Source organism: Ixodes scapularis, unplaced genomic scaffold, assembly GCF_016920785.2.
Source record: "Ixodes scapularis isolate PalLabHiFi unplaced genomic scaffold, ASM1692078v2 ptg000005l_1___fragment_3__unscaffolded, whole genome shotgun sequence".
NCBI lineage: Eukaryota > Metazoa > Arthropoda > Arachnida > Ixodida > Ixodidae > Ixodes > Ixodes scapularis.
The window spans coordinates 1,245,009-1,317,097 of NW_024609887.1; the positions used below are offsets into that span (position 1 = coordinate 1,245,009).

Genomic DNA, 72,089 nt, shown 5'->3' on the forward strand with positions numbered 1-72,089 from the left:
CTGAATATAGTCGGGAATACTTGTGAGAAACTCGAGTGTTTTGTTCGTGACGTACTGACAAAGTTTAAGGTGAGGGGTGTCCTGTCGAAACTCGTGGGTCATGAAGAAGAAAAAGTCTACCAGGTCCGGCGACATTAAGCCCACGGTTGCGGTGTCTCCGTAGGGTAGAATGAGCGTCATCAGCGCTGGTAGATTGTTTAGAACCAAAAGCTTCTTCACGTTAGCGAAAAGGACTGACAGTGTCTTGTTCACATCAGAAGGCTGGCAGGCGCCTGCGGGCAAAACCCAATGGATGGCGAGTCCGTCCAGGCGAAGGTGGACCATCATCGTTACGATGTCGGCGACTAGGGTGTCCATGGCCACGGAATCTCTGCCCAAATTCGAGAATTGCGGACTTTCCTCAGGGTATCCGCCAAGGGCCATCAGAACCCTGCTTTTCCCTCCGCTGAGGCGGTCGCTTGTGTTCTTCAGCTCTGAGATGCCGTACAGCCTGTCAAATGATGGAACTCTTCTTTTTACTCGGCCATCAAAAATGCTCATTGACCAATAGATGACATATGGACAGAGGTCAAACGGCAGATTCTCCGGGAGGTAGTGGAAGTCTTCGTTTTTGCGGAACCTTGAGCTGTTAAACAGACAACAAAAACGGAGGTCTTTCGTATGTGGCATCGAAAAATTTGGGTTAGTACGGCACAGATTGGTGATGTTGTCGTTCAGGCTCACCGCACCAGAACAATTTAATTCAACGGCTGTCAAGGGATTTATAGTTGTCTTTTGACGAGCACTGGAACGCGTCATGAAGACCGCCGTGGTACTGTTGGGTGAAATCTTGTCTGAGTGTGAGAGGTATCCAGTGAGGACCAAGCCAATGGGAATCAACAAGGTTCCCGCAGTAGCGGTGCAGAGGAACCATATCTGCTGGCACCTTCTGTCCCATTCTATCTCTTCTCCATTTGACTCCTCTTCACTGGAGAAGACGTTTGGTTTGAAGACGACTGGACTCAGAGCAAGGGCGGGATCGGGACCTACGGAATGCCAGATTTCAGCTGGCGGATTCTCTTTTCTCGCTGCACTTCGTGTCCGGAATTGATACCCTTCTTTCGGTATCGCATGGCTCTGCGAAGTGGGCACGGCTCTGACTTCGATGGAATGGGTCCCATCGGTGGCTGTGGTCCCGGTAGAGGCACTCCCGGAGGATATTGGACTACCGCTGGTTGCCTCGTACTTGTTAGCGTCTGCCGAAGGTGGGCTAATGCTCTCCATTTGTGCGTCCACGAAGCTGCTGCGAGGTGGGCACACGGATGTTCGCCAAGAGCAATGGACGTCCGAAGTGGAACATTAGGTGCTGAGCGTGCCAAAGCGGGAGTCTGGCAGGAGACGTTTTCGTCTTTTTTATGCACAGCTAAAGAAATTGTCCGGTCAAATCTCGTACTTAGAAAAAAAAGACATCTAGTCCTCATTCTCAATGGCTGTAGGAGCATGTTCCACGGCAAACCTGAATTTTGTTCGCTTCCCTGGACAAGTAATTATAGTTTAAACCGAAAGTACACAAACGGTGTTTTCCTCTTCCACTACGACGTAGTAAACCTTCGTTGCTAAAAAAAAAAAAATTTTTTTTCGTTGTCAAAAAAAAAAAAAAAAAAAACTGGGACTTTTGTTGTTTGGTTGCTACGCTCCACACTTATCCGCGAGATTTATTCGCAACTCCGACTAACTATAGGTGGCGCCACTCGTTTTCCAAAATGACGGTTGCAGTGAGGGTCGGAGATGCATAGGCGCTGTTGAGCCTGTCTAGTGTGCTGGCTTCAATGAGCGACACAAATTATTTCTGGTAATACGAGGAAGCTGGGGTGTTACGAGCGCAGGTCACCTCTTTATCCTGAAAACAAAAACGGTGTTTAGGGTAATACTTACGCAAGGATGAACGTTTTAATTCTGGACCGAAACCAAAACTAACGTCTATTTCGGTAGGATGGATGCTTGGGCGAGTTGGTGAATCATATTTTACGGTGACAGCGCAGAGAAACAATCACACACCAGATACTCAGAAAGACAAACACCCGCGTTGATTTTGGATTTAATTTTAGATTTGGATTGGGTTTCGGATTTAATTTTTAACTACGCATTCTTTCATAACTCAAGATGTGTCTCACATCGTAATTGTTTAGTTAGAGAAGTTCTTCACGGAAAATATATTTTGTGACATACATGTTCGATGCAGGCACTTCGAAATATTTTGGAGATTTCAGCGTCCCTTTAAAGACAGGGTCTTTCATGCACATTAGAGGCGACATAAAATATTGTCGTTGTTGAAAAAAATCAGTGCTGATATTTGTGCGTTCTCGCTGCCTTTTCTGGCTCAGATAATTGTCATGGGAAATAATGAACTCCGAGCCTTTTAATGGGCTTTCCGGTATTTGGATGTTTAATTGGTTAAGATTATTTCCAGCACAATAAAATAATGAATCCAATTTTTACAATATGTCCACAAATAGAATAAATTAATAAACGCTGTTCTCACTACAACAACCCTAAGACGAAATTTGAGGCAGACAGCCGAAGTGTGTGTGTGTGTGTTTTTATGGCAACGCGGTGACGCATACGACTTTATATTGTATCCGGTGCCTGGCTGTTTGTCTATCTTGAAAACGATGTCAGAGTTTTTCAAATGCTGAAAAGAAAACAAAATTGTACATTTCTGGAAGGACTATTCTGGTTAAATGGCGTAATTTCGTGATCATGGCGTTAATTGGGGGCATACATTGCCGCGATATTACTTAGGACCGCCTAGAATAAAAACATGTCCATAACAAGAAAGAAAAACGGCGATGATATAACTACTCAACAGTTTATTTGAAAAAAAAGATCGTAAACTCTCGAGTTGTTTTTGCAAGTCCTTTCCTCTGCAGAACCCCGAATAAGAACGGCAGGGCGTAGGGAGTCGTAACCCCCGACCTATAGGCAGATATTTATTTATAAAAGATCGGCGTCCTATTGGTCTCGATATTTGAGCACAAAAAGCTAAAGGTAGATCCAGAAGAACAAAAAAAAAAAAAAAGCTACAATGAAAACGGCGGTTGATATATATCGCGGTCAAGCAAGACAAAGACGAGGCTCAAGAAGAGCGCGCACGCACCCGCGATAGCGGTCACATTCTGGGGGGCTATGTTGCACGTTTTGGACTCCCAGGAGACTAGGGAGAAGGAAGTGACGTCAACAACACAGAAAACGCAGATTGGATGTTGACAGAATAAAACAAAATCAACATGCAATCTGCATTTGGTGCGTTGTTGACGTCACTTCCTTCTCCCTAGTCTCCTGGGAGTCCAAAAAGCGCAACATAGCACCCGTGACTCCAAAGCACCATGAGCAAAGGCTAGCACCTTCCCGACTTCAACTGTACATAGTGTAAATAAACGCAGATTTGACAGGAAGGATGTATTAGCGGTTATCCGGAGCAAGTTTCAAATTCTACTCCTAGATTGCGTCACCGATCCGTGTGGCCGAGATAATGTGGCTGAGCTTGTGGCATATCGATCAACGCACCAATGTTTGACAGAAGCTACACTGTCAGCAAGTCCCGTGTATTTAGCGATTATTTGAAGTGAACACGCTATTTACACAAAGTACCACAAATTGACACGTTGAGTAAGGGATCATTCGTTCAAAAATCATGCTAGGTTGTAAAAAACGGGTTTTTGTTGGGTCATACACGCATAGCCGTGTAGCCGACCTCGAAAACACGCATTACCCCCGGCGACGACCGCGGCATTGCCGGCTATCGAAGCACCGGAATGCTTGGGGACACACTTAGAAAGGGCCGTCGAGAGAAATGCCTCAGAAAGAAACATGTCTCGGAGACAGATATGCACCAAAAGCAATTACGCCATGTCGCGGGACGGGGCGAACCCCGCGCTTACCGCGCTCGCTGCCATTCCTGCCGTTGATTCTGCTCGATAAAAAACATACATGTTTGTATATTTTTTTCAGGGTCTTGATAATAGTTTCTTACACGCCACAAATAAAGTTATGGATTACTTGTTTTAAACCGTTAAAATGGATATAAAAAGCGTGCCCTTGATCTGAACACGTGATATTCCAGTTGGTTTCGTTTTGGCTTCAACCCTTCAACTGCAAGCGAAGGTACGCGGTTTCTTATGCACCCTCCTCAGAATTTACGGCGCTCCGTGGTGGCCGCCACATTAAAACTTTATACCAGTTGCTGCATCTGTAGGTCATCTTTAAGTTAGAGCTGACAGAGAAAATCTAGCCACGGCGCAACGCCGATGTACACTGTAAGCTAGAGCCGATTTGCTTTCGTTGGGTTTGTTTGGTCGGAGAAAATCTGGCAACAACGCACGTTTAGCATGGCGCCGGTATTGTTTTGGTTTGTCAGGACGCTAGAAGCTCGTAGGTTTGCAAGCACATGTTGCGAAGACGTTACCAGAGAAGTGCCCCTGTGACGTTCCCGGAAGACGGAAAAAATCAATCGTAATCGTCGTGTGTGTTTGAAAGCGAAGGGAGTAACAGGGTCCACGAGTGCACAATCACAAGCCAAGGTTCACGACAGCGCTGCGTTGACTTCGGCGATCTCGTTTTGTTTGGTGGAACACGGCGATACGAAAAAGAGCTGAAACGTCCCTGGTGTGTGGTGCGGTGCTTGGAGGTAGAAACACACTCTAACACAGAGCGCAAATTGGTTGTTGTGGGGTTGAGGGTCAACGGGTTCAGTCCCGTCGTCGTCCGCTGATCCGGTCCAGCTGGTCCGGGAGGACGCAGCGAGCGCTTTTAAAAGTAAATCTTGCTTAGTTTCGTTTCAAACTGTGAAAGTATCCCTACGCATACCGTGAGTAAAAAGCTGCGGGCGTTTTGCACAAAAACGTCGTTTTAATTGAATAATGGACTCCGGATTGTTATCCTAAATCTCCGTTTTTATGCTTCGTGTTGGACTGTGTTTGCGCAGCGACGCACACCGCTCGAGTACATGATTCGATCCGGCAAACGACCGGTTATACAGAATTTCAGAAAACCACCGATATTTTCCTGTAAATCGCGTGCGGGTTTGTTGCGCTCATCACGCGGCGTGAATAAATTAGGGCAAGATTTCCTACCTGCCCACAGATGCATGAAGTGAGACGATTTTTTACGTAGTGAACGTAGTGCTTTTTTCATATTTTGGGAAGAGGCGTTGGTGCATTTGTTATGTACAATCACTAGCGAGCTGAGAAATTCGAGACAGCGAGCAAGCTTTCCCAACTTTGTCTCTTCCTCTCTGGCATTGCTCTGTTTCAGTTTCAGTAGGCATATCTACTAGCAGGTACAAACTGCTCTAAAGCAGGTAAAAAACAGGGGAAGCTTAGGACGATGCGTTCCTTTTTGTTTTTCGGAAAGTGATTGGGTAAATGCTTTTGCGAGGTGTGCGGAATATGCAAGCGATTTTGTTATGCCCGTCCACTGCGTCTCTCCAGCAAAGCGAATAAGATGATCTGCAAAGGCGCAATCATAAGCCAAGATTTTCGATAGCAGTGCGTTTGCTTCGGTGGTCCGTGTAGTAGTATTTTACCCTGCTCTCTGCAACACCGCGTCATGACGAAGAGCTGGAACGGTCACGGTTCGTGCTGGCCTCCCGGTTGACAGAAACTCGCATCGCCCGCATCGGCACCGAGTTCGCTTGGGCTGTTGATGCTCAAGCCTTTCATCTGCGGCTTGTCGCCAGCTGATTCTGCTGCTCAACGGTGAGGAAGCGGCGAGAGTAACCTCGGAAGTGAATGTAAATCCTCGTTCATTCAGTTATCTGGTGAACAGACTCTGGAGCTTGTGCGAGGTTCTGAGGAAGTGGGTCTTTTGCGGCAGCGGCAGCACGAACCAAACATCGCTAACCACGTACCAAGCCTATTACAGGTTGGTAACAACTCTATTTCATATCGTTGGCCTAACTTGGACTGCTTCTGCTACCGCTGTTGCCACTACTGCTGTGCTAGTGTCTGAGCTTGTGTTTCTGTAAACTAGCAGAAATAGCTGACACATGTTCCTCATATCAGTGGCCAGAGTACGATACGGATATGTTCGTAGAATGCTGCGAGTGTGAGTGCAAGTATCATTTCGGTAAATGGCCGGTGTAACCAAGAAATCTTTGCGTGGAAAAACCGAGGCCGCTAAAAAGTGCTGGCGGTGCCCAGCATGCAGGAGTGGTGGATTGCAGGCTAGTAGTGGTGAGGAACATCAGCCTGAAGTCGATATGAGAAATCTTCTGTCATCTATCAACCAGGGGTTGCAAATCCTCCCCTTTTGAAGAAAAGGTAGACAGTATAGAGCTGTCCATCCAATTCATGTCTAAAAGTTTTGATGGAATCAAACAGAACCTCAATTCTCAGAAGATTGAAAAAAAAAATCTTAGAAAGAGAGTAACAGAACTGGAAGAAAAGGATGATAAAAGTAAACGCGTACAGAATCAGCTCCTGCAGGAGGTCAATGAACTCGAATTTCGGGGCAGGCGTCCCAAACTACAGGTTCATGGGACCCCTGCGGCGCAGGGCGAGAATCTGATTACTTCGTTGAATGAGATTGCTAACAATCTGGAGGTACCTCACCTCACCGAGTCCGATATTTATCGGTCCACAGGCTACCCGCTAGAGAACGAAATTTGCCCGGAGTGATTATTCATTTCGCGAGGCAACAGACTAGGGATGGATGCCTAAAAAAACGAAATAAACTAAAGAACAATGCCCCGCGGTTGTTCATTTAAGAGAATTTGACTCGGCGTAATCGGGAGCTTCTTCGAGCAGCTAAAAACGCGCCAATGCGAAGAACTACGCTTATGCATGGCATACAAGCAGAAAGATTCTTGCCCGGAAAACTGAAGGAGCACGCGCTGTTCACATCAAGTGCAGCGATGACCTTGACAACTTGCAGATAACTCGGAGACCAAATAAGTTTTGACGAAAATGATTGTGTCACCCCCAGTAGACTGAAAATACTACCAGTATTCACTTTTCAATCTAACATATCAAAGTTATTATTCACATACTTCCTTGATTCATTTTAATCCCAGGAGCATAAACAATAAACAAGACTACCTAAAGTTGTTTTTTGAATCATTATGCATAAGTACAAAACGAGCGTGTTGCGAACAGTAACGAAACATGAGGAAGATACGAGAAAGGTGTATATTCCTCATGTTTAATTATACATAAATCTTGATGCTTTGCTTTGTACGGAAACGTAGATCCCTGAAAATCGGAGCCTCCTCATTTAACTGGCTATAAATGCACCTTCTCCCTCCCCCCCCCCCCCTTTCTGGGCAGAAAAAATGCAAAAGGAGGCGGGGGTAGCAATTGTTTTAAGAGAATGCATTTCTTGCTTTGTGTTAGATGAGTTTTCCGCTACCTCGACAGACGCCCAGTCTCATGTTCTAGACGCCGAAAGTACTGTTATTTGTGTTGATTATATGCCGCCGATTGGAGACAAAGCTCAGTTTATATCTTACTGTGAGGACTGTCTTGGGGTTCTTGGCTCAGCAGCTAAGCCCTTCTTTATAATGGGTGATATAAATATCGATTTCCATAAAAAAAGAAAAGCACGCGTTTGAATTACAAAATGGCTTGTGTACCTTTAGATGTATTAATACTGTGACACTACCCAGCAGGGTATCCTCGGATTTCGCTACTTATTTCGGCGTATGTATAACAAATTAAAACACTCACGAGGTTTCTCCTGGCATTTTTACACACGACATAAGTGACCATTTACCTATTTCTTGTTTTGCACCTTTTCTTAAAAAAAAAAAAAAAAAGACAACTTAACGCAGCGGTTACAGTTACAGGAAAATAGACGAAGATTATTTGAGAACGTTTTGTGACCTATAATCACTGCCACCAATTGGAAGAGTGAATATGTGGAACACGACCCAAATATCGGGTAGACTAACTTTTCTAAAAAGCTTCAAATATTTCATGACACTGCTTTCCCGCGTAAACTGATGAGCAAACGAAAAAGTATATACTGCAAACCTTGAATGACCAATAAGTTGTTAACGCAGAGGTTCAGGCGAGTTGGTTGCTCATGATGTACAGGGGGAACTGCGCACCCGCAGAACAGTCATTCAAATCAACATACACACAAAAGAAAGAAACACTTACTCAGCGCTGCCTGACAACTCTCTATATTTACACTTTCTCTTCTTCTATTTGTGCTATATGCAAGGGCAGCGAGAATAACTGGTCTTTTTTTCTTTTCTTTCGATATGATGCTAAATAATGAACTAAATTGAAATTAATGTAAAGCTAGGTAGTCTAATTCTTTTTGTGACAAGGTTAAAGATGCATGTGCCGTTATGTTTCGCAATGTTCTCTGCCTCGATTTCTCTTGTGAGCTTGTTATGATGCTTGCCAAGCACGCCGCAGTTACTCAGCTGCACTGAGCACCCACAGTCACGGCAGTGAATCCCTAGATGACCGGAGCTTTTGTTGGTGAATGTGTTGTTATGCTCTCGAAGGCGATCGTTCAGACACCTTCCGGTTTGACCTATGTGCAGCTTTCCACGAGAGAGCGGAAAGGAGTAGACCACCTTTTCTGCACAAGGGACAAAGGTATTCTTGTGCTTCTTTTTGCAGCCAACTGTTGTTATTGGTGGAGTATTTACCTTCTTGCATAAGCTGTGAAGTTTCTAAGGAGCTGAGAAGATGACTTCCAGGTTTACTCGGTTAGCTATTTTCTTCAGTCTGTGGGAAAAATTATGAATATATGGCACAATGATGGACTTCTTTGTTTTGTCTCTTTGCTTTTGTTGTGTGCATAAATCTTGCCTGCTTTGGTTGATGAGCTTTTCGGCCACTGATGTTAATAACGAGTTTAGGTATCCTGCGCGCTTTAGTCTTGAGACTTGCCCGTCAAAGCTCGCTGGAATGGAATGCGAGCAGGATTTTTTGAGTGAGTTTTTGAGGCATAACCGCACGATGCTTCTTTTAATGAGTTTTGAATGGGCCGAATTGAATGGTAAATCGGTTTTTTTCCCCTGGGCTCATACGACCAGCATAAATGGTAGGGTAACATGAAGAGTCTGAGATCTAGGAATCTTAAAGAGCACTCGTTTGGAAGTTCATGGGTAATTTCCAAAGGGCTCATGCAGATTTTAAAACTGTCGAGGACGTCAGCAACCATGCTGGTGAAGTTGCGATTGTCTGAAGCTAGAACAATTAAATAATCGTCGACGTACCGGAACACTCTTATAACTGTGGAGCTGTCTAATGATTCTTTTATCTTCCTGTCGTTGTGCGCTAGATAGAGATCGCTAAGGATAGGGACAATGCAGGACCCGATGCAGACACCTCTCTTCTGTAGGTATGGTTGGTAATCCCAGGTAGCGAAGATCGACCTGAGGTAGATGTTAATCAAGGTCAAAAACTTGGTTTCGGATAACCCCGACTCATTTTGAAAGGCAATAGCACCGAAGGTGTCTATGCTGTCCTCTATGTACCTTAGGAGGCGGTCGTGGGGCAAGGAATAGTACAGATCCTTAATGTGGATGGAGAACACCTTTAGGTCTTGGTCACGATGCTCTCCTAAAAAGTTGAAAACTTCAGAGGAGCTGCTGATCAGGTATGGATCATCAATGTTAAGTAGGTTTAGCCGTGTTTGCAGAAATAAGGCAACAGACTTTTGCCATGTCCCCCTTTCAGAAACGATAACCCGGAGGGGGCAATCCGCTTTGTGAGTTTTGGCGCTGAAAAATAATTCTAGACTCAGATTTTTACTGCGATCGACGTAGGAGCAGAGTTGTTTTAAATCGTTCAAGTAACAAAATTGTTTTGCTTCCCTTTTAACTTTTTCCAGGGAGATCTCAGAGCGCTTGCTGAAAACGGATTTGACTGCTGTTAATGCTTTTTCTTCAAACGTGTCCGAATGCATGAGGACAAAACCTCCTTCTTTGTCAGCGGGCAGAAGATATAATGAATTCTCTTTCAGGTACGTTTCTACTCTCTTGATGGAGAGAGGAGTAGATGGTGGTTTGTACTGCATAAGCATGTCTACACCTTCAGAGGTGCAGCGATCCATTTCGGTCTCCGGAGCTCGTCTCGAGACTTCCCTCACAAGGGAAAGTAAATCCGGGGCCGTCTTCTTATTTTCCACGGCAAACTTAGGGCCCAGACTGAGAACTTGCTGTACTGCGTTTGGTATGTGGATGTCTCCTATCGTGCATACGGGGTTATTCAACGCCTGTTCTTCCCTTGGTCTGTTCTTACGGAGATGCCACAAAGTGAGTTTCCACAGATGGTCGGTCGTTCTCTTTGTGAGGGAGGCGATTTCTCGCCTGGCCCTTCTGCTGAAGGTATTTGTCGGGTTTGTTCGCAGCTGCATAAAGAGGTAGTTCCGGTAGTGCCGTGTTTGACGATGCCACTCGGCTTGTAGGATTTTGCAAATTCGCTTTCCGTGACCTACGGATGGTCTGAAGTTTCCGAATAAGGCCTTGACCTCCGGAGGCAGCATGTGCACTCGTAGACAATACCCGTAACTTCTTGCTTGACACACGCAGATGGCTATTAAGATGACCAGAACGTCGGGGCTCAAGGTGTGATGCTTAAAAGGACCCGCTGTACTAGAAATGAAACTTGTTAACACAGAGATTCGGGCGAGTTGGTTGCTCATGATGTACAGGGGGAACAGCGCACCCGCAGAACAGTCATTCAAATCAACATACACACAAAAGAAAGAAACACTTACTCAGCGCTGACTGACAAGTCTCTATATTTACACTTTGTCTTGTTCTATTTGTGCTATAGACGCTTTACACACGCGCCAAATTAGAACCGCCATTGCTGACCTTCTCTTGTCTTACCGAGATGCCGAGCAACTGAAACGGTAGTTGACGATCCTCCACAAAGGCCGACGCTTTAAAAAAGGACACAGTTGAATCTAATATGGCAATAACCTGGCCTGCTATGGTAATGATGAAGTGAAATAAACGAAATAAGAAGAAACAAAAACTGAAGGTCAGTTATGGCGGCGTCCATGCACAGCTGCTGCAAAGCGTGTATATGCAAGGGCCAGGGAGAATAACTGGTCTTTTTTTCTTTTCTTTCGATATGATGCTAAATAGTGAACTAAATTGAAATTAATGTAAAGCTAGGTAGTCTAATTCTTTTTGTGACAAGGTTAAAGACAGAGTACTAACGCGTGTGCCATTGTGTTTCGCAATGTTCTCTGCCTCGATAATTTCTCTTGTGAGCTTGTTATGATGCTTGCCAAGCACGCCGCAGTTACTCAGCTGCACTGTGGGTGCTTAGTGCAGCTGAGTAACTGCGGCGTGCTTGGCAAGCATCATAACAAGCTCACAAGAGAAATTATCGAGGCAGAGAACATTGCGAAACACAATGGCACACGCGTTAGTACTCCGTCTTTAACCTTGTCACAAAAAGAATTAGACTACCTAGCTTTACATTAATTTCAATTTAGTTCATTATTTAGCATCATATCGAAAGAAAAGAAAAAAAAGACCAGTTATTCTCGCTGCCCTTGCATATAGCACAAATAGAAGAAGACAAAGTGTAAATATAGAGACTTGTCAGTCAGCGCTGAGTAAGCGTTTCTTTCTTTTGTGTGTATGTTGATTTGAATGACTGTTCTGCGGGTGTGCTGTTCCCCCTGTACATCATGAGCAACCAACTCGCCCGAACCTCTGTGTTAACAAGTTTCATTTCTAGTACAGCGGGCCCTTTTAAGCATCACACCTTGAGCCCCGACGTTCTGGTCATCTTAAAGGCCGGCCCGCAAGCAGAGAGAAGGAACCCGACCCTCACTTTCCTTCTCGGCACTGTGAAAGGAGGAAATCGCCTCTCGTTTTCTCCTCGCCATTTTCCGATTTTTTGTTGTTTTTGTTTTTTTGCTGGCTGCCTGGTTTTCTTTCTTTGCCAAGTTTGGGGTGGAGGAAATGCAAGCTTCGAGGATTTGAAAAGATTATCCAGAAGCCAGCCGGCACACCTGCGACAAGGAGCTGAACCAACCGAGTAGCTGTTTTGAGCGAGCTTGGCACTTGCTCTGCCCAACGAGTTGCATTGGCTCTTTTTTAGCATTGGTTTGGAGGACGATTCTTGCTGTTGTGAGAGCACAAATACCTTGTTGTGCTCAAAGAAGTAGTAATTCAAGTATAAATTTTAATATAATTATCTGATTTGGCATCTTTCGTTGTTTAGGCGGATTCATGGCGACAACGGGAAGTACGAGCGGCGTTTTCTGTATAACAGGGATGGCGCTCCATAGACCAGTGGTTCTGAATCATTATGGTTCGTAAACCGGCAGAGGTGACGGAGGATCTCATTCGTAGTGGGTCTAGCACTTTTCGGTGTAGAGCGTTTTGCTGTAGTTCATTTCGGTGCGGATTTTTAGGAGTTTTCGGTGTGGGGCTTTTCGGTGCGCGGATATTTCGGTGCACGGACATTTTGATGCATGGACATTCGACGCTATGGTTTTCCCCTCGTCGGTATCTTTCTCCAACATACGCAGACACGCTTCACATCGTGTTTGTGCGTTAAGTTGATAGAGATAGTCTCCTCTATAAGGTTTTGGTTTTATAATTGGAAAGGACCCAAACAGCAAGACGTTTGTAGTTGTTTGTGTATTCAGAACAATTTTGAATATCTTCAAATGCACCTCCTCCGCGTACTCGCATAGCTCCGATTGTTAATAATAAATTTTGATGACCTCGCACGACAAAACAAAGTGTAATTATCACTTGTAACTCATTAGGAAATAAAGTAGGCGTGTGCGGGTACAAAATAAGTGTAATCAAATCAAATATCGATTTGAATCAAGTAAACAAGCCGAATTTGGTGAATGCTAAATCTTTTTTATTTGGTATCAAATGTTTGCTCATACTCGTACGAAAAAAAAAACAGTGACCACAGATCATACACAGCGTATGCTCTGTGGTCAACGTCGCCTTCCATGCTGTAATGATGTCGCCGGACGTAAAGAACTCCCTTCCAGTCGTGCTTATACAGGGCGGTTTTTTTTAACGACTACATATTTTTCTAAACAAGACGTCAGAGTTACGCAATTGGGGTTTGTTCCTTATCTGTCGTCATCAAAAACACCAAATCATTAATTTTTAAAGAGATGTAGTGCACGTGAAATGGTCCGTCCCCCCCCCCCCCCCCCCATGGCGTCCTAAAAAGCCTAATTTGGACGCGAATCGCCTTACCGCAATCTTTTCGGCCGCCCCACTCCTCGCCCCTTCTAAAGTGGCGTTGTCACAGCGATGCGCATGATTTGTCGCTTTGGCTTCATGGCGTTAGGCTGTGCCACGCGAAGGTGGAGCCCACATAAAATCACAACTATATTTTCGCGCCCAAATTAGGAGGACGCCGTATCAGGACGCCGTACAATAGTGTACGCGCGTTACATCTTTTTAGGAATGGACGGTTTGGTTGCTTCCGATTATGGCCAACAACTTTCTAAATACAAGATGCCGTTTTCTTTTTTAATTAAAAGGTTAATTAGCGAATTTTAGGCAATCGGTCGGTTTTTGTTGCGTTCTTTCTTGAACCTAATCATCGCCTGGTCGTATAGCTCACCTACACAAACCGCAACGGCGCTAACTTTCACTGGACAATTTGGTGGCTTTCGATTACGCCCAACAACTTTATAAATCAACTATCCCCTTTTCTTTTATAATCAAAAAGTTCAATAACAAATGTTAGGTAATCAGTCGGTTTTTGTTGCGTTCTTTCTTGAACCCAATCTTCGCCTGGCCGTATAGCTCTCATCCACGAAACGTTAATTTGCGCGTTTTTTCTGATATCTAGTAGGTAAAAAAAAAAATCCAACGTTGTATATAAAGCAGAGGGCAGTTCTTTTCTGATATAAATTAAAGCGTAAGGCACGCGTCTTGCATGCATCTCTTTTTCTTTTTTCTTTTTTCCGGCCTAAAAAAACTAATCCCAAAACCTTCGAAATTGAGTTTATGATGGGGCGAGCGCTTTATCACGGGGTATTTTGTCATGTTTCATAAGCTTTATTACTAGTCAGAAGGAAGCCACGCGAGCCGTATCACGTTGCAAACAGCTAATTCGGGTGTTTCTCAAGGAGCCCTAGAACTTTCCAATTGACATTTCGGTTCTTAATACATTTTAAAAAGTTTGGTACTTAGTCCTAAACATTTAATTTAATAGGCATAAATAAATATACTGCAACTCTCGCAATACGTCTGCCCAAAACATAAAGTTGGTTTCATTGACGTAAAGTGGCTGCGCTCTAATTTCGCGTTACAGAGATTTGTAAACGTCTTTCATTTTTATGCTTGGTCTTTATAAATATTCGTGAATAGCATTCGCGACCTTATCTGTCAAGCCGCGTACGCGGACAGCGCGGCCTCCTCGGCAAGTTGTTCCCTCATCGAAGACGGCAATGAATAAAAGGTACGATCGAAATCTTAATGCCTGAAGAAAGCGCAAGTTTAAAATAATTCTAAGAGTGTCAGTTGATTTTATTTCTACTATATTCAAATTTCAACACTCGTCGCAGGCAGCATGAAAGGAAGCACTACACTCTTGGCGCAAACCAGTGCCCAGTTAACGGTCCTACACTCAAACACGCATCACCCCCCGACCTGTATGAAAAATAAATAATTTCCAGTACTTTTGGTAGAAAAGGCCAATTTTATACTGAGCGTGATATTTTTTGGACCCGAAAGTCCTGTAGCTGTGATCGGTAGTTCATAGCTTCAGGAAGGCGAAGAACGACGGATGCAATATTTCCCGCGGAAGTACAGGGTGTCACAAAAGAAAATTTACACCATCTTTTTTACCGCAAAAATAAACTAGGCATCGCCGAACGCTCATTCTCCGCCCAAAGGTAGAGCTAGAGGTCACAAGCAGATGCCAAAGCTTCAGCCCGATCCGATAACTTAATCAAAAGTTATAAGTGATTTTCTGAAAAGTTCAATGGGAAAATGGCGGCCGACGGAGTTTTCAAACACATGAGGCTCTATGGCACTAGAAACCGAAAACGGGCAAAAATGGGCTCCATTTTCCCATTGAACTTTTCAGAAAATCACTTATAACTTTTGATTAAGTTATCGGATCGGGCTGAAACTTTGGCATCTGGTTGTGACCTCTAGCTCTACCTTTGGGCGGAGAATGAGCGTTCGGCAATGCCTAGTTTATTTTTGCGGTGAAAAAGACCGTGTAAATTTTCTTTTGTGACACCCTGTACTGTTTTGACGTTGAATTCCACATAAAATTGTATTTGCACAAATTGGTGGCACGATACCGAACTTGCTTGATTACTCTTCTTTTAGAGACTACATAACCAGGCATAATCTACAGACACTGCAGAATTTATTCGCGCGAAAGACAAGTACGGACATAAAGATCACAACAAAGCTCTGCATTTCTACTGCATTTCTTTCTTTCTGTACTTGTAGGCAGTTAGCCCGCATGACTATATTCAAAAATTGACATATCTTTTAAGCCTACCCCTTTTTATAGTTTTTGGTAAATTAATTAGGAATTGTGGCGCATCCCGGCTGGGTTTGGGTAAAGATCTCGCACGTGTTCAAGGCAGTGTTGCGGAATGGGCAACCCCATTCCATTCCAATTCCATTCCGGGGAATTAGAGTTTTCGATAATTCCATTCCTTTCAATTCCTACGAATGGAGGCACTGAGCCCATTCCCACTCCTGGAATGGCTGAGTCGCTCCATTCCATTCCTCCAATTCCTAAACGTTAAAAATGTCACTTGACAGCTGCATTACGTTGCAGGGTTGGGCAGAAATATTCAAAAATGTATTTGGAAATACAAATACTGGGATAGATGAAAATAGCTGCTAAGATACTGATACTCAAGTCTCAAATATATCTATAAAAATGTATAGTGATACGTATCGGAAATGCATTTTAAAAAGAGGCAAAAAGTCTTTGGAAATACAAATACAAGCATACAATACAATACAATACAATACAATGCAATACAGTTTTCAAATTTTTTTGAGACGCCAACTGAGATGAGGCTTTAAAGGGGCGGTGCAATGATATTCTATTGGAATGTTTTTCACTTTACACGAGCTTACTGGTACTAGTGGGACTCAAGGATACTCGCACACGACGCCACTGACCAAGAAACTCCTTTGTTGGGCTCCAATTTCGAGGACAAAACCGAGCGTTTCCATTCAATCTCTCCTTCGCAAAACCTGATGACGTAGCTGGGCGGTAGCAGTACCGCCCAGTGACGATATTTGAATGCGGCTCATAGATTGGACCCGGAAATTGCGTGGGCACTCGATTTCGGCTCGTGATAATCTATAGCTCGAGAAGCATTCGGGTGGTGTCCCGTGTCCAATCGCTGCAATGAAGAAAACAGCCGAACCAGAACAATGTCTGGAACTCAGCGCGTGTCCCGTGCCTTGCCAACCCCAGCGCATGGCTATGATCGACATTGGCGGCATATAATCGGCTCCAGATCACGTGGCCGCTTGTTCTGGCTGCGAGTTGAGGGGGTGAACGCTGCTCGTTTTCTTTATTTTTTTTACTGCGACTTCGATTGCGTGTGGTGAGAAACGAACGGGTATTTTACAGGTCATTAACGTCAGGGATCAGTTCTAAGCGGTATTTGCGCAAAATAGAAAAATCGTTGCATCGCACCTTTAAGTTTAAAGTGGAAGTTTCTTCTTTTTTTTTCTTGAAATTACTTTTCCGCAGGCTTGGCACTTCGCCTTGAAGGTAGTGGTTCCGGACAAAGAGTTCTAAATGGGTTTAAAAAACGTTCAATCAAGGATTGACCGCGGTCAATTCCCTGGCATCCTGTCTGACTGACAAGTGATGCGAAAAGACTTCGACCTCTAAAATAAATTCCATCAAAACGCGCCCCTGTTAGCACTGATATCATGACGTCACGGTGGGATGAACTATTATTCTTGAATCTGTAGGTGTTGCCTTGAACATGAAACTTTACCCACGCTGCTGTATGAAAGGACAATACATACTTTCGTTGTAGCGGACCTCGTTGAAGACCATGCAGGCAGTTGCATTTGGAATTTTCGAGAAAAGTGGACCACCTGAAGCATCCTAAAGCACATGTATTATCTTCTGTTACGGTTGAAAAATCGATACGGTGGCATCCCTGTTGTGACGGTCCTTCTTGCCGACTCTAAGCCTCCATCGCACGAAGGGCAGTCTTCAAGTTTCGCCTAGCATCATTCAAACAGAGACCTCGTGGAATGAGACCTGATATTGCCGGCACAGGTGCGAGCTCTTCGAGGAACAGCGCGCTCGAGACGATTCGAAAGTGTACGAAGTCTGGGTCCGCACAGCGAGACCACGTCTGGCCTCCTTCCTGGGTATCGGATCACCAGAGCAGCAGGTCACGTTCACGTCGGCTGATGACGTACCAGCCGTGCAATATTACAGGCGCAGACGCATTCGGATATGTGTCGAACTTCACTGATGAAAGGCGCCACCGCCGCCTCCCCCCCCCCCCCTCCCCCCTCTGTTCTTTGCTTTGACGCTTGTGTTTTGTATTGCATTTTTTTCTTTTGCGCATAAATCTGGTTGGGCGTTACGCGGGTTCGCAGTTTCCTGCTCATTTTATTTCTGAACAACCGACTCCCTGACTGGCTCGGTATAGCTGAACGTAATAAATAAATAAATAAATAAATAAATAAATAAAATATAAATAACCTGGCCCATTCCATTCCCATTCCATTCCGGGCAAAAGGCATCTAATTCCATTCCCATTCCATTCCCCTCACCGTTGCCGCCATTCCATTCCCATTCTATTCCGGGCTCGCGAAAATGCGGAATGATTCCGGAATCATTCCAACTCCGGAGTGGCAACTCCGCAACACTGGTTCAAGGACACATTTCGGCATGATTTCCCGCTTGGTGACGACGTTGAGCTGGCCGCTGTGCGGCTTCTTTTCTAAGTAGGCGGGGAACGCCAGGCGCCTAAATTAGCCAAGCAGCCCCAAAACTTGCGGTAGTACACCTTCCAAACTCCTGTTGTTTTTTTTGTTTTCTTTTAGATGGTCGCTGGCCTTTGCCTACCCTGACAGAGCCCCGAACAATTATGATGCTAGGGCTGCAGAGGCTATCTGGGCATTCCATTTCTTAATCAGCGAACAAATGGGAACAGAAGTGAATGAAAACTTCGTAATACCTGCTGTCTTTTAATAAATGGCATGATATGCTACTATTGCTAGTTGCACTATTTTACGCGAAGAAAATTGTGATTTTGCGGTTCAATCTCCGTGTTTCCCGTTCTCTTTGCTGATACGCAAGATGTTTGTCGGCTGTCGAGTTTTCAGTTACATTTGTTGACAGAAAGTAAATGCACGTTTGGCCACAAATAAATTCTTTCTTTTTAAAGGCTGAAGATTGATTAAATATACCATAAACCGTTTCACTTTTTACGGAAATTTGCTTTTACTCTTCTTAGTAGCTTCAACGAGGCGGCCGTCACTTTAGAAAACACCTGTGGTACAAACCTATATATTATGCAGCAGAAATGGTCAGACTGTGTCCCTCTGACTGCAATATCTTTGACTTGTAATTACTCATGAATATTACTTTGTACAAAAAACAAAAACACAATAGTGATACAATCACTCCTCAGTCTGCCGTTGTTAGCACGACCAATTTTCAACTCTCTGGGTAGAGCTCAAAGTTCAGATAAAAATACCCATTTTTTTCCCTTCTGCTGTGATGTTCAAGTTCCGCTCACTCGAGATAAATATGCGGTGTTGTAGCGTATGTGGCCGCATGCGGAAGTATCTGAATGTAAAAGAACTTGTTGTTGGGCTAGTTGGTGTTGACTTTTAGAGCTGCACAAAGAGTAAAAAAAAAAAAGGCGAAAAGCGAGCCAGCCCGAACCTTTCCGAGCTCATATCCAGCCTGCCTAACTAATCCCTTGTGTTTGGGATTGAAGCAGAGAACCTTGAACGGTTACAGAGATTTTGTCGGGGGGCCGGTAAGCCCATTAGCGCTCGTGCGAGAAGGCCGGAAAAAGCGAGGAGGAAAATGGAGGAGGAAAGGGGAGGAGGAAAAAATAAAAGAGGGGGAATCTTCTGCCAGGCTGAAGAAAATTTTGAGCGCCCGCCTGCGTGTGTCAAGCAAGACACATCTGCGTGTGTCAAGCAAGAAGTTACGGGTATTGTCTACGAGTGCACATGCTGCCTCCGGAGGTCAAGGCCTTATTCGGAAACTTCATACCATTCGTAGGTCATGGAAAGCGAATTTGCAAAATCCTTCAAGCCGAGTGGCATCGTCAAACACGGCACTACCGGAACTACCTATTTATGCAGCTGCGAACAAACCCGACAAATACCTTCAGCAGAAGGGCCAGGCGAGAAATCGCCTCCCTCACAAAGAGAACGACCGACCATCTGTGGAAACTCACTTTGTGGCATCTCCGTAAGAACAGACCAAGGGAAGAACAGGCGTTGAATAACCCCGTATGCACAATAAGAGACATCCACATACCAAACGCAGTACAGCAAGTTCTCAGTCTGGGCCCTAAGTTTGCCGTAAAACCTAAGAAGACGGCACCGGATTTACTTTCCCTTGTGAGGGAAGTCTCGAGACGAGCTCCGGAGACCGAAATGGATCGCTGCACCTCTGAAGGTGTAGACATGCTTATGCAGTACAAACCACCATCTACTCCTCTGTCCATCAAGAGAGTAGAAACGTACCTGAAAGAGAATTCATTATATCTTCTGCCCGCTGACAAAGAAGGAGGTTTTGTCCTCATGCATTCGGACACGTTTGGAGAAAAAGCATTAACAGCAGTCAAATCCGTTTTCAGCAAGCGCTCTGAGATCTCCCTGGAAAAAGTTAAAAGGAAAGCAAAACAATTTTGTCACTTGAACGATTTAAAACAACTCTGCTCCTACGTCGATCGCAGTAAAAAACTGAGTCTAGAATTATTTTTCAGCGCCAAAACTCACAAAGCGGATTGCCCCCTCCGGGTTATCGTTTCTGAAAGGGGGACATGGCAAAAGTCTGTTGCCTTATTTCTGCAAACACGGCTAAACCTACTTAACATTGATGATCCATACCTGATCAGCAGCTCCTCTGAAGTTTTCAACTTTTTAGAAGAGCATCGTGACCAAGACCTAAAGGTGTTCTCCATCCACATTAAGGATCTGTATTATTCCTTGCCCCACGACCGCCTCCTAAGGTACATAGAGGACAGCATAGACACCTTCGGTGCTATTGCCTTTCAAAATGAGTCGGGCTTTTCCGAAAGCAAGTTTTTGACCTTGATTAACATCTACCTCAGGTCGACCTTTGCTACCTGGGATTACCAGCCATACCTACAGAAGAGAGGTGTGTGCATCGGGTCCTGCATTGCCCCTATCCTTAGCGATCTCTATCTAGCGCACAACGACAGGAAGATAAAAGTATCATTAGACAGCTCCAAAGTTATAAGAGTGTTCCGGTACGTCGACGAGTATTTAATTGTTCTAGCTTCAGACGATCGCAACTTCACCAGCATGGTTGCTGACGTCCTCGACAGTTTTAAAATCTGCATGAGTCCTTTGCAAATTACCCATGAACTTCCAAACGAGCGCTCTTTAAGATTCCTAGATCTCAGACTCTTCATGTAACCCTACCATTTATGCTGGTCGTATGAGCCCAGGGGAAAAAAACCGCTCTTACCATTCAATTCGGCCCATTCAAAACTCGTTAAAAGAAGCATCGTGCGGTTATGCCTCAAAAACTCACTCAAAAAATCCTGCTCGCATTCCATTCCAGCGAGCTTTGACGGGCAAGTCTCAAGACTAAAGCGCGCAGGATACCCAAACTCGTTATTAACATCAGTGGCCGAAAAGCTCATCAACGAAAGCAGGCAAGATTTTTGCACACAACAAAAGCAAAGAGACAAAACAAAGAAGCCCATCATTGTGCCATATATTCATAATTTTTCCCACAGACTGAAGAAAATAGCTAACCGAGTAAACCTGGAAGTCATCTTCTCAGCTCCTTAGAAACTTCACAGCTTATGCAAGAAGGTAAATACTCCACCAATAACAACAGTTGGCTGCAAAAAGAAGCACAAGAATACCTTTGTCCCTTGTGCAAAAAAGGTGGTCTACTCCTTTCCGCTCTCTCGTGGAAAGCTGCACATAGGTCAAACCGGAAGGTGTCTGAACGATCGCCTTCGAGAGCATAACAACACATTCACCAACAAAAGCTCCGGTCATCTAGGGATTCACTGCCGTGACTGTGGGTGCTCAGTGCAGCTGAGTAACTGCGACGTGCTTGGCAAGCATCATAACAAGCTCACAAGAAAAATCGAGGCAGAGAACATTGCGAAACATAACGGCACATGCGTTAGTACTCCGTCTTTAACCTTGTCACAAAAAGAATTAGACTACCTAGCTTTACATTAATTTCAATTTAGTTCACTATTTAGCATCATATCGAAAGAAAAGAAAAAAAGACCAGTTATTCTCCCTGGCCCTTACCCGCGAAAATGTCAGGATGTCAGGCGTTTCCTAGCGACCGAGGCGAGAAATCGACGGTCACGACACTTGTGAAACGAAACATCGCGGTGATAGAACACGAGCTCGATTTGCGGGAGATCGAGAACGTCTTCGTCGAAATTTTAACGGGCAAAAAAACGGAACCCAACCTCTTTTTGTTGAATATATAGAGCTCGCCTAAACAAAGAAAGGTTAGGTTCAGAGCCCTGCTCCGCAAAACTCTCAAGATTAGCGGAAACCGGCCTCTCGTGGTTGTGGGGGATTTTAACGCGCGTCATCAGGCCTGGGGGTACTCTCATCAGTGCCCAAAAGGTAGACAATTGTGGGAGGACATGCAAGACCAGGGGCTTTCGTTACACACTGACCCTGATAGCCCCACGCGAGTGGGCAACAGCGTTAGTGTGGATACGTCTCCAGATCTCACCCTCTCCAAGAACGTCCGCGGCCTCGAATGGCACAATTCAGAGCTAAATTTTGGGAGCGACCACTACATACTGGTACCCCTCCTCAAAGAAGGCCTTAAAACGCGCAGGGCACGCGCGCCAGCCACCGTCGAATGGGACCAGTTTAGAACAATCAGATCCAACCAGGAAGGGAAGCCCATTTGCGACATCGGGGAATGGGCGGAACAGCTAAAATCGAACGTCGGGGAGGCTACCAAAAACTTAGAAGGTGAAGACGCCTCCGAGATTGCCGATAGCCGCCTCCTGCATATGTGGGAGGCTAAGCAAAGCATGGAAAGACGTCTAAGGACACAAAAATGGAACCGCACCCTCCGGAGAAGGTTAGCGCGACACAACAAGGAAATTGAGGATTACTCCTTTAAATTATGCGAACAAAATTGGGGCAACAAGTGCGACCAGATGGAAGGCGAGATGAACCTCGCTAGAACTTGGGGTATGCTCCGCCATTTGCTCGACCCGGAAAATTCGAAAACCCAATCGGGAATCAGACTCGCCAAAGCTCGACAGGCTTTTGATGGCGGCGACGACGATTTCATGCAGAAACTAATAGAAAACTACGTAGGTGAGACCAATCAAACTTCCCTTCCAGACTATGATGGTGCGCACAACGAGGCGCTTGATGCCCCCATCACTGAAGCGGAAGTTAGAGCGGAATTAGTTAGGCTCCGCACAAAGTCTGCCCCGGGTCCTGACGGGATTACAAATAAAATGCTCAGGAACTTGGATGATACCTCGATAGGTTACCTAACGGAGTACATGCAAGAATGCTGGGACAAAGGCGAGCTGCCGCAGCAATGGAAATCGGCAAACGTCGTCTTAATACCCAAGCCGGGCAAGCCTCCGCAGCTCGGGAATCTCAGGCCCATATCGCTTACCTTGTGCATAGGAAAGCTAATGGAGCACGTCATCCAGACGAGATTAATCGAATACCTGGAAAAGCAGGACCTCTTGCCGCACACACTGATCGGGTTCCGCCCTCATCTGTGCACGCAGGATATCATGCTTCAGATTAAACACGACATTGTCGACTCGCGGTCTAAGGATGCGAAGGTGATCCTAGGGCTAGACCTGACGAAAGCCTTCGACAACGTAAAGCACGAGGCGATACTTACCGGACTTAGCAATCTAAATGTGGGCACTAAAACTTTCAATTGCGTGCGAAACTTCCTTTCCGGCAGGACGGCCTGCTTAAAATTCCAATCTATCGAATCTTCCATTCTTGAGCTCGGCAGCAGGGGCACGCCCCAGGGCTCGGTGTTGTCACCCCTCCTCTTTAACGTGGCCATGTGCGCGCTCCCCACGCATCGAGGGGTACAATTCAGCCTCTACGCTGATAACATTACCTTATGGGTCAACCAGGGTAGTGACTCGGAAATTGAACAAAGGCTCCAGGCGGCGACCGACACAATCGTGAGGTACGCGGCCGAGCGAGGATTGGCTTGTTCGCCACAAAAATCGGAACTATTCGTCTACAACCCTAGGCATTTCCGGTGTAAGGCACCGTCGGATATTCTAATTCAGGTAGCGGGAGCAGAGGTCCCAAAAGTAGAACAGATACGAATTCTCGGCCTAGTTCTCCAGTCTCACGGCCACAGCGGCGAGACTCTAAAGCGACTGGGGAGCCACGTGATTCAGACACTGAGCCTCATCAGGCGGGTTGCGAGCAAAGGGCGAGGATTAAAAGAAAAGAATTTAATGAGGCTGGTACAAGCTTTCATATTCAGCAGAGTTAGCTACTCTACGCCTTATCTCGACTTAAAGTCGGCAGAAAAGATGAAAATTGACGGATAAATACGTAGATGCGTCAAGCGCGCGCTGGGCCTGCCCACGTGCACATCCACGGAGCGACTTTTGGCGCTCGGGATGCACAACACGTGGGTGGAACTGGCGGAAGCGGTGCGCACATCTCAGATTGAGAGATTGTGCGCCACAAAAACGGGCAGGACTATCCTGGCTAAAGTAGGAATCAATCCGCACAGGGGCCCAATCCTGAAGGCAGAAATTAAGGAGGGAATCAGAAGCTGGCTAACCATCCCCCCTTTACCTAAGAATATGCATCCCGAGCATAATAAGATCAGAAGAGAGAAGAGAGCAGAGGCCATTAGTCTCCGGTATAGGGAGCTGCCCTCGGAGCAGCTAGCGTATGTGGACGCCGCTTGTGGCCACGACGGACGAGCGGTAGCCGCGGTAGTCGATGGCCGCGGAAATGCCGTTACGGCAATCTCCTTAAGGACGCGCTCTGCTGCAGTGGCGGAGGAAGTTGCAGTAGCATTGGCTTGCGTCGGCACGGAAGCTAATTTCATCATAAGCGACAGTAAAACTGCCATCCAAAATTTTAGTGCAGGCAGAATCTCGCCTGCGGCGGCGAAGATTCTCGATCAGCGACAAATTGCGAGGAAAATTACGTTGATCTGGACACCGGCACATGCCTCCGTCCCCGGCAACGAGGCGGCTCACGAGCTAGCTCGAGGTTTATACCACCGGGCTGGTAGGACCCCCTCTGGCAAGGGAGCGGTGAACGCATGGTAAAATATGGGGAAATTACTCAACATTACAGATTGGAACGTAGGCTGGTACCCCCACCAGACCCGTCATTGAATAATACGCAGGCAGTCGCGTGGCGACGACTGCAAACATACACGTACCCACACCCAATCCTGGTGAACCATATGTTCCCGGATATAAAATCAGACGAGTGTACACACTGCGGGTTGAGAGGGTCCCTCGACCATATAATCTGGGAATGCTCAAATTCTCCTGGGAGGGCGCTAAATATCGCTTCTAAAGAATCCTGGGAGATCCTGCTGCGCAGTTCGGACCCTGAGCTCCAGCTGCGCCTCGTCCGACTGGCTGAAGAGGCCGCCGGGACACAAGACCTCCTGACCAGCATCTAAAGCGGTGCCTCCTCCCTCCCCGGCCTGGTGCTGAGGGGGGAGGGAGAATGCCAATTCTGTCGGACAATAAATGTTCTTTCCTCCTCCTCCTCCCTGGCCCTTGCATATAGCACAAATAGAAGAAGAGAAAGTGTAAATATAGAGAGTTGTCAGTCAGCGCTGAGTAAGTGTTTCTTTTGTGTGTATGTTGATTTGAATGACTGTTCTGCGGGTGCGCTGTTCCCGGTGAACCCAAAAAGTTATTCGCCCAAATAAAAGAACAAAAAATGCCACGATTTTTTCAAAAGCAGAGATCAAGATCTTTTAGCAGCCCACCAAAAGTACAAAAATAAGCAAACATCTGATTTGAAAAATACAAAACATGATTATTATTAACGCCTATATTTCCGCGTCCAGAATGAGCCCACAAAAATACGGGAAGCCGTCAATACCCTCATGAACAATAACAACTAAGCCACAGAAATACAAACTGTGATCTTCGATGGCGAGCGTGTAAGCGGGTTGGAGTCATCTGACGCAATGAACGAGCATTTTGCAAAAGTTGGCGAGTGTACTGAAGATACGCAAGCATATTACGACACAGCTAGCACGATTTCCTTAACAAACTCGGTAATGTTACCACCAGTCACCCCACAGGAAATTGTACCACTAATAACAGAAAAAAATGTAGCTGCTGGCATCGACGACCTTAAACCAGTTCCTATTAAATACGTTTCGCAAGATGTTAGGAACGTGCTATCACACATCATAAACTGCATGTTAGAAACGGGTATATTTTCTGAGCAACTTAAAATTGACAAAGTTACACCTTTGTACAAAAAGGGCGGAGAATACTTACAAAATTTTAGACCAATTTAGGTCTTGCTTAAATTTTATAAACTACTTGAGGGCGTTATACAAAGCAGAATAGATCCATTTATATCCGAGTGTCATGTGATTAACACATCACAATATGGATTTCAGAAAGGTAAATCCACGGAGCAAGCACTCGTAGAGGGAAAAGACAAGATAATTGGGAATACATTATTTTAGACCTAAGTAAACCATTTGACACTGTAGAACACGACATAGTGTTACATACTGATTAGCGACGGTTGGAACTGAATCGGATGTGTGTCTTGTTGGTTTCGCGGTACGTGTGGTTTTTCCAATAATAAACCAGTTGCAAGTAGCGCTCTGTGGTGTGTCTCTCCTACTCGTCCGTCGTTTTTAGCGCTTTTAACCCCTAAACATGTTCAACCAACTAGCCCAAATCCAAACCCTTCTGCAATACCTTTCTTCTACATGGGCATCTTTTAACTGTTCACCGTGTTATCAACAAGACATATACTTCATCAATGCCATCGCTGTTACGTCTGTCAAGGCGAGACACTGTGCGTACGCCATAAGGAACGGGGGCTACTCATCGGAAGTCCTGAACCTCTTCCAGATACCGCCATCGACCGGATATGCGAAAAGGATTACGAAGATTCTACGTGCAGAAACCTGGAGGCAAGTAAGGCTACTTCAAGATTGTCTGAAGGTTTGGTGCCGTACGGTTTATAAGGATGGGGGGGTGGGCGGAATGAAAGTTCAGGGATTGAAGACGCCAAGCCGAAAGGAATACGGAGTTTTTATGGCAAAGGGTGCTGGGGCATCGCTACCGAGGCCCGTCAAGATGAAGAGGGGCGTGTGTGAGGTGGTGCTGCTTGGTGACGCTAAGGCTCCAGAGGATATAGTAAGGATTTTAGAGAAAGGACCCAAGTTTGTCGGTAAAGCAAACGTCAAGCCTCAGGAACTCTTGACACTGGTGCGAGATGTGGGAGACAGAGTAGATCGAGCTAAGAGAGATAGATGCATTTTAGATGGAGTCGATACCATTCCCCGAAAAAGAGGGGGCGTGTCCTCCAGTGGACCTAGAGTTGGCAAGGTTGTGTCTTTTTGTGTGAACGAACATCTCAAGCTACTGGTAGCAGACAAGGAGGGCGGGTTTGTTCTTGTTACTGAGAAGGATTTTTTAAGTAAGGGCAAGCAGTCAATAGAGAAGAATTTTAAGGAAGCAAAGAAGGTTTCCCTCGCAAGGGTAAAGAAGAGGGCTGTTGAACTGTGCCAGAACTTGAGTCTGGACAGTTTAAAAGCTTCCATCGTACGGGCTAAGGATCTTAACCTGAAGGTTTTCTTCATGGTGAAGACTCATAAAGTGGACATGCCGTTTAGGGCTGTTGGCGCAGATGCAGATGTCATCGTACCTTCAGCTTCACCTTTCCCAGCTTCACTTGAACGATCCTTTCAGGGTGAACAATTCAGAAAGTGTGGTGGTGTTTCTGACACATTCGAACCCTGGTGCCTGTGATGCGGTATCATTTGACGTTGAAAACCTGTTTTATTCTCTACCACATGACGGTCTTTTCGTAGCTATTCGTGAGGCCATTGAAGTGTTTGGAGAGGTCAAGTTACAAAATCAATGTGGGGTTGCCGCGGAAGGTTTTCTAGAGTTGCTAGGCTTTTATTTGGAATCCACATATATTGTTTTTAAAGACGTACAGCTCGTGCAGAAGCAAGGTGTGTGTATTGGTGCGAGTGTGGCTCTAGTGTTAAGTGATTTGTACTTAGCAAAGTGTGATAGGGACATTAAGAATAGATTGGAGGCAGGACTCGTCCATGTATTCAGATTTGTGGACGACTACCTTGTTCTGTTCCGGAAAAAAAGGGGAGTCAGAAAGGGCGGTGTTTGTGTCAGACATGTTGGAGATTTTCGGAACTAGCGCCTCGGGCTTGAATTTCACAAGTGAGAACCCGGTGGAGGGTGGTTTGCAGTTTTTGGATCTGAAGTTAGCCCTTCTCCCGTCGCATGTATGTTGGACTTACTGTCCTAGGGCGAAAAAATATGTTTTGCCCTATGACTCGAACCACTCCATGATTATCAAGAGGGGGATCGCCACAACTTGCCTGAACGGGGCTTTAACGAAGTCCTGTCAGCACAGCGTAGCCGAAAGCTTCGGGTTACAAGTGAGGAGGCTGGAGGAGGGAGGCTTTCCCTGTGAGATCATTAAGGGGGTGGTAGAGGGCTTGCTAAAAAAGTTTCGTGGAGTAGGGAAGAGGGAAGAGAGGGGCAAGCCAAATAAAAGACCAGTGGTGATACCGTATATACATAATCTTAGCCATAACATCAAAAAGGTGGGGGAAAAGTATGGCATTTCGGTTATCCTTTCAGCTCCACAGAAATTAAGCAAGCAATGTGGGAGGGTGGAACGGGGTAACACACGGTTGGATATTTGTCAGAAAAAGCACGCAACAAAATACGTAGGGTGCAGAGTGGGGGTAGTGTACAGAATTCCTCTGTCTTGTGGGAGGGTATACGTGGGGCAGTCGGGGCGATGTGTGAACGAAAGACTGAGGGAACATGCCCTGTCATTGAGGTCAGCCCCCTCTGGCAATCTCGCAGTGCATTGCAGTAGGTGTGAGTGTTTACCCTATTTAGACAACACCGTCATCTTGGCACGAAACAAAAATAGAAAGACAAGGGAGATAACGGAAACGTTTTTTATTTGCGAGTGTGACGAGGGTACGTGTGTAAGTGCCCCATCGATAGCCCTGTTTGAATCAGAGTTATCGTTTTTACGATCATGCATGGTGCAAGAGTAAGAAATGTGATTAGCGACGGTTAGAACTGAATCGGATGTGTGTCTTGTTGGTTTCGCCGTACGTGTGTTTTTTTCAATAATAAACCAGTTGCAAGTAGCGCTCTGTGGTGTGTGTCTCTCCTACTTGTCCGTCGTTTTAGCGCTTTTAACCCCTAAACATGTTCAACCAACTAGCCCAAATCCACACCCTTCTGTTCAAAGAACTATACACAGAAAACTACATGCTTAGACTACATTAAATATAAAATTTAATTTTGAAGCTTCCCACGAATTTTCGACGAATATTGCGATACCACCTCCTGTCCTGCAAGGATGGATGAAAATGAATCCTGTGTAGCCGGGCAGTGAAATTTGATTAGTCGGTTCTTTTGGTATACTTGACTCCGTTAAGACAAACGTCCACTAGGGATTTCGAGAAATTCACAGTAACGCGAAACTGGTCCTGAGTAGAGGTCAGGCGATGAACCGTATCAATTTCCGAGGTCTGCAAATCTTGTATGCCTATCTTCAGGGCGTTGTCACCTACTAAGGATGAAAGTTTTTTTTTTTTGTATGTCTGCATGGAATTCCATGAATCTCTTGATTAGACTGCCGACGAAGTTGCTCGGAGTTATTGACCTCAGCACGAAGGAGCTAAGTCTCCTGCGACTGGGCTGATAAATTAGATTTTAAAGACCCAACCTCAGTTCGCGGCTCAGTCACAGTGGCCTCATTCTCAAACACTTTCTAAAAAACGAGTGGTACTGAGCTGAGTGAAAAGCAATGGATTCCAACACCTCAGGTATTGACCTTTCTATGATGTCTAGAGCGGATTTGACGGCCAGTAGCTCTTCGACTTTTGCAGGAAGCTGAAGTAGCGCATCGACATTACTCTTGAGCAGCGTTACTAAACCACTCAGTTGGGAAACTGCCATGGAGACTGCCCTGAAAAAGTGGCCCCGATCTGTCCTTGAGCACCGAGCTAATGGCGAACACAACGCCGCCAGTTCACCCGCAGTGGCCACCCGAGGAACTGCACGTGACGTCTACATTGTCTTTAATCGGCCATTTCGGCGCCGAAACAGATACAGTGGAAGAGGTGACAGGGGTGCCACCCGCATCTCCCCGACGGACGCGCCGCGTCTTACTATCGAAGTTAATATGGACCTTGGTCGGGACGCGCTACCTGAGAGCCCCGCTGAGGCGTGGTTGTATAAAAAGAATATTAATTGTGCCGCAAACCCTTGCAAACTAAAGTTTCTAAAAACATCACGCGTCCTTCATTCTGTACTAAACTCCAATAAATTTTATGCAAAAAGTCTTTTCCGTTTGTTTTTACGCAAAAACATGCTTTCTGAAAGCTCAAGGTGACCAGTACAGACGAATGATAAAGAGTAGCGCTGTTGTCGTCTTATGCTGGGTCTTGGTGGACGCTGACATTGTATGTCATGCTTAGCTAGTGTCCATTGGATTATTTTATGTATAATTGCTTTTTATGCGGACACTGGTCCTGTACACCGTCGAATATATATACATATATATATATATATGTATATATAAGACGTTGGTATATTTCGTTCAACATCAAATTATCAATATACATTATTATTAATGAAAAAAATATCAAATGCATTATGAAACGCACTTTGAAATCTGCTACCCACTTTCCTAACAAATTTTAAGTTTAGGTCACTTAGGCCACAAAAATACATCCTTACTGTTTTCTTGAACATGCAGAATCTTCGACCTCGGCGTACTATTTCAACAATATTGGGGTGGTTATTTATAAGGTCAGATAATTGGCAATCAAGTTTAATCAAACTACCATCAAAATGATGGGTTATATAAAGCGCCCTGCTGAACACCCGTCTTGAAAAAAAGTGGACTATTGCTTGTTTTATCATAGCTCAAAATGCAGTCAACGACTATAAGATACACAAACACAAACACGCATACTAAAAGCGCAAGGCCATGGTGCATGGTTTGCGCTTGGTTCCCTTGACTGGTGTGGGGGACAATGAGCGGCACAGCACGCGGAGCGACGGCGCCGGGAGCGGCGAAGAGAAAGGAGGGGCGAAGCTCGTGGTGTGTACATGAGCTGCATTCCGAAGGCAGAGACATACGGAAGAGCCGGTGCCGAGCAGCGAATCCGAACAGAGACCCGGACCACCCGGCAGCCTTGGCCTACCGCAACATCCGCCTCGGACTCGAACCTTGAGTATCAATTAAACCTTTCTTTATGATGGCGCTTCCTCGTGTGACTTCCTCGGGGCCAAGGGAACTCGGCCTTGTCGGGCGGTATGGACAGGCGACCCGCACCGGGAACACAAAACGCACTATAAGACGTTGAGCTCCGTGACATAGCGTTTTCTGGCTCTGCTTCATTGGCCTCTTTGACCAGGGGTCTTAAACTCGTCAAACACATAGTTGGGGCCGAAAGTTCGCAAAGCGCCCCGATTGGACGTCGTCGAAAAAGGCGCGAAGTCATCGTCGTGTTGGGCCAGTCGCTGCGCTCCGTCAACTTCGGCCCCAACTTTGTGTTCGACGAGTTTAGAGACCCTGTTATGTCGGCTGCGCTCTGACTTGCAGGAAAAATGAATTTAAACGTTTATGTCGTGCAAAAGCTCTTTCATTCACAAAATGCTGACAAGCCGTGTCTTATTTTTTTTTAATAACATTCTTCACTGATTGATTGACTATGTTTTTTTTTAATTCTTGATTTGTTAAAACGATAGCTACCGACTTGTGAAACTCTAACGCAATCGCTTTGTCAACCGAGCAACGCGGAACAAAGTCAGTATCAAAGAACGAATTTTGCCCAGCTAGTCACTCTCGATTGGGTCGATGACATAGCTAAGCTCCGCTTCTGTGCGATCTGGGCACTGCTAACACCACTGACACGTTTGCTGGCATTGTGTCAGCGGGAGCACGCGCTGAGCGCTGAACGAGCACGAGCAGGAGAAAGGAGGACATTAAGAACAAAGGAGGAACATCACTGCCGCCAGCCTGTTGTCTCACCACAAGGATGAGTGCCCCCATCTAGTGGTTGAACTAATGGCTTGTTCAAGATGGCCGTCGTGGGACCGCCGACGCGCGAACAGAATACCGCCAATTGCCAAGAGGTCCCACGCTAAGGCGGGGAGCGTTTGTGTAGGGTGCCTCAATGACCTTCTGTTTAGAGTGATGAAACTCTTTGTAGTACCCGATGCCGACAGCACGCGCTCACGGGGAAAATACAAAAGAATCGACGAAAACAAAATGTCGCCATAGCACAGTCAGCGCCACAGACGCGTGCAGGGACACGCTCTTTCACGCGCTTCTGAACAAAAAATAAATGTGAAAGTGGGAACAAAATGGCCAGATGTCTCCACTCTAAGCAAAGCGCACATGAAGGCACCCTACGTTTGTGTAGCCCGAACAAAAGGTCCTCCCTCCCCCTGGGATGTCTACGACCAAGCACGGCTCCATGCAAAAGCATATGAATATTTTTACCACAAGGATGCGCGTCTTGTGGTAAAGCGACGGATTTCGCAACCATCTGAATACCAATTCAACAACTACTATTTTGTAGAAAAATACAACATATACAAAAGATTCCTCTCGATCATTTTCCAACGCATGCAACAGTTTCTTTTGAGAGGTAAATGTTTCAACAAACCCAGAAAAGGACAGACGCCCCATAAAGAACACTACATTTCTCGTACCGAATCTATATTTTATCAGAAGCAGTAGAAACATAAAGAGGAGTGGTTCGTATATCCTCAGGAAAACAAAGAAATCTTTCAGTATGGGACAGATAAAAATTTCTATTAATGGTATGAGCAGAGATACCTCTACTGATAAAAGCAAATATCTACAAAACTACGGAAGCTTTAAATTATTAAAAGGGTTACTTAATTAAGCTAGTCGGTGTGTAATATTCACACTTGTTGGTATAACTTCGTCAGTGTTGGGTATAAGGTTGAACAGCCCGGCTTGTAAATCTCGAAGTCAAGGTCAGCGACAAGGGTGCATCGAGAGCTTCCTTGTGAAATGTTCACGTGTAGGAGATCCTTTAGCAAGTCAGCTGACAAGTACACGTATTGTATTGCCACATTATCCTTCGACCTAGGAACAATATAAAGTCTGCAGTTTTGCGAGGCGGATTCGACTGGTAGGCCTCCTTCGCACCGTTCGAAAAGCAGAGCCCTGCCCGGTATATGGGGAAAGCGGGTCGATGTTAAAAGATTAAAATTATTCGGATCCACGAGAAAGGCGGCCATGGAAATACCGACGCAGAGCTTTCCCTGATGCTGATGATAGCCAGGAATACTTGTGAGAAACTCAAGTGTTTTCTTCTTGACGTACTGACAAAGGTCATGACGCCGGGTGTTCGGTCGAAACCGGTGGGTCATGAAGAAGAAAAAGTCTACCAGGTCCGGCGACATTGAGCCTACGGTTGCGATGTCTCCGTAGGGTAGAATGAGCGTCATCAGCGCTGGTAGATTGTTTAGAATCAAAAGCTTCTTCACGTTACCGAAAAGGTCTGACAGTGTGTTGTAAACATGAGGAGGCTGGCAGGCGCCTGCGGGCAAAACCCAATGGATGGCGAGTCCGTCCAGGCGAAAGTCGACCATCATCGTTACGATGTCGGCGACTAGTGTGTCCATGGCCACGGAATCTCTGCCCAGCCTCGAGAATGGCGGACTTTCCTCAGAATATCCGCCAAGGGCCATCAGAACCCTGGTTTTCCCTCCGCTGAGGCGATCGCTGGTGTTCTTCAGCTCTGAGATGCCGTACAGCCTGTCAAATGCAGGAACTCTACTTTTACTCGGCCATCAACGATGCTCATTGACCAATAGATGACATATGGACAGAGGTCAAACGGCAGATTCTCTGGGAGGTAGTGGAAGTCTTCGTTCTTGCGGAACCTTGAGTTGTTAAACAAACAAAAAAAATGGAGGTCTTTCGTATGTGGCATCGAAAAAGTTGAGTTAGCACGGCAGAGATTGGTGATATTGTCGTCCAGGCTCACCGCACCAGAACAATTTAATTCGACGGCTGACAAGGGATTTATAGTTGTCTTTTGACGAGCATGGGAACGCGTCATTAAAACCGCTGTGGTGCTGTTCGGTGAAATCTTGTCTGAGTGTGAGAGGTATCCAATGAGGACCAAGCCAATGGGAATCAACAAGGTTGCCACACTAGCGGTGCAGAGGAACCATATCTGTTGGCACCTTCTGTCGCCTTCTATCTCTCCTCCGTTTGACTCCTCTTCACTGGAGAAGACGTTTTGTTTGAAAAGGACTGCACTCGGAGCAAGGGCGGGATCGGGACCTACCGAATGCCACCTCTCAGCTGGCGGATTCTCTTTTCTTGATGCACTTCGTGTCCGGAATAGATACAATTCTTTCTGTGTCGTATGGCTCTGCGATGTGGGCACGGCTCTGACTTCGATGGAATGGGTCCCATCGGTGGCTGTGGTCCCGGTGGAGGCACTCCCGGAGGGTATTGGACTATCGCTGGTTACCTCGTACTTGTTAGCGTTTGCCGAAGGTGGGCTGATGCTCTCCATTTTTGAGTCCACTAAGCTGCTGCGAGGTGGGCACACGGATGTTAGCCAAGAGCAATGGACGTCTGAAGTGGAACAGCAGGTGCCGTGCGTGCCAAAGCAGCCAAAGCGGGAGTCTGGCACGAGACGTTTTCGTCTTTTTCATGCACAGTTAAAAAAATTGTCCGGTCAAATCTCGTACTTTAAAAAAAAAAAAAAACATCTAGACCTCATTCTCAATGGCTGTTGGAGCATGTTCCACGGCAAACCTGAATTTTGTTCGCTTCCCTGGACAAGTAATTATAGTTTAAACCGAAAGTACACAAAAGGTGTTTTTCTCTTCCACTACGACGAAGTAGACCTTCGTTGATAAAAGGAAGATATTTTTCGTTGTCGAAAAAATGGGACTTTTCTTGTCCGGTTGCCACGCTCCACACTTATCCGCAAATTTTATTCGCGATTCCAAACAACCCTAGGTGTCGACACTCGTCTTCCAAAATGGCGGTCATAGTGAGGGTCGGAGATGCCTGCCACTGTTGAGCCTGTCTAGTGTGCTGGCTTCAATGAGCGACACAAATTATTTCTGGTAATACGAGGGAGCTGGGGTGTTACGAGCGCAAATCGCCTCTTTATCCCTAAAAAGAAAAAAAAAAGCCGGTGTTTTGCGTAATACTTATTCAAGGATGCAGGTTTCAATTCTGGAGCGAAACCGAAACTAACGTCTATTTTCGTAGGATAGATGCTTGGGCGAGTTGGAGAACCATATTTTACGGTGACAGCGCAGATAAAACGATCACGCACCAGATACCTCGCGTGCCGTTGACTTGCGAAAGTGACGGTGCCGATAGAAGTTCATATCTGCCATTGATATGGCAAAACCTAAATTTTTTACGAACCAGTCTATCTATGCTGGAACGCAAACTGAATGATGTAGATAACTGCATCGGGTACTGATTGGCTCTTCTCTCGGGTCACGTGACATGACGTTGAAATGTAGTTTTTCCCTATGCAGTTCGAGCTATGCTCGTAAAATGATGCAGTTGGTGGTGACGTCAAAATGTCGTCACGATTCACTTTGACGATGCAGTTAACTGAGTGGTCGATGCGAAGCCGAAGATCAATCTGCATCGTAAAAAATGGCGACCCTAACATATGCATCTCTACTGTTGAATTCGCCAGCGGATCGAGTTTTTAGAGATCACCGGGATGCTTTCGAGATGAGCGATGTGAGGTTTCTGGGCGAATACCGGCTGACCAAAGGGGTGACTCGCTGGCTGTGTGAACAGCTTCGCGGAAAGCTCCAGCCTTTTCTTGAAGGGCCCCGTGTGCTGACGGTCGAACAACAAGTCCTGGCAGCTCTACGCTTTTACGCCGCTGGCGGCTTCCAGGGAACCGCCGGGAGCGACGAAAACATTGTAGACGAAAACACAGTAGATGGCTCAGAACCTGAGGTTCTGAGCCGGCTACTCAGAACCTCAGGATGGACAAGCCTCGCTACCAGGAGAGACATGGCCACCCTGAGACTTTTAGCAACCATCATTGGGCCAGGGATACCCCAAGATGATTACCTGATCACAGTCCCACGCAGGAACCACCGTACCGGTCATCTGGAGCCCCTGCTCGCAAGAACTGAGCGCCACGCGAACTCATGCCTCGTCTGCGCTGTACAATTATGGCGTTCATTGCCACCAAGAATTGTCAGCATGCCCATGAGTGACAAACCGGAAATACTGGAACTTTGTGGCAAGGCTGGAGCACACCTGCGATCACACGCATAACCCTGCCCCATCCCTCGCGGTGCATCACTGCCCCGCCCTTCATTATACCTCACTGTTCATTAATCCCTAACATAATCACCCCCTCTAGACGGGCCTCACAATCATTATTGTACGGGCTACACGCCTTTCTGTGACGCCTGCGTTCACGAGCGCAAATAAATACCAATACCAATACCAACATTGGTGTTCTCCAGTGCTCTGTGAGTCGCGTAGTTGGTGATGTCACCAACGCTATCATCGATTGTCTCGGATCGAAGTGGCTGTGTTTCCTACAAACTCAAGTGTAGTGTGCCATGAACTAGCTAGATGGCGCAAGAAGTCATGGTGTGTGGCGCTGCAACTAGATGGCGCCACTGGTCCGAGAATTGACATCCGCCCCTGCGAGCGGAAGGTTGATCCCCGCGGATCTGAATGTTTGTATGCTGGTCACGACAATAATACCCTTGTTACACGGGCACACTTAACTGCAGTTACGCTAAGCCGCAGTTAGCGCACAATATTTGCCGACAACATTCTGCGGCGACGCAGTCAAAGCTATGGGCGAACGTGCGCTTGAGCATTTTGATCATCCATCGAAGCAGTGCACGCGCGCTCTTCACTTCTTATGGAATAGCTGTCCGAGAGTATAGTGCGGTATCTGTGGTGCCGCGTAACAGCAGTTAAGCTGAGTTAACCGCGGTTAAGTGTGCCCGTGTAACAGGGGTATAAGACAGTCTTCACAAAAACTCCGAGCTGGTGTGACGTCCCTTCCTTTCGTCGGGGTTCCCGCCTTGGGCTCCGCACCTCGGCACCCCGCTGCCCATAAATGTTGATATTGTTATGCAAGTCGGAGGTATTTGTTTTTAATCATGAATCCCGGCGTTTGGAACATTTTTGCATGTAAGCCTTTCCAGCATCTCTACAGGCCTTTCGGGGCGCTGTCTTTATCTTACCCTACTGAAAAAAAACATTTGAAATTCAAACGGGTGGCAAACTGGTCGCCCGTTTGAATTAAACCTGTCGATCCGTTTGGATCAAACGTGATTATGGGATACGGGTACCCGTTTGGAAACGGTACCCGTTTGATACAGGTGCCCGTTTGATACGGGTGCCCTATGGTACGAGTACCCGTTCGACATGGCACGTGACCACACGTCTGAACGTGCCCTTCGAAATGGCAAATTATGCGCTAGCCCTAAATGGGTGTCGTCTGGGAGGTTGGTTATCTTAAACATATTTAAGACGTCCCGAAACTCATAAACGTATTTATAACATGGAGAAAACACGTAGAACAAATGCACTCGCGTAGGTGCTTGTAAGTGGACAGGAAAACCGACACAAAAGATTGTTTTCAATTCTCCTCGAAGTTTATTACCTCGTAGAAGTACAAACGTGCAAGCGATCTGTGAACACTATACAGGTAGACGTTCGGGGAAATTATTCTCCTGGCTGCCGCGCGAATAGGCGCTGCATAATTCTTTAGGTAATTTTGAAGAGTACGCGCAGAAGAACGGTCAATCGTTGCCAACACGTAGGTTGCAGTGCACTTACCATAACAATAGCGGACTTGAAAGAGGTAATCCGTGATATTTGTCGACACGGTCAAAGCAGGACAACCACACAAACACAAACGAGAGGGAACGGCTCCTTGGAAGTTTCAACACGATGCGGCGCACAAGCTGTCATTTGCCGAACCCAACCAAACCGCGAGAATTTGCGACTTCTTTGAAGAATCGCTCGTTGCCGACATACACGTGGGTCTTTTCGAACACTGATAGCTTTGGTGCACATCCAATACGTTGTCGAGAGGCGTCCCAATAAGACCGCAGGGTTAGGCGACAGATTGAAGCAGGTAGGACGAGCGAACTTCGAGCAGCAACTGACAACAAGCAGACAAAGAAAAAAGCGGCTGCAAGGCGCGCCTTTCCGATCTCGATGCTTATCAGCGTGTAGCTCGCGCGCTGCTGTGGGTCACGTGACAGGGGTGACAAGAGAGGAGGGAGGGGGCGAGGTCAAGGCGCTGGGACCACCGGGACAGCCCCTCTCCCTCTCCCCAGGCATTCCAGGGAGATGCGTTTTTGTAGTCCCGAAGAACAAACGCGCGCGCGCGCGCGCGCTCGAACTTTGGAAATGGCGGCGGGGCTGCCAGCAGAGCTGGCCAAATTACTCATATTTTGTAATTAAATTACATTACTAATTACTTTGCTGAAAATTGCTGAAATGTAATTAAATTACATTACAAATTACCACAGCCAGAAAGTAATTAATTACTATTACAAATTACTTTTAAAAGTAATGACATTACTTTCGCATTACTTTTGTATACTTTTAAATATAAAGGAGCTATTGATAACTTCCTTTTACAGATAACTTTATTTACATTATTTACACAGTTCATGGCACACAGCTAGAACTCTCTGTTGCATGTTTACCGATGGACAGAGGAACGCACGCGACTGATCCGTTTCCCACCCCAACCCGGACAACTATTTTTGGAGATGGCTGAGGACCCTACGCGGGTTATCTCTGGGAGGGGGCGGAACAATTGTCATTGTTCGCAAAATCGCGTCGAGGGCCGTTCCACCAGGGGCCTTAGTTCGACCTACTTCCCCTCCTTCGTTTCCCGAGAATGTCGAGCAGAAAAGCTCGAATGGAAGGCACTTACCGGCCCTATTTCTCACAGTGGAAGATAACACAGAGAGGGTACGCTGTATGCATCAGAAAAAGTAAGCGGAAACTTTCAAGAGGGGCCAGAAAACGTCGAATGCAAAACCGCAAAACATAGGTAGAGAATCGCGCTGAGCGGGTTTTCACAGTTCAAGAGAGTGGCAGAAAATGTCTAGCTGATAGCGGGCGCGAGAGTCGCACCAGCCGCATTAGCATCAGCAACATAGCGGCGGCCAAAGAGCGTTTTTTGGAAAGGTGTAGAGGAAAAAAAAAGTAAAATAAAAAGAAAAGCGCTCTTGAGTATTGTGGACACAAAAAATATGCCTGGTGCGATAAAGTAATTAGGTAATTTAATTACAATTACCGTCGCTGGAGTAATTCATTACATTACTAAATTACCTGCTACAAAAAGTAATGAATTACATTACTAATTACTGGAACAAGTAATTAAATTACTGTAATTTCATTACAGTAATTGCATTACTGCCAGCTCTGGCTGCCAGAAGCTCGGCTTGCGCCCGAGCGAAGAAAGAACTCAGCGCAAGCTCGTAGTTTGAGTGCTGCAACGGCGGGCGTGCTCTCGCAATGCTCGATGTTCTTGCAGCCGCGTGTACGCGTGCTACCTTCGCTGCGTCTTGAATTAAAGTGAAACGGAGTCTAGACGTACATTCTTTCACGCGGTCGCGTCTTCTGCGAGAGAGATTCGAGCTGAATAAGTAAATTGAGGCAACAAAGATGGACAAAGTATTAAAGGTCTGTCAAAAATATCGGCTCACCGACGTCGCGCGTTTACGTAAAACAAAAAAAGAAAGGTGTTAGTTTTAGTTGCAGTATAATCGAAAATCAGCGCAATTGAAATATAAATATAATTACTTGCATTACGCGGACGATCTGAAATCGATGAACCGGCGCTCCCAGCCTTCCGGAAAACATTCGCTGCCACGGCTGAAACGCTAGGCGTGCCCACGCCGCCGATCTGTACGTTTAATATCAAACGGGCTCCGGAGAGCCGTTTGATTAAACCGGTGCAGTTTGCAACATGGTCGCCGGTTTGAGCAAACGTGCGACAACTTTGCCCAAACGAGTCGCCCATTTGCCCAGACGAGCGACCCGTTTGCCAAATAGGTGACCGTTATGGCTCATACGGGGGACCCCTTTGAGGCATACGGGCGACCCCTTTGACAAACTGGTAACCAGTATGGTTAAACGTTTACCGGTATGGACCCGTTTATTTTCATATGGGCGCCAAATGGTTTTTTTCAGTAGGGTAGCTTTCCCTGTCTCTTTCCACTCATTCGTAATGGCCCCATGCGACCATAACATCAAGCACAAAAGGCGCTCACAAAAAATAAGTTCATTGAGCGATGCAAGTTCAGCGGCGTTATCAATAAATATTCTAAATACTCTTACACGATTTAACACGAGTGTGTTTTCGTTTGAGTGCACCCCATATAAGCGATTTGGCTGGGCGAAAAGCGAAGCAAGCAACGGTAGCAGGCTTAAGTTGAGCTAGTTTGTTCATACTTCAGGTAGAGAGAGAGATATATATGCTTTATTTTAAAGCAACTACTTCAGGTCAGGCCAGCTGAACTAGAATAAACATACACATAAAGAAAAGACCATACACACCGTGGGACTAACAACTCATTTTCTTCTTTCCCTCTTCTACGACGAACCCAACTTGAGGGAGATATTCTTTTTTCTTCTTTTTTGCTTCCTACTTCACCGCAAATTTAACCCCCGAACCCCGAAGGAACATTTCTTCTTTCTCGTGCAGCACGAGAGAAGTTGCACTAACGCAGTCAAACATAGTCAAAAAGTAAAATTGGTCGTTAGTTGTTTATACAGCAGGAGGTTAGTCTGCTTGAACATGGCGACATTGTTACCCACTGTAGATAAGCAATTTAGCCAGTGCAGTGCGACTGCTAGCCCGGGTTCTTTAACGTGCATCGCGCAATACACGACCGCACGCCGGTACGATGCTCATCCAGCAGATCGAAACGGGCAGGAGCGGGGATTGAACCCACGATCACGGGGTTCTGCAGCGCGAGCTTTCGCTCCACGTACTCCGAGCTGGTGTGCGCTAGCCTAGAGCCACTCGATATGGCAGCGTAGCTGCCAGAGTAGCGCCACGCTTTTCCCTGTGCCGCCTCTCACCGCGATTGGTCACACGCGGTACCATAGCAACGAGCTGAGCTGGCTCGGTTTCCGTAGCAACCGAGTGACGACTCGTCACGTGACCTCTCAAGAGCCGTGATGTCATCGGTAAAGGTGTATCCACACGACGGACCAAATTGCTGTTTTGGTCCGCGGGCCGCGCATCACGTGATCTTACGTCACCGGTTTTCGAGGTCCGCGGGTGGTCCGCGGCCCGCGCTTCTGAGAAATGCCGAGCTACTTTTCTCGCCCGGACCTTGGCGGCGGACCGCGGCGTTTTTAGTATAATTGAAGCGCTAAGTCTGGCAACAAGCTGACTTTTGTTGTTTGGATTGGAATCCAAATCCAAAGTCGTTTTCTTTTGGCGCCAACTGTTGAAGACGAAGAAGACGAACCTTTTGTTGTGCGACGATGCAACTTTTGACTTCATCGCGCTCGTGGAGCAATTCCCCGCTCTGTGGGACAATAGTCGCGACGACTACTCAAATAATCATCTAAAGATGTCTCCATGCCTTTTTCGCTTCACTTAAGTCCTCCTCGTCCTCAATAGTCAACGCCAGGGCCACCGCGGCCAGACGTCTCTTTCGTTCAACCTCCATCTTGGCTCCTTACAAATAGCCTCAAAGCAGCTCGCTGCATGCATTTGGCGGAGTTGTGAGGTCGAGGGTTAGACTGGCCCGTTCACACTGTCGTCTGCTCTTTCGGTCCTCCGTGTGGATGCTCATTGCAGCCGGGCGGCCTGCGGGCCGTGCATCACGTGATCAATCGGTCCGCGGCCCGGTCCGTCGTGTGGATACACCTTAAGATGGCAGCGCCCAGAGCTGGTGGATGCGAGTTTGTTCGGTGCGCGGAGTCGTGATGTACCGCAGCTTGCAGACGATTTAGGGCTTCTTCGTGCTTTCTGACGTAGGTATAACGTGAAGATCTGAAAGAATGACACTTTATACCCTTTCTGTGCAAGATCGCTCTGGATATTAGCACCTGTGCGACAGCATCAGTAATATCGCCTTAGCGGTGCTCGGGTTTCCGGATGTGTTTGAGGATTGATAAGACATTTAGCATGCAATTTTCGCATCCTCTTAGCTTTATTTAAACGTTGGAGTGTCTGAGAATCGATGCGAAATCTATGCGTCGCATGTTGTGCCTTGGGGAATTTGTTTTTGCCCCAGGTAACCGCATGATCACAAACTTTTAGCGAGGAAGCTCGTGCGATGTTTACGTTTTGTACTAATCAACCAGGGAACCTGGATTCAATCCCCACCCCTGCCCGTTTCGATCTGGATGAGCATCGTACCGGCCTGCGGTTGTGTATCACTACTGAGTGGTGCACGTTAAAGACCTATAGACCCCAGGCTAGCGGTTATACTGCATTGGCTAAATTGCTCATCTGCAGCGAGCTACTCGTCGCACCTTTGAAATGGCTGACAAACTACACGCTGTATAAATATTCACACAACTCCCAAGTGCACTAATCAACGATTTTACGATATGCGCAGCGCAAGTTCGTCTGCTTCTTTTAGTAGGGGTTGTGGTGACGTCAGAACGCCGAGCTCTGATTGGTTCTGAATAAAGAATAGTAGATAGGCCTCAAGGCAGCTTGCTTTTAGGTCTACCCACTATCCTTCAATCGGGGCCACTCAGATCTCGGCGTTCTGATGTCACCACAACCCCTGCAAAAAGAAGCAGACGAACTTGCGCTCCACAGAGCTTTTAGGATAAAATGTTCGCATATTTCTAGCTTCCTTTGAAAGTCTGAATTTCTGAGAATCATAAGAAAAGGTATACGGCACGTGTAGGGCCTAGGGGAAATTGTTTCAGCCCTGGGTCACCGAATAATCACAGCATTTTTTAGCGAGGAAGCTCCTGCGACCTTTAACCTTTTTACTAATCGCCAATTTTACGAAATGGCAGTTCTGAAGATTTTGATATAATTTGCTTTTGTTGCAATAGCTTGCATTTGATCGCAGTGTTTTTTGGTTTGTTTTTCAAGTGAAAAACCGGCGTTTGCTCAAGTGACGTATATGAAATGTCCTGCTATATAACACTGCATCAACACATACTATTAAACTTAGATGCTCAGAGGTGTGTTCGTCTTTGTAATTAACAATTTACAGACGTATTTATTTCTTACGAGTGTAATATTTATTTTCGGTACTGGGCCCGTTTTGTGCTCCTTATTGTCAGTGTGCTATGACGTTATCATCATGTGTGTATGGTTCTAAATATCCTCTTTGCAATCCCTACAAAGGCCAAAATGACGTCAGCCGACCCCAACTCACACATTGGACACGAAAACTGCGTCGCTCGGATGTATGCGCTTGTCAGCAATCAATTCGTCCATGGATATTTGAATTCGTGTTCCTGGCCAATGAGTGCCCTGAAAAAACTTATCATCACTTGCGAATGCCAAGTTCTACGGTGTGCTTAAAAAGCACGGTGAAAGCTTGGGGTCAGCGCACCGGTGCCCTAGCATGTCACGACTGCGTGATTTCACAGTCCTCTTTTGAGCTGAGGATTACAGGTAAGGAAGAAGAAGTTTAAAAATAATTTTGTGGCCCTTTTAACACGGATGTGTGTGCTACACCAGATAAAAATATTCACTTTTTGAATGCCGGTAAACTTCCGAACGACCATTTGGCCTGTCGGCAAGAACACCTCATATCCGGCGTCCGTCTCTTTTGATGGCGTCAACAGTTCCCTAGAGACCACCATGCCGTCCTTCTTGGTTGAACCCCGTCGACGTCGCTCTTCACCAGTCGGTGAGAGAATCTCATTTTGAAGGGATGATCGGGTCTTGAAGAAGTATGATGCTAAACATATACTCGCTCACTATGGGGCAGTCGAGCAGCAGTCATATCCCGAGCCTATCGTCCTGTCGTGGCCGGCGTAGTCAGATTTTGTTCCATCGGAGCGAAGTACAAAAGTACTAGGAGCGTACGTTCGTCCCACGAAGCAGCCGCCATCCCGGCGGCGCCGAAAACCACTCGCCTTGTCCGTGCACGTACGATACCATAGCAGCTCTCGTCGCCCGACAGTCCCCGGGCTGCAAAACGTCTCACTTTTCAGAAAAAACAGGCACCGTTCCTCCAGAGGTTCTTGCCGTACCGCGATGCCAAGCGTTTTATACCGCTTTTCAATAAACGAATGGAGATATCAACTAGACTACAAAGGTTGCCGCCCGGCGTCGCTAGAAGCACCGTTACCATGGCAACCTCCCAGGCCCAAAATGGAGATCACTATCAGCGCTTCTGACGTCGTATATCTAGATAATTTTGCGTCGTGTCGCTACTCTGGCAGCTACGCTGCCATATAGAGTGGCTCTACGCTAGCCTACTCGGCGATTCTCCGAAATTCCCCGTAGGGAAAAAAAAGAACGATGTAGTTTCAACTAAATCGCCACTGTCCGGCAACGTCACCGGACACATCACGGTGCAGTTCTCTTACGATGTAGTTTGTTGGCGATGGAGATTAGGCTCCTCCCACCGGCGACGTCACGATGCAGTTTCTCGACCGCTTTTTCCAGCATAGACAGACTGGGCCAGTTTTCTCGAAGCGATGGTAAACCCATTTTGGTAAACCACGGTTCCTAGGAAGGGAAAAGCACCTAGGTACTGTAATAAACGGCTGGATATAAAACAACAATAATTATTTTTGATTGGGCAATAAGATGTGCCATATATCGGTGAAACAAGCCAGTCGTTTTGTTTATCCTCTTTTTCCGCTGGTTGTGATCGATCAAGTATGGTATTTTAAGTCAAAATATAGTAATGTTGTACTTGAAGACCAATTTATTTGCTTCCGATAGCACGAAGAAATTTTAGCTACTATGCTAGAGTTTGTCGACGAATATTCGAAAATGTAAGAAACATTTCCTTCAATATATTTCGCCATAAACAATGCATAACTTTCCCGCGTATCTTCCAGTCTGGCAACGCCGGTGCTGTAGTCTGCTTTTCAGCAGACTACAGCACTGGAAGGGCTGCTGAGAGCCTTGATGGAACAGCTGAAAAGCGGGTAGATGAAGGACGCGACGAGCCTGGGGCAGAGGGGCCAGGACAGGCAGCGGAGCAGGGGAGACTAAGGAGAGTGAGTTTGAATTCGTTTGGTAAAGGCACCAGAAAAAAGAGACATAGAAGAGGACGTAAACCCAGGGAGAAAATCAATCTTGCTTTTTTGAACATACAGGGGGGTCGAACAGAAAGGAAATGGGAAGAGATATACAACCACATGCGGCAAGAGCGGATAGCCCTGTTTGGGGTGGTGGAAACTCAACTTAGGGGGGAAGAGGTACCACCTCATGACCAAGACTTTGTGTGGGAGGGCTGCAACCGAACAACGGAGGACAGAAGAGGACGGGGCATTGGGGGCCTCTGGATCAAAACACAACAATGGACCAGAAGGACCCCTGAATGTAAAGAGCACAGGTGGATGCTGGGAAAGCTGATGGGTAGACCGGTGGCCATAGCAGTGGTGTATTTTTGGTCAGGGAGCCAAGAAGAAATGAACCAGAAAATTTATGAATGCCTAATGCAAGACATACAAGAGCTGCAGGGGCAGCACGAGGTGATTGTGTTGGGGGACTTTAACAGACATCTGGAGGAGCTAGATGGAAAGATGGACGCCAATGGCAGGCGACTGATGAACCTAGCTAGAAGAAACAATCTGGTGGTAAGCAACCTGGAGGAGAAATGTGAGGGAACCGTCACATGGACAGCAAGGGATCAATGCTCAATCATAGACTATGGTCTACTCTCACCTATAATATATGACAGGCTGACGAGCATGAAAATAGATGAGGATGGCTTGGGCAACCTGGGGAGCGACCACAATCGCCTCAGCTTGATCTTTGAGACACATGTAGACAGAACAGAAAAGGGGAAACAGGAACATAGAACAGGACACCCAACAGAGAGGGAGATAGAGAAGATAGCAACAGCACTGGAGGGCTTGAACATACCTCTCAAGGGATATGAATACATGGAAAATGCAATGAAAAAGGCCCTGAAGGAGCAGATCCGGTCACGACCCCGACGGAAGCGAAGACCGAAAGCTTGGTGGAACCACGAGGTGGACACGGCGGTGAAGAGAAGAAGAGAGGCGAGCCGATACCACCGCGGAATCGTAAAGAGGGGCAGGCGAGAGGAAGTCAACAGAGCCTGGGATCTCTTCAGAAGCTGCAAGCAGAAGGCAGCGGCATGTATCCAGGCCAGTGTACAACGGTGTGATCGACGATTTATGGAGGAACTTCGGAGAGCGGGAAAGAGTGCACCACAGCGCTTCTGGAGGAGACTACGGTGGGAGGCCAGGTCAACGAACCACACCCAGATATTGAAACAGCCGGAAACCGGAGCAGAGATGTTGGGTATACAATGCATCCCCCTCATAGAGGAATGGTATGGGAACATGATCGGGGCAGAAGAACCAATGTCTGTGGAGGGAGATCAGGAAATCCCTGATGTTGGCAATAAGGACCAGGGGCCGCCGGCAGAGCTTAGAGTAAGACCCACAGATGGGGAGCTATCAAGAGCGGCACGGAGGATCGACGCAAAGACTGCAATGGGAAGAGACGAAATCCCCATGTCACTTATTCAGGGTCTGGGACCTAGAATGCGAGCCTTGGTGGCAGAAAACCTCATAGAGATCCTCGCGGATGCCCAAGTACCGGAGACATACTAGAAACAAGAATGAAGCTCTTGTACAAGGGAAAAGGCGAAAAGGCTGATCTCGGTAACTCCCGGCCGATTAGCATCACATCAGTGCTTTACAGAATGTGCACTCAGATTATCAGAACGAGACTGCAGAAATGGGCCGAGGAAACCGAAGTGCTGGGAGAGCTGCAGAACGGTTTTCGAACAGGAAGATGCATAGAAGACAACCTATTTGTGGTAACACAATGCATCGAAGTGGCAGTCCAGGAGGGCAGACCACTTTACGCAGCTTTCCTGGACATTTCCAAGGCATACGACACGGTGGACCGGAATATACTCTGAAGTCAACTTCGAGGGCTAGGAATAAACGAGGCAGATGTGAATCTGTTGCAGGCACTGTAAGCTGGGGTCTCATTGCGGATTGAGTGGGAGGGCCACATGACCAGGCGTCTACCAGTACCCAGGGGCCTGAGGCAAGGATGTCCACTATCCCCCTTGCTATTTATGTTGTATGTGGCACCGTTGGAGAAAGCGCTGGAGCAGTCGGGTGTGGGCTTCGACCTATCATACAGAGGGGAGGGAGCTTGGAAGCGGCAAAGAATACCGGCCCTCATTTACGCCGATGATGTGGTGCTCCTTGCCGGCTCGCCTGAGGACCTCCACGTGCTTCTGGACATATGCGCGGAGCTCGCCACGCATTTTAGACTCCGTTTCAACCAGAGGAAGAGTGTGGTCCTAGCCTGGGGAGACCGAGATGGACCGAATCGGGAACCAGAGGAACAACGGTGGCACCTGCAGGGAGGGAAGTTGACAAGACAAAACACAGTCAAATACTTGGGAGTGACCCTGCCTGCGGAGCCCGACTACCTGAAGGTCCATGAACGGGAGAAGAGATTGGGAGCGATAAGGGGCGTTCAACAGGTTGAGGTGGTGAGGGTTCTATGGAAGATGGCCATCGTTCCGGGACTCACGTACGCAAATGGCGTACTCGTCCTCTCATCGCAAACAAGGGCCTTCCTGGAGAGAAGACAGAGGGATGCGGGAAGAATGGCCTTGGCAGTTTCAAGAACAGCACCCAACGAGGGTGTCCAGGGGGACTTGGGCTGGTCGTCCTTCGAGGCGAGAGAAGCCAGCGCCAAGGCACTGTACGAGAGGAAAGTGCAGAGACTCCCGGATGGGAATTGGGCCCACCGCACCCTGCGCTACATGATATACCAGGGAAGAGGCACCAAATAGATGCACCGCCTCCGAAGGCTGCGGGACCGCTATGGTTTCGAACCGATCTGTCTGGAGTCAGGGGGCGAGAGCCGGGAGGACCCAGCGGCAATCAGAAAGGGCATCCGAGCAGTGGAGACGGAGAGATGGAGAGCTGGAGCGGCGGCGAAGCCGTCCCTCGCGATGTACAACGCGGAGAAGGAGGCCATAGGGAAAGAGACCTGGTACGACAACTCGACAGGCAGTGGACTCCTCGCAGAGGCCCGCATGGGCACATTACGGACCCGGGTGTGGAGGGCCAGGTTCACGGAGGGACAGGAGAGGACGTGCACACTCTGCGGGCAGACCGACGAGACGACGGAGCACCTAGTGCTGCAGTGCCGGCACATTGTACCGGTTCCAAGTACAAAGGTGCTACCTGTAGCGCTCGGTTTCCGAATCGGTGCAGAACAAGGAGAGGAAGAACAAAAGAACGTTCGATCGGCGGTAGACGTGACGAAGGGGTGGCTGGAGATCTGGTGGAGGCAGACGCATCGGCGGAGGGAGTGCAACCGATCAGCGGAACATCAAGCGGAAGCGGAAGTCGCGGGAGGCGCGACTGACTAGGCTAGATCCAGTATCCGTTACTGTTGATCACCCGATACAAAGGGAAGAGCCGCAGACTCCAATCCAATCCAATCCAATTTTCGTTCCTTGCGACGCACGCTTCTGCGATTCCTGCTGATCTCAACTGTTTGCCCCCTTTTCCGTTTGCCCAACCGATTCACCGGTGACGAGAAGCTAAGCTTCTCGTCACCGTTGAATTGCTGGCCACCGGGGATATGTAGAAACCTCAATGATGTCGGCATACTGTCGGCGCACTGTGATAAAAAAACAGTACAATGTTTTAACTGTTCACCCCGAACGAAGACTTTATTGAGGATAACCCCCTTTCTCCGCAAAGTAATCGCTGCTCACGAGTTGGCGCGCATAGTGTAACGAATTAAACGTCTTAGTATAAATATGTACCAACACTCATTCGCAAAACATTTTTAGAGCGCAGATCTTAGGCGCCCGTTTCCGTCGGCGTAACCGACGGAAACGGCGTAACCGACGGAAACAGCGACGTTTCCGTCGGCGTAACCGACGGAAACGTCGCCGTCGCCGTCGGCGTAACCGCGCGGTGCATTATGGGTAAATTTTTCCGAAGGGGCCCGAGGACTCCCGAAGGAACCCGAGGTCGTCGCGAAGGAACCCGAGGTCCTTCGGGAGGACCTCAGGTCCCTTCGGGAGGACCTCGGGGTTTTTCGGTAGGACCTCGGGAGGACCTCGGGTTCCTTCGGGAGTTGCATGCAACAGGTTGCATGCAGCCTGTTGCATGCAAATGGCATACGAGTTGTATGCAACCAGTTGCATGCAATCCAGGTTGCATGCAACCTGATGACGTCATCGAAATCCGCATCGTCATCGTCATCATCACTGATGAGGTCATCAGTGACGTCACTGATGACGTCATTGGCATCTGCATCGTCATCGTCATCATCACTGATGAAGTCATCAGTGACGTCACTGATGACGTCAACAAATCGTCACCGTCAAGGTGACGATTTGTTGACGTCATTGAGTGGGGTCACGTGACCCCACTCAATTGGGGGTTGTTGACGTTGTTGACAATTGGCAGTTGTTGACGTTGACGTTGAGTGGGGTCACGTGACCTTAGGGGTCATGTGACCCTTAAGGTCACGTGACCCCTGAGGTCACATGAACCCCTAAGGTAACGTGACCCCACTGAGGTCACGTTACCTTTGTAAGTATAAAATTTTTTTAAGTATACAATTTGACCGAACAATTTCTTTAACTGTGCATGAAAAAGACGAAAGCGTCTCGAGCCAGACTCCCGCTTTGGCACGCACAGCATTTGCCGTTCCTATTCGTACGTCTACTGCTCTTGGCGAACACCCGTGTGCCCACCTCGCAGCAGCTTAGTGGACTCAAAAATGGAGAGCATTAGCCCACCTTCGGCAGACGCTAACAAGTACGAGGCAACCAGCGGTAGTCCAATATCCTCCGGGAGTACCTCCACCGGGACCACAGCCACCGATGGGACCCATTCCGTCGAAGTCAGAGCCGTACCCACTTCGCAGAGCCAAACGACACCGAAGGAAGGGTATCTATTCCGGACACGAAGTGCGTCGAGAAGAGAGTATACGCCAGCTGAAAGGTGGCATTCGGTAGGTCCCGATCCCGCCCTTGCCCCGAGTCCACTCGTTTTCAAACCAAAGGTCTTCTCTAGTGAAGAGGAGTCAAACGGAAAAGAGATAGAAGGCGACAGAAGGTGCCAACAGATATGGCTCCTCTGCACCGCTAGTGCGGCAACCTTGTTGATTCCCATTGGCTTGGTCCTCATTGGATACCTCTTACACTCAGACAAGATTTCACCCAACAGCACCACAGCAGCCTTAATGACGCGTTCCCATGCCCGTCAAACGACAGCTATAAATCCCTTGACAGCCGTCGAAATAAATTGTTCTGGTGAGTTCAGTCAGAATGACGACAACAACAGTCAGTGCCGCAATAACCCAAATGTTTTGATGCCACATACGAAAGACCTCCATTTTTTTGTCTGTTCAACAACTCAAGGTCCCGCAAAAACGAAGACTTCCACTACCTCCCAGAGAATCTGCCATTTGACCTCTGTCCATATGTCATCTATTGGTCAAAGAGCATCGTTGATGGCAGAGTAAGAAGTAGAGTTCCATCTCTTGACATGCTGTACGGCATCTCAGAGCTGAAGAACACCAGCGACCGCCTCAGCGGAGGCCAAACCAGGGTTCTGATGGCCCTTGGCGGATACCCTGAGGAAAGTCCGCAATTCTCGAGGTTGGGCAGAGATTCCGTGGCCATGGACACCCTAGTCGCCGACATCGTAACGATGATGGTCGGCCTTCGCCTGGACGGACTCGCCGTCCATTCGGTTTTGCCCGCAGGCGCCTGCCAGCCTTCTGATGTTATATACACACTGTCGGTCCGTTTCGCTAACGTGAAGAAGCTTTTGAATCTAAACAATCTGCCAGCGCTGATGACGCTCATTCTACCCTACGGACACACCGCAACCGTAGCCTCAATTTCGCCGGACCTGGTAGACTTTTTCTTCTTCATGACCCACGAGTTTCGACCGAACACCCGTCGTCATGAACTTTGTCAGTACGTCACGAAGAAGACACTTGAGTTTCTCACAAGTATTCCTGGCTATATTCAGCATCAGGGAGAGCTTTTCGTTGGTATTTTGATGGCCGCCTTTTTCCTGGATACGAGGAATAGTTACCTTTTAACATCGACCTGCTTTCCCTATATACCTGGCAGGGCTCTTCTTTTTGAACTGTACGAAGGAGGCCTACCAGTCGAATTCGCCTCGCTTAATTGCAGAATTTATAGTGTTCCTAGGTCGAGGAGTAATGTGTCACTACAATACACGTACTTCTCAGCTGACTTTCCAAAGGACCTCCTACTCGTGAACATTTCACAAGGAAGCTCTCGATGCACCCTTGTCGCTGACCTTGACTTCGAAATTTACAAGCCGGGCTGTTCAACTTTATACCAAACACTGACGAATCTATACCAATAAGTGTCAATATTACATACCGGCTAGATTAATTAAGTAACCTGTTTAATAATTCGAAGCTTCCGTAGCTTTGTAATATTTTGCTTTTATCAATAGAGGTATCTCCGCTCATACCATTAATAGATACTTTTGTCTGTATTATACTGAAGGATTTCTTTGTTTTCCTAAGGATATATGAGCACTCCTATTTATTTTTCTACTGCTTCTGATATAATATCGACTCGGTACGGAGAAATGTAGCGTTCTTTATAGGGCGTGTGTCCTTTTCTGCAGGGTTCGTTCAAACCGGGGTGTCGAACCGGTCATTATATCGGTTCGGTTCGATTTCGGGTTCAGTAGCATTGTATTTTGTTCCGGTTCGGTTCCGGTTTAAATTAGCGCACATAATATCACTCCGGTTGCCGGTTTTAATAAGTGCGAAGCTGTTCGAACCGGTTCCTAACTCGACTTCTGAATATTGACCGAGCACTTGCTGCAGCCTTTTCTGAGCACGAGATACTTGCAATAGACCCATGCCATAACTACTCCCTCTTCAGGCAGGTATGAAGACCCTGCACATTGACGTCTGCAAAAGACACCGTTAATTTGGCACGTATATTACTTGTATATTGCTGTTCTTAAGTGAACTATATAGGCGATTGCTTTCCATTTTTATTGTTTTTTGCACACGCAGCTGTGCAGTATTTTAAACTCTACCAGAAGAAGGCGTAATGAGCTTCTGGCCGGTGCCATCTTTAATGTTCGTGCGCATCGCGCGTGCTTTGCTCGCTTTGCGAAGCGAAGAACGCGCACTTGTTTGGCTCTGAAGATTGCGATCTTGCCGAGCGGCTCACCGGCCAGCTCGGCCACTCTCAACTTGCACCCCAAAACGTTCGCTTAGGTTAGCCAAAGGCTCACATACTGACAGGCGTGCTGTCGACCTTGCCTTACGGGGAAGCCACCCACCGTGTTCTACATTAATAGTTCTATACTCAATAATAGTTCTACGGGCTAAATTAATACAATAATAGTTCTACGGGCTAAAACATTTCGCTCCTATAGTGAAATGTGACTACATCTTGACAGTGCTTCGGGAGCCGGCAGAAAAACGCGGTTCTAAAGGTCTCGGGGCGATGCTTTGTCTTGTCACTTTGACTTTTCTTCGCAAACAGAACTCTATGCAAATGATCCCCGGTCGGAGGAACTCAGAGCCAGTCACATAGCATGAATTGTCAACGTTAAGTTTGTGATAATATAACAGTACTCACATTTAAAACTGTCAGCCACTGACCAAAGTTCAGGTAATGCCACCACAGCGAACGACGTTCCTCGAATGCTCAGTTGAAGACGATGGAAGGGGACTTCAAACAAATTTCATTTCATTTCATTTCATTTTATTACCTTAAAGACCCCGTTAGGGGTATTACATAAGGGGTGGGTTACACATAAAAGCATTTTTAACAGACATTCATGTCGGGAGGTGGTTGACGACAGTCTCCATGAATACGGACGGACATGTGATGGCGGCGACGTGGTGGGGAAGGCCGTTCCAGTCTGCAGCTGCTTGAGAAAAAAAGGAGGCTAAAAAAGTAGTAGTGCGGGCACGTGGGAGTGTTACTTGAAGTGGATGACCAATGCGCAGAGATATGCGTGATGGGGGCACAATGTAAGGTGCATGGTTGAGCGAGCTGTAGTAAAACTTGTGAAAGAGGGAGAGGCTGGAAGTGCGACGGCGAAGAGAGAGAAGTGTTAGGCCGCATTCTGCTTTTAAGGATGAAACGCTGATATCGTATGAGTAGGCAGAATGAATGAACCTAGTGGATCGATTTTGAACAGATTCAAGTTCGTTAGTAATATATGCTTGGTGAGGGTTCCAGATGGCAGATGCGTATTCGAGTTTTGATCTAACAAGTGATTTGTACGCAAGTAAACGTACGTGCTTCGGGGCATGGCGTAGATTACGTTTTAGAAATCCAAGGACTCTGTTTGCGGCTGATATGACGTTGGTGGTATGCGCGCGCCAAGATAAATCGTTCGACAGTGTTACACCTAGGTATTTAAATGATTCTACAGATTCGACGGTGACGCTAGCAATTGTATACGTAAAAAGAAAGGGGTTACGGCGACGATGGAATGATACAAGTTTACATTTGCTGGGATTAAGGGTCATTTGCCAATAGTCGCACCATTCTTGCACATGGTTAAGGTCATTCTCCAGGCATGACTGGTCGGAGCTGTTAGTGATTGTACGATAAATAACGCAGTCATCCGCAAACATACGAATGCGGCATGACAGATGCGATGGTAAGTCATTTATGTATATTAAGAACAGGAGCGGGCCGAGGACAGATCCTTGTGGGACGCCTGATGTTACTGGGAGAGGGTTAGATGAGTGGTTGTTAACAAAGACAAACTGAGACCGATTAGACAGAAATTCCTGGACCCATTGAACAATAGCAGTGTTTAGATTTAATTGGGAAAGTTTTAGTAGGAGGCGCTGGTGCGGTACTTTGTCGAATGCTTTGGCAAAATCTAAAAAAAACAGCGTCGGTTTGAAGGTTATGGTCAAGATTAAAATGCAAGTCATGAACGAAGAGTGCAAGCTGAGTTTCGCAAGAGAAGCCCTTACGAAAACCGTGCTGGGAGGGGTGGAAAAAGTCTATAGAGTCTAGGAAATTAATTATATGAGTGTAGATGACGTGTTCCATGGCTTTGCAGGGGACGCTTGTTAAAGAGATGGGACGGTAATTTAGTGGGGAGTCCTTGTTACCCGATTTGTAGACCGGAACGACCCTTCCCACCTTCCAGTCGTCCGGTAAGATGCCTGTAGAAAGTGATTGTGAAAACAACATGGTCATGTACACAGCAGATACACGTTTGGTATTTTTTAAAAGTTTTGAGTTAATTCCGTCAACGCCGGCTGACGATGAGAGTTTGATATTTTCAATTAATGATGAGATGCCATCTACAGAGAATGTGAGAGCTGGCATAGTAGATACTGCGTTAGAAGGTATTAAAGAGGGAGGGACATCGGTTTCTTCGGTGAACACGGAAAAGAAGGCGGAGTTAAAAGCGTTGGCGCACTCGGTGTCAGTGACTATTTCGCCCGCTCCGTTCGTCAGGCTAATGATGCGCGTCTCTTGGGGATTTATAACTTGCCAAAATTTTTTAGGATTGTTAATTAAGATCTTTGGTAAGTCATCATAAAAAAAGGAATGCTTTGCGTTACGTATAGATGCCAGATAGGAGTCTTATGTAATATGAAAAAATGGTTGATGAGGCGGCATGCTGGCCCTTGCTAGTCTGACAAACCTACAAAAAAGGTATAAAGAAACATCTTCTCCCCCCCCCCCCCCTCCGCCCCTCCTCCCCTCGGCCTCCCTCTAAGGCGCGGGCCGTCGGTAAGGCGCGGTCGCTTGATTACATAGAGTATTTGCCGGTCGGGTCACTTGTTTCGTTTTCTCGCCATTAACAAGATGGCGGACGTAGTCCTCGGCGCGCTACTAGAAGGCTCTCTACATTTGGCATATGACCTATTGCCCTTGCAACGTGCGATAAATGTTTATTCTATGTCATATCCGAATAAAAAACACTCACACACCTTACCGTATTAACATATTCAAGCGGGGAACAAACAGAATTCAAGCAAAAGATGTTTGTGGTGTGGTGTGTATAAAAGTGCATACGATGGAATAAAATCCTTAGCTGTGTTTGAGACGTCGCCTCCTTGTGGCCTCTTTTCTTCTCGTCCCTTTTCCGAAATACCCCAGTCTCGGGTTAAACAAAACTATGTTTCAAAAGCCGGGATTCATGATTAAAAACAAATACCTCCCATTTGCATAAGAATACCAGCAATTTATCAGACGTTTCGTCTCCTATGCGGGAGACATCATCAGTGCGGCCTGGGAACACCCGACTAGCTACCAGCAAAGGATTGCTGGTAGCTAGTCGGATGTTCCCAGGCCGCACTGATGATGTCTCCCGCATAGGAGACAAAACGTCTGATAAATTGTTGGTATTCTTATGCAAGTCGGAGGTATTTGTTTTGAAACAATTCAAGCAGCAGCCCCACCAATTTCTCCCCCGGCAACAACCGCCCCCCCTCTCCCCACCGTATGCAGGGTCCAGTAACCCCCTCCTGGATTCGGACATTACGGTCCCCGAGGTTCGTGCGGCTCTGCTTCAACTCCATATCAACTCGGCGCCCGGCCCCAACCAAATCACTAACAATCCCCTTCGCAACCTGGATGACCCATTCATAGAAGCTCTCACGAAATACATGAATGAGTGCTGAGGAACAGGCAATCTTCCCCCCGCCTGAAAAACTGCAGAAATTATCTTTATCCTGAAGCCGGGCAAGATTCTCGCCTTAGAAAACCTCCGGCCAATCTCGCTCACGTCTTGCGTCGGGAAGGTGATGGTGCACGTCACCCTGAATCGCCTCGTGGCGTTCGTGAAGACGACAACCATCTCCTCGTTTCGCTGATGGTGGGCTTTCGAGCCGGCCTCTCAGTTCAGTATGCGGCGCTACAACTTAAGCATCGAATCCTACAACCCACTACCTCTCGCGACACCCAAGCCATCCTAGGCCGTGACTTCACCAAGGCTTTTGATAATGTCGCGCACGAGGCAATCCTTACTAACCTAGCCGCCATTAGCCCAGGCACCCGCACGTACGGGTGCATCAAGGCTTTCTTAACTCACAGGCAGGCAGCCATCACACTAGGGTTCCTCACCTCCGATGCTATACAACTGGGAAGCTTCGGTACCCCCAAGGCTCCGTACATTCCCCCTTTTTTTTCAACTTGGCCCTTTTACCCCTTCCGGCGACTCTGGACACCCTTTCGGGACTTTATTATAGTCTCTGCGCAGACGATATCACGCTGTGGGTGGGAGATGGCAGCGATGGACACATCGAGGCAACCCTACAGTCCGCCGTGGACAGCATAGCAGTAAACATGGGACCGGCCAACTTATCTTGCTCTCTACAAAAGTCAGACCTCCTCTTATTGCTTCCATCATTGTGGCCACGACCCCTCCCGAAATCACGTTACAAGTAAACAACCATTAGATCCCTAAAGTTTTTACCATACGTGTTCAGGGCCTCTTAATCCAAAACAACCTGAAGAATGCGCAAGCATTACAAAAACTACAAATAAGCATAGATCAAACGCTTCTACTCATTCATCGAATCTCCTCACGACATCATGGCCTCAGGGAGCAGAAGTTGCTCCGGCTGGTCCAAGCCTTTGTGATCAGCCGTCTAGTCTTCTCCACTGCCTACGTTCCCCTACAACGAGCAGATCTCGACAAAGTTAACGCCCTCTTTAGAAGAACCTACAAGGCGTCCTTCAGCCTCGCACCCTCTACCTCCACAGATAGACTCCTTAAATTATGAGTCCATAACACGGCTGAAGAATTAGCTGAGGCCCATCTCACTGCACAATACGAACGGCTATCTGATACTCAGGTGGGCCGACACATCCTCACGTCACTGCAGATTAACTTCCCACCCAACCCATCTGACAAATGCTCCCTACCCTTCGATGTCCGCCAATCACTCCAGGTTTTTCCTATCCCACGAAACATGCACCCTCAATATCACGAACAGAGGCGCCTTAAGCGCAACGAGGCCCTCCATTAGCGCCTCGGCGGCCGAGAGGACGTGACCTACGAAGCCGCCGCCGAATACACCCGCCGAGAGGCGTTTGCCCTCTTGGCGGTTAACAATGCAGGCCCCCTTGTGATCTCCGCAACTCTTTACACTACACTTTCAGAAGAGGCGGAAGAGTTGGCCATCGCTCTGGCGATGACCGACATCTCCGCCTCAACAATCGTTAGCGATTCCAAAACAGCTATCCGTAATTTCATGTAGGGGCGAGTTCCCCCTTACACCCTACGCCTTCTCACCGAACACCCTCCTCACCATTCCGTCCACCTCATCAGGACCCGTGCGCACTCCTCCCTTCCTGGCAACGAGGCCGCCCACACTTCCGCCTGAGGGCTCACCAACCCGGCTGGGGACCCCGCACCTCCTGGGATGGAGTTTCGTCGGCCCGGGACCGATTGGTCACTTTTCACGAGATCACTAACCATCATCGACTAAGGCGGCGCATCTACCTTCCCCTCACTCTTCCCTACCTCGAACTCAAGCCACTACGGGGCGACAGCTCCAGACCAACTCATACCCCAATCCAGTCCTCTACTCCCATATACGCTTAGGCCTCTTCACCCCCTCTTGTGCACTATTCCCCATGGGAGGGCAGACCTAACCCATATCATTTAGAACTGCCCGAAGGACCCTTGGTCCGACGGGCCTGGCATTGCTACCTTGGGGCAGTGGTAGGCCACGCTGCTCAGCTCGGACCCGGTCCTTCAGGACAGGGTCCCCCAACGGGCTGAGCAGTTCGCCGGGGTCCATGTACTCCAATCCACCAGGCGGGAATAAGCTCCCTATCCTGCGCGCTCAACAGTCACCCTAAAACAAATAAAGCTTTTCTCCTTCTCCTTTTGGACGTCAGCGCACAGCTTTTGCAGCGGCGAGGACCCGAAACCCACTTCTTAGCTCGGGAGAAGTGTGCTTCGTCGTCTCGCCACAGTAGCGCGCCAGTCACGTGGCTCTCCTCTCCTCCGTTGTCTGCCGCTCCACCTTTTCCAACAAGGCGGTAAGTTGGGCTAGCTGGTTTATCATCGTCAAACGTGAAAAACAGCGCAAAAAATTGAACAAAGGACAAGTGAAAGGAGTGCACGGACAAGGGCCTCTTTTCGTGGTGATCTGCTAGGCTTTGTCAGTATATTGGAAGCTATGCTCAGGCGCGTTCGGAGACGTGACGACGCTCGTTGCTTATGCTCAGCTTCAACCTAAGATGGACCGAGGTCAATCCTACAAGCCATCCTCAGAATTCAGCGCCGTGATCGTACACAGAGATTTCACGTACCGCGCGTCTCTGCTTGTCCGGGAATATAGCCTCTTAACACTGGATATACTAGCGTCCGCTGCAGTCTACCTTAGCGTGAAACTGTACCAGTGTTCTTTCTTACTTGCTTTTCTGCGAGGCCCTCGGCTGGGCGGTTCAGCTGGTTCGGCCCTTAAGAGGCCGCTTCAACTCCCCCTCACTTCTTCATTTGCACTAGTTCCGCTATCACCCGTGTGACGTATCTTTGCCTTGTATTTCAGTTGTCGGTCTCTGAAGCGGCCTTTAGTTCATCGTGTGTGATACCCTCTGGCTCTTGAACGAAACCATAAGTGCAATAGGGCGCGACCGAGCGAATCCTGCTAGAGGATTCTTCATCTATGGACATCGCCTCCAACCGGTCAGTGTGCCAAATCGGAAACTGCCGGCAGGCTCTTTCTGGAGGTCATGGTTCAAACTTGGAACGCCACGTGCAGCGGCACCACAAAAGTTAACATGAGCAGCTACTTACGGAGGAAGCAGCTAATAAAGCTGCGTCCTCGAAGCGCTCGGCTACAGTCACGAAGAGTCCACGGCAGCAGAAGTGAGGCAAGTGGATATACGGAACATGCTCTGACCGACAACGTCACAGTTGCTATCACTTGACATGACCGAGGAAACTATATTGAGGGGCTGCGTCAAGCTAGTGACAAAGAACGGACGGCCATTTCGCCTCGTTAAGGACTCTGGCTTTCTCCTGATCATCGGCCCGGTTCTAAAAGCCTTGAGCAACAATCGTGCCGTAATGCTGCAGTGATCAAGGACAGAGTCCAAGAAGATGCTAGGATGATGCGGGAAGGAATAGGTTTGTGGTTGAAAAGCCGCATGTTTTCGCTCAACTGCGCATCGCGACTGTACCGTTCCCTGCTTGGAATCAACGTGCAGTATGCTGAAAAGGGAAGGTTGGCGCTCCAGCCATTATCCATGAGAGAACTCTTTGAAAAACACATGGGGCCGGGATTCGAACCCGCCACATGGCGATCCGTAGGCCAGCGCTCTCGCCTCGGAGCCACCGAGGCGGCAGTACAGCTGGCGCGCCGGAGCCGCCGCAGTGCGCGCTTCGGCGGTCTGCGCGTTTCAGAGGAGTGACGCCATAGCCGCGGCAGACGCATTGGCGCCGCCGCGTGCCCAGCTGTGCGCCTCCGTTGCGCAGTAGCCAAGTCTGACGCTGCACCGGCGCCGCTTGATAGCGCCGCTCATTTTGTGCGCAAGCGCAGAGGTATCCGTGTGTGTACATATAGCGGGGCGTTTGCCAGTGTGGTATAGCCATGGAGAAGGAGAGCGAGATTGCTGGTCAGCGGCGCAGAAGAGCGGAGAAGCTTAGCTCATCGGATACCAAAGTAGTCACATACCGCGTTTACCGCGTGTGTGTCATTGAAGCAGCAGTAAGCATGATAATCAAGCTAATCCTAGACAACCAGAGAAGCTAAGAATAACCACCTGAGCCTAAGCTCACACTACGTATATCCTGGCATAGCGGAGCTAAGCCACTGCAATTTTTTTTTCACTCCGGAGTTGAACCGGAGCCGAACCGTTTTCCCTGAACCGGAACGAAGACCGAAACGGAAAACATTTTGGTTCGATACCCTGCTTACAACACGGCAGTGCAAAAGACCAGGTCTGTATCACCATTTAAACCAGTGCATCGCCGAAACGTTACGATCATGCTCGATGCGATGCTGCCCCACGAACCAGCTTGACAATGGGAGCCACGACGCCCAGGGTCGCTAAACTCGTCAAGCAGAACTTTGTGCCCGAAGTTTGCGGAACGCGCTGATTGGACTCTCGCGACGCTGACGTCGCGCCGAGCGAGGTGTCAATCATTCGAACGCTCATTTCTTTGAGAGAGGCAGAATGTAGCGAAGTTCATCGAGGCGCGCGTGCAGCGCGTGAGGGGCGCGAGGAGCCCGCTGATTGAACGGCTTCGCCGATGACGTAGCGCCCATTTGTCCTTACATCCCTACGCCAAGCTAAAATTAACGCTTTGCAGATTGTCCTTAGGCGACCTACTGACGCTCAAAATCCCTCCGAAGTTTGCGTAAAAAAGAAACCTCGTTTGTCGAAGTTGTCGCTGACGTCAAAGTGACGTTTCCGAACTTTGCGAGAGCCGCGGTTTGAGCTCGAGATCTTCGCTTCGGATCGAGGCGAAGTTAGACTTTGTCAACATGGCGGTGCCGTACGCTGGGGCCGAGCTTATCTTCCGCCACCGTCGGCGTCGCTACTGAAACCACCGGGGACGCCTTTCAACTCCCCGGCGACGCTTTCGGTGACAGTACCGGCTATCGAAAGCCGTTGTGCGTTGACTCTGCGACGAGCTTCGTTCGCCGCCTCTGTCCGTGGAACAACAAGTTCTCGGCGCGCTCCGGTTCTTCGGAACCGGTAGCTTTCAAGGCATGGTGGCGACTGACGAGCACCTGTCAGTCTCCCACATGACTGCGAGCCTGGCTGTCAAAGTTTTTGCGGCTGCCATCGTTTTTTTTTTTGTTTTTTTTTCTGTAATATTTGAAGAGGTACTAATAAACTGGTATACCATTTAGAATGTTGGGAAACAAACAAGAACCGGGGTAATTCTTGGGTAGGGTCGAGTCTCCCGGCAGCCGGCAGAATTATTTCCCCGAAATTCTACTGGCAGTCGTCACTCGTTGGCGGTCAAATCAGTTCATCGAACGACGTGTCATCGACAGATCGTTTCATAGGCACGCGATGTAATCACATGAGAGATTATCTTCCGTTAGAGGTATATACACATTCAACATTTTCACACCTTTATACATGTAAGTTGAATGTCCCATAACTAACACACTACTAAGTGTAGCGATGAACCTTATAAAAGAAATGTGAACCTCACACCTTTAAAAATGTGCGATTTTTTAAACACGTTTCTTAAAACGTGTGATAATGCACCACATCTTTTTATAAAGATGTAAAACTACAATACCCCTTCTCGTCAGGCTATACATTTAAGTGGGTTGTCCCATAAGTAACACCCTAATAAGTGTAGCAATAGACCTTATAAAGAAAAGTAAACCTCACACCTTTAAAAATGTGTGATTTTTTAAACACGTTTCTTAAAACGTCTAATAATGGACTGCACCTTTTTATAAAGATGTAAAACTACAATACCCCTTCTCGTCCGGCACGTAGCCGTGTGGGGGGGGGGGGGGGAAGGGGGGGGCATAAGGCCCGCCCCCCCCCCCCCCCCCGCCGAAATCTTCCATTTTGCTGGGGCCTCCTCTCCTCCCTCCCCTCATAGAAAGCACTTTGTCATCGGCGCCCCCCCCCCCCTCCTCTCTTAAACGAAATTCCGGCTACGTGCCTGTTTCTCGTCAAGGTGTAATTACCACAGTACATTTCTTTTTTGGGGTGTACACAGTGGCCCGGGACCCAATAATATGACTGAACAAATAAATTACACAAACGAGCCGCCGAAAAAGCACGTTGCTTCTTGGCGAGTGTCGAGGCAATTTCGGCCGAAAACCGGCTTCAATATTGGCCGGATGTACGGTTTTGCGCCTCGTCCCGACATCCGGCAGGTATGGGTGTACTGACGCAAATAAACGATTGATGTCTAATAGTACGGGCAATACTGATTTCTTAGGAGGTTAGATCGCGGATAGAGGCCTGTATTGCTGGGGTCGAGCGGCACCACCGGCAGTCATCGCTTGACACGATCTTATGCATGCTATAGGAGAAACGGAAAAACTCAATTTTATTACGTTAGTAGGTTGTTCTCTACTATGAAACTTCTATCGTGTTTCCGCAAATAACAGTTAATATTGTGGGCGATATTAACTGCGACCGCGTTAGAATACCAATCTTGTTTAACTAAATGTTGTGTGGTTGAGGGTCCAGGGGGACTTGTTGGAAGTTAACTGTGATGTGTTTAATGAGACAAGGGCTACCGAGAGTTATTGTGGAGTGATCCGTGATTTCTGAGTCATCAAAGCTCAGCAAACGATAAGTTAGAATGCCTTTACTGGGGACATTCGCATCGTTTTTACCGCTTGTATACGTAGTGCTTCATGGTGAAAGCTGTTTCTTTGAACTGCTGTGAGGGTTTCGTGACAAACTGAAACTCGGAGCGTGCCGTTCAGTCGCTGAACGTGCCATTTATTTAGCAACCGAAGCAAGCGACGTCGGTGAAGTCAATCGTGCTCTGGCCAGTTTTTTTTAATCGATGTTCAAACGCTTGACGAATGTCTATTTGATCTCCAAGAACCCGACATAATCATCGCTGCACGTCACAAAATGCTCGCCCTCGAGCACCGCGTACAAGCTTCCAATTTTTGAGTGTTTCTCCTTCAGACTTGCGTGTATTGCCTCATGGTGTAACAGGCCAAAGCAACAAGGACGAAAACGAAGGGAGAACTAGACAGGACGCGGCGTATTGCCTGTCGTCAAGCATTGGCCGCCGGTGAGGCCAGTGACGGGCTCCCAATTCGCGATCCAGACTTGCACTGTGAGAGTTCTAATGCATTACACCTGCCGAGTGCTGCACGGAGAACAGGCCCCGAACGAACTTGCCGAATGCACCGAGTGAAGGCTGATGCTGTCGCCATAGATGTTGTAGAAAAGTACCGACCTCAAACCGAAACTAGCGCCTTTTTGTTCGACGTGATGAGTGGAAATGCGAGAGTGCCAGTCGCTGCGATCGTTTATCTATATAAACGTTGGTTGTTGCAACGTGGAACTTACATTTGCGATGAATTCCACTTAAGCAACTCGGCAGTCAGAGATATCTACAGACGGCGTAAGTTTCCGAAACCAGCTGACTACAAAACAGCATACACTTGAGGAAATTGGTGGCACTGTACGCGCAAGAGCTTGCTTCGTTTTAAGCATTGTATTTTGAGTGAACCACTGAAAGGATAGGGCTTAAATCTAGTTCTTTGGAACATCTAGCAATACGTTTCGTAAGACTTTTTATTTCCCTGGTGAGGGCATTGAGAACCGAGTGCTTTCTCAAAACAAAATATGACGGGGCAAGACAGCTGCCGTTCAAATATGACTTTGCTTTAGTCTCGGGCAACGTCTCCATGTTTAGCCTTCCCGGACGCTGAGTGAATGCGTTACAGGTTTCTGCTGTGGGAGCTTTGTTGAAAAATGTTCCACTTTTCACCCATACACAAATGATGCTAGATCTCGCGGCCTCTGTGGTTCTCCTGGGCCTTTCATTACACACTGGTAAGTTTCAGCGTCTCTACGGCTACAAAACGACTCAAATTTTGCAAATAAAACAAGGGCCGTCGATTCCTCCCTTCGTGAAATATCCGACGCTTACAATTCAAGCTCGCGTTTGAGTTTGTGGCCAACGGGACGCGATTTCGAGCAGAAAACCAACTTTTTCTTTCGGTTCCGTTGTGCGAATGCCTCATCGTAGCAGACGAACTCTCGTCGTCTGCTCTCGCTCCTCGCCTGGGCGAGGCATGACGCGACAGCGCTCCCCGCGCTGTCTCGTGCTCTCGTGCACCGCCTAGGGAGCGCGGGGGATTTTTCGTCAAATGTTGCGAAGTTGAGCCCGCGCAGGGAGGAGGAAATTTTGCGGCGTTCTTTTGGTCACTCCCCCCGCTACGTCAAAAAGCGAAGAATGTTTTGCTCCACGAGTTTAACTACCCTGGATCGCTAGGTTGGACATTTGAGAAAAGGTACATGGAAGTGACGTAATGCAAAGGAGGAGCGTATCCTAGCAACACTCACGTGGCGGCTCTGCCCACTTTGACGCCGCTACGTCATCGCAAACTTGACACCCGTCACCCGTTTCAGCGACGTCCGGAGCCAACCACCGACGAGCGGAAGTAGCTACGCATTCCCTGAGGCGTCCCTACGCGCGAGATACGGGGTAGGATTTACTACGACGCGGGGAGCAGTTCCTGCGTTTAGCGAAGGAACGGCAACCAATCCTGTGCGTCGCTGGCCGTCGCATCTGTTCTAGTACAGGTAAAAGTATTGAAAAACAATCAAAACCTTTTGGGCGTTGTTAAAACACACCGCTTTTTTGTACCCTTTCGCAATACATTTAAGAATTAATTGGAGAGAAAGTTGTTCCAATATTATGCGGGATGTGCGCTACGCGCCTTCTTCAAACCAAAATGTCGAACCACGAGGAGCCGGGTGTGCCGGGGGCAGCGGAGGGGTCGGCGGAACCAACGGGGAGCGCGCGAGTGACGGCTGCTTTAGTCAGAAACAATTTTTTATCTTTCGAGAACTTGCTATTGCTGTGCTCAAATAAGAATGTTTGGCGCAGCATCTGTGATAATTCTTTCAAAGTGGTCCAGTGTTTATATGGTGGTATGCTAGTCAGAGAATATATATATTTTTTTTTCTTTCGAAATTTAACTATTGTGCTCAAATAAGGCCAGAGTGTTCAACAAGATATCTGTGCTATATACTTAAGATTGCCCAATTGCTTACATGGTTCCAGTCGATGCTCAGTTTTACTTCCAAGAATGAAATATTACATTCCATGTTATCACACTTTTATTCATGAAGTCACAGGTTTTTCTTTAAGAAATAAAGCAATTTTCAAAACAAACTACATGTGCACTGTCTTGAGATAACACAATCACCTAACTTTGATGAAGTACCATAAAAGAGATAATAAAATGGAGCAGAAGGCAACACGCTTTGAAGCATTTGTAAAATGAAACAATGTCCATGACAACAATATCCCTGGTTCAATCAGCAACTAAGAAAGCAATCTCTGCAAAAGCAAGCATTTCTTTCTAGAGGTAGTCTAAATTACTTCTGAGTTCTTTGCAAGGGCAATCCAGATGATTTGTTGGTCTGGCAACTAAACCTCCGAACCTTTTCGGTCACTGTCGACTGAGTCTCGTGCCTTCTGCTCATCAGAATAAAAAAAAGGCTGTATCGATTTCACCGCGATGCACTCGACACGTATCCGGAGGCAGCACGCTGGCTGTGCGACGAACTTCACAAGGTGTAGGAGCTGAAGAGAGTATGTAGCTTGTGGACGGCCATGACTGTGGAGCAGGAAGCGAAGTGTGCACTTTACGGCTTCCACGCGTAGGGCTTCACTGAGGGCAAGGATGTGACGGGCTCCTTGGTGGTCAGGACCTCAGTCGTGGTGGCGAGAGGTTCCCTGTCGCTGGCGGCGTCCGTGCTGGGCACCACCGCAGCGAGGGCGCTGAGGGGCTTCCCGACGGTGTCCCTGGTGGTCGGGACTACCGTCGTGGCAGCGGACCCCTTGCGTGTGGCGCTCCGCACGGGCACGTCTGCGGCGGGTTCCGAACCGGGCGACAAGGCGCTGCCTCAGAGCCTTCCCCCTGTCCGAGAGGCTGACCGGAAGGCCGACCAGAGGGCCGGCAGGAGCCAGCCTCTCGGGAGCTGACGCTGACCTCTCCGAGCTCGGCTCAGAACCGTCCGAGCTCGGCTCAGACTCCAACTCTGACTCTTCAGGGTCGGAGTCTGACTCCGGTTCTGGCTCGCTCGATGCAAGGCAGATGTTGTGGAGCACTGCACATGCCGAAATAATGGCGGTGGCTGTTGAAGGGTGGTAATACAGAGCCCGGTGCCTTTGCAGACACCGGAATCTGTTTTTCAACAGCCCGATGCAGCGCTCCACAACAGACCTGATCGAGGAATGCGCCTTATTAAATCGGCCGCAAGCGGTGGAGGTCGCGTGGTTCCCGGGGACAGGGGTGATGAGCCAAGGCTCCAAGGGGTAGCCGCTGTCACCTGCACATGTAGAGGATGGAACATATTACAGTCTTTACTTTTTAAAATAAAAGGCAAGAAAACAGCTGTGTGCAACTATGTCAATAATAATGTAACTTAAGTGGGACTTAAAAGTGTGTTAATATTTCTGCACTACAGTATCAGTTTGCATTATGATTAATTAGGACCAGCTTGCCTGCAAACTCCCTGTTATTTCATGTAACTATGTGTTTTCCTGGTGGGTTGTATGGGATGTGTGCACGATTCCTTAGGGGTGCTGTGTTGTATGCAAGTGCATTATTAGGCCCTTGCATCCAACAGATAAAAGCTCTGTTGCTTTTGGGAGTGTGGCCGTGACCTTAGGCACGGGCAGAGCAGAACACGCTGGCCTTGTCTTTGGCAAGCAAGGGGATAAGGCGCCAGTTCGACGAACCTCTTTCCTAATCCTTGGTGGAGTTGGAGATGGGGAAAAGAGAGGGGGTGGTTAGATTGGAAAGGAGTCAGGTCCTGTTGGCACACGGAGGGTCTAATAGGAGGAGCTATATAAGCAGGCCGAAGAAGAAGGGTCAGGGAAAAGAATCCAGCGTGTGGGACAGAGACGACCCGAGGACAGATTTGGCGAGCCCCAAGTGGCCAAGGAGGAATTGATGCCATTCCGTACAAACTGACGACCGTCAAAGCGACCAGGCGAGCCCCCAGGTATCAGTGAAAGAGCTCCAACTTCATGCAAAAACCAACCAGCAAGAGGGTACAGGCAGACAGTAACAGTGAGTGGGCCGAACCGGACAGCGACTCGCACTGCGGTCGCATGCCTTGCATAGTCTATCACTGTCGTGAGATTGGTGTAGTGTGGCTTTCGTAGCCTGCAGAGTGTAAGAGTTATGTGGACATAAACAGAGATTAATGGCCAAACTTTGGGTGTTGTCTCACGTCAAGGAGTTCCAGCAACTGTGTCTGTGTGCCTCACAACAAGCACAGAATGTGTGGTACTGTGGCTTTCAAGGAGTGGGAGCCACCGTGTGCGTAAGGAATGAATTTAGTATGCTCACCAAGCAGGAACCGGCCGTCGCGTGGCACCTGCCCTTGCTCGAGTTGGTTTCGGAGCCAGGAAAATTGCCACACGAAGGAGTCGTGCACCGAACCGGTGTACCGTGGTTCGATGCACATTATCCGGCAGTCGGCGTCACACACCTGAAAGTGAGAGAGATATTGACATGTAATTACCTGAATCCACAACTAGTAGATTGTACTTATGGTTCACAAAGCAGTCGCAATTTCAGAACCTTTTAAGTTATTTTGTCTGACACATGCATGTCAACACACCTTCCTGGATGCAAGGTACAACTAACTACCTTGAAACAAAAATAATGTGTTTTTTTTTTACGGAAGCTTGCACGTTTTAACAGACAAGTATTATTTTTGGGAGAAGAATCTCACGGCTCACATGCTACGTAGAGCACACGCTCGCGCAGTCGTGAGACCCCACAGCCCGCAGTCATAAAACGGCATACTTAAACCGTATCGGCAATACGTTTTTTTTTTTCTACAGATTTGGGGCGCGTTTTGACAACGTAACATGAGTGTACTTACCACCATCACGTTGAGGGCGTAGAAGTACTTGCGGCACCAGTACGCCGCCTTCGTGACGGTGGGGTCGTTCTTGGACGGGCCGACGATGGAGACCATGGTCCCGTCCACGCAACCGATGACGCCGGGTATCCTGCCGAGCAGCCTGAAGCCCTCCTCCACGTCGCACCTCTCGCTCGGCGTCTCGGGGAAGTGGATCCAGCCACGCTGGACCCCGAGACGACGCACGATAGCGACGGACACGGTGCGGACCACAACGCTGACTGTCTTTTGGTCCCGCGCCACGTGTTCGTCGCTCGCCACCATGCCTTGGAAGCTCCCCGTGCCGTAGAAGCGCAGTGCACACAACACTTGAAGCTTCACAGTCATGACGTGGTACGCACTCTCCTCACCTCCGGTTCCTCGCGAAGTTCGTCGCACAACCACCGCACCACGATTTTGGGCAGGCGGTATTGCTTCCGAAAGATCTCCTCCGGAAGCTCGAATGCATCGCGGTGTTCCCGATACAGCCTTTCTGGCGAAAACAAAAAAGCTCTATTAAAGAAAAAGTCGAAGTGACGAGACGGCGACACCTCGCCGCCGAAAACATGCTGCCAATGACACCTAGTTTCGAGCAAGTACCTTTTGAAACGTACTCGGTACAAAACGAAACGTCATTTTGTTGTCACGTCCGGTAGCCGACTCCGCCCAGTTTTGCCGACTCCGCCCACATTTTTCTAGGGAAATTACGTCACTTTTGTTTCCAACCAATCAGACGTGATGACGTCACTTCCGTGTACTAAAAAAAGGTACATGTACAATGTCGAACCTACCTATCCTGGTGTGGTTGCTCATCGAGCTGAAGAAGTTTGCCACCTTGCCCGACTCCGGATCCAAGATCAACAACGTGTCGACGCCACCTGGTACAACCCTCGTCTGATGGACGTTCGCTTCAAGCCTAGATACCGTGTGTGGGTCTGGACCCCGATATGATGGACGCGGTTTGACCAGGTATAAGCGAGAAATTTCTGAAACGCTCCTTCGGACCCGACAAGGTTCTTCGTCGACTCGGAGATCTAAACTACGAGGTGATGCCCGACTGGCCAAGAACGTCATGACGCCGCCCACTACGACCTCAAGTCGTCCACTTTGTGCGCCTCAATAAGATTGTGGACTGTGATCCCGTGCTACGCTTGGTGGTCTGTTTTACCAGCCTCCGTATTTTTCATTCCTTTGTTTCCTTTGCCCTGTTTTGATTGATTGCCCATAGCACCGAGACGATGCTCGTTTTAAATGGGGAAGCAATGCCACGCGCGTCACGGAGCAAGAGGGCCTTTGCCCGAATGGTTACCGTGCTTGGCTCTCACGTAAGAGGCCGAGGTTCAATACATGGGAGCGGACGCTCCTTTTGCTATTTCTGTAAATGTCGCGATCCGGTGGATTGACGGATCTCCACTATACTTCGTTTCAGCTTCGGTCCAGACGCAGCCGATGCTACAAGCGCGAGCATGTGGCCCAGAACAGTGCTTGCACTGCACGAGCGCGCGTGCTTGGCAGGGATGCTGAAAGCCCGGAGCTCGCGCTTGTAGCTTTGGCTGCGTCTGGACCGCAGCTGAAACGAAGTATAGCCAATTTGACTACACCACCGCTGCCGCAATGCTTCGAGGGGACTTTAGCCTTTTCGCACGTGCGGCAACCCCGCTGGAGCTCTGTGCGTGCCCTTAGCGAAAAGTCGTTCAAAATCAGTACACTCGAAGTGTACTGAAGTATACTAAAAGTATACTTTCAGTGCGGTCTTTGTACTGATTGTATACTTTAAGTGTACTTAAAGTGTACTTCCAGTAAAAATGGCGGTGGACTGAAAGTATACTCGTCCGTACAAAACTAGTACATGTAGCAGAATTGTAGTGCCCACGGTAAAAAGTAGTTCAAAATTAGTATACAAGGAGTGCACTCAAGTGTACTAAAGGCTCACTTTCAGTGCTTGCAGTCGGCGTACTCAAATTATAGTAATGGGTATATATATATATATATATATATATATATATATATATATATAGTGCGATTGTTAACATCAACACACTAAAAACGCGATAGATAGGCCGATGCCGTTTTCACAGAATATTTGTGGGGCTCGGTGTACATTAGATGAGTAAATCAACGTCACAGTACGTTGACTAATTAGCTTTTTTGAATTGACAGTGTAATTGACCATGTTGAATTTTCAATTTTAAAGGGGCTATGAATAAACTCTAGCCCAACTGAAACAATTTGCGAAAAGGTGACGAGTTTTGGGTCATTCATAGCTATGAATAACCCAAAATAATCCGGTGTTTTTGTAATGCAGGTCTCAGCGTACTATACGCTGTTTCGGATATCTGCATCCACAGCAATAAAAAAGACAGGAGGCAAAAGAAAGCACGGCTAATAATGGGGACATAAGATCCTCCACCTTGCATGGTCGCATGCAGCGCAAATAAACTCCAGAACAGCGTAAGCGAAGTGATGTTATGAATGGAAGCTCGCTCTGAAATTGGCTGGAGAAATCGGCGCCTTTATGCAACAACCTCAAGCTTTCACCGAAAGTGTTTCATGGTGTAGATTTATCTTGCAAAACTCTAAGGACATCTCAATTCACGTGAAAAGAGATTGACAATTGCAACAACGAACAACACCGTCGATCGAGATTTCCACACTGTAAAAAATCGACGTAAATTTAACGTGTCTTTAGCTCGTCAAAAAAGACGGGCACGCTCATTGTTTCAAAACACGAGGTAGCCCTCATTATTTATGTGCCGCGAGAGCCGATCCTTCCAGAAAAGCCGAAATACCAGCGGTGCGAGCAGGCGCTGATGAATCAAAATAGCCTTGGCGACAAGAGAGAAATTGCTTGAGATAGTTTCGGTTTTACACTGAAAAATGAAACCGAAAGTTTAGATAAAACCTAAGATAGACTAAACGTTTTGTTCATTTTTTACGAATATAATAAAGTAACATTATTATTATTAATATATTGATTTGCATAGTTTTGTCTTAAAAAAAGAACAAAAAGAACAAAAAGAAGAGACTTTTGAAAACTGCGCAAGACCATCGCTATTGCAATCAGCTTCCGTTCGGCCGCCGTTTGAGTTCCGGAGAGTTCGAGCATCGCTTCCTTTTTACGTTTTAGCCGTTTTTGCGGATATTTTAGATACCTTACTTACGAATACCGTGTTCAATAATAGCAAGCGATTACTGAGAGCTGTGAGACACAGCGTCGCAAGTGGCGGATAGTCATGGCCGACTGGTGCAAGCGAAGGTAAGGAAGTTCCTTTTGTTTCTGCGAAGTGCGCCGCCGTTTCAAACTTTGTCTTGTACCGTGTGCTTGCTAAGCTATGCTGGACTCTCACTATGCTCTACCCGGTTTTATTTCGTTATTTGAAAAGAGCGTATCTTCAAAATTTATGGCTCTCTCCGCAGAGTGAGAAAGATTCGCGTGCGGCGGAACCGAGGGCCAGCCGAGGGCCTGTCCTGGTCGCCGTCCCTACGACGGTCGCCCGACGACGCTTTTGCGGAGCGTTCAAGTACAGTCTGACGGCGGCAGTTCAAGCAATCACAGGTCATGCTAGTTCTGAGGTGTGGTTCCAACAGTCTCTCGTCAACGATTTGTTTCATAAAGCGTTAGCGTGAAAAACGTTACAGGAGCGAGCAGCATGATTTCTTGCCCGTGCTGATGCCTGTGCCGTAGAGACGGGCGATCTCTGCGTATGCCGAAGCGGCACGCTTTCCAAGTTTGCGATTTTGTGTTGTGAATAAAGTGAGTTTCTATGTCACGTTTTTTAGTGGCGGCGAAAGCCGCTACAAAAGGGAGAGCAGTTAGAAAAAGTAAAAACATGAAAAAAATGTTAAAAGGACCTGAATATTCGATGGAGTTGAAAGACTACCAACGTACCAACTCGCCCAGTTATTCTTTGTCAAAGAATAATAGCCAATACTAATATATTAAATAAATGCCAACTTTTAATTGGTTAGAAATTTATAACTGATGCAGTACAGCCCTACCCTGCTCTAGTGCTTTTATGATATCAGATAATGTGTAAATATATAGGATAGTTCATAGCAACCATTTATGTCCGACCCATTATATTGAATATTTTCTCTAAAAGCTCGAAGTTATATAAAAAAGTACTTATCATAAATCAAGCCGCACCACTGAATGTGTAATAGCGTATGACTTGTAGGAGGCATTAAGGAGGCATTAAGAAAATGCCAATCATTTTGTTTGCTCTGTGTTAGAGCTTCTTTCAGGTATCAGGTTTTCAGAAACGAAATTGCCCGATTTTCCTCGCCCTTTTGTCAGGATGAAGTTGTTACTATCTTGCCTCCCTCACATAGTGGTCATTTGAGCGAATTATGTGATGTTATATCATAGAGTGGCCATAGGCTAATTTTCTCTTCTCTTTTTATGCAGGATGTAATGGCATACCATCATCACAAAGGAGAGTGTACAGTGAGGCAGGCTCGGAAACTTGAATAAAGTGATAAGTAGGATTTCAATTTCTGTCTTATCAATTACGTGAAGAACACTGACCATAATGTTTGTATGCTACACATACATACTTTCAGTTGAAAAATGCAGTGCACCTCTTCTTTATGGCTTTTCTCACACAGTTTCAGAAGACGCCGGTACGTCATTCTCACGAGGAATAGAGCTGCCAAAGATTTCCTCGTTAATTTCCTGACTCATTTTTAAGAGTGCATCTCCCGGTGGTGGCGCCTCTGCATTATCATCATCAATTGAGTTGTCAACGGCGTTTCTTAACATTTCACGAGAATGGAGCTGTATAAGATGAAATTTCACAGGTTGGAATACAGCCGTTCAAAGAAACACCTTTGAAAAGTCAGCTTTTTAAATGCAGGCGGCGATT

General features: G+C 47.5%; 1 protein-coding gene across 1 annotated transcript; it reads left to right on the top strand.

The window, feature by feature from the left end:
• Positions 1 to 21,807: 21,807 nt before the first annotated feature.
• LOC121833891 lies at positions 21,808 to 32,167 on the top strand. The gene is made up of 2 exons (XM_042287601.1): positions 21,808 to 22,501; positions 32,007 to 32,167. The coding sequence occupies exons 1-2, from the start codon at positions 21,808 to 21,810 to the stop codon at positions 32,165 to 32,167; spliced, it is 855 nt and encodes a 284-aa protein (XP_042143535.1).
• Positions 32,168 to 72,089: the final 39,922 nt, after the last annotated feature.

Bases quoted from the DNA above. Each gene is read 5' to 3' on its own strand.
- LOC121833891 (XM_042287601.1), top strand. From the start codon at position 21,808: ATGCAAGACCAGGGGCTTTCGTTACACACTGACCCTGATAGCCCCACG. The intron at 22,502-32,006 runs GTGAGACCAATC...ACTATTTTGTAG, and splicing joins ACTAATAGAAAACTACGTAG to AAAAATACAACATATACAAA.